Source organism: Hemitrygon akajei, unplaced genomic scaffold (assembly GCF_048418815.1).
Source record: "Hemitrygon akajei unplaced genomic scaffold, sHemAka1.3 Scf000110, whole genome shotgun sequence".
NCBI lineage: Eukaryota > Metazoa > Chordata > Chondrichthyes > Myliobatiformes > Dasyatidae > Hemitrygon > Hemitrygon akajei.
The window spans coordinates 42,109-114,197 of record NW_027331996.1 but is presented as its reverse complement, the minus strand read 5'-3'; the positions used below and the strand labels follow the sequence as shown (position 1 = coordinate 114,197).

Here is a 72,089-nt window from a genome sequence, read left to right as displayed (position 1 = left end):
TGCGCACTGATCTGGGTATGTAGGTGAATTCGGGAGTGTCAGTAGGTTTGGGGTGCGCATGGATTTGGGGATGCACTGGTTGGGGGATTAACTCTGAGTTGGGAGTTTGCGTGCGGGGTTGCGGAAGTGCACAGATTTGGGAGTGCACACAGATTTGCAGATATGGGAATCCTGGTGGGTTTTGAAGTGTTTTGAATCTCGAGGTTGTTTCATAATAAATGCAACCTGAACTTCGACCTCTGTTCCTGCTATATTTTGAAGTTGGAGGCAGATATTTTGAGAACTGGTTGAAATGATTCTTGCTTTGGGATAATCTAATGTAGATGTGGAGGAGCCAGTGGGTTTGGAGTGCGCACAAATCGGGCTATGGTGGTAGATTTGTGCCTGTTGGCAGGTTCGGGCTGAGCACGGATTTTGGGGTGCACACAGATTTGTGGATTGTGCTGACATAAAAATGTTTTATCGAATATGCGCAGGGATTTGCACAGACATAGGGGTTTGTCAGTGAATATGGGGGTGTTGGTGGATCTGTGGGCACCCACTGACACCGGGGTGAGGATGGTTTGGGGAGGAGCGTAGATTTAAGGGGATGTCAACTAGAATATGGGGACTATGCATGTGGACGTGTGTTTGAAATTTAAACTTTGTTCTTGCTACTTTTCAGGAGGAGGCAGCTGTTTTGTGAACACAGTTCTTAAATATTCTCTCTCTCTTCGGCTGTCACTCAGAAACCAGCTCCAGCCTCTGAAAGTGACACTCAGAGTTAAGGAAACAGGAGCTGGTAACAGATGTGTCGGTTGCTTTGGGGTGCACACTGACTGGAGGGTTGAATGTGGGGTTTTCGGTGAGCACAGATTTGTGGGTGCACACCGATTTGCAGATATGTGAAGAGTGGGTGTGTTAGCGGATTCGGGGGTGAACACTGACTTGGGGTAACCGGTGGATTTCGAGGTGTTACAAATCTCATGGCTTTTCCCTTTATACAGACTTCAATAATAAATGCAATATGAACTTTGACCTCTGTTTTCGATTTTTTTAAATGGAGACAGCCATTCCGTGAAATGATTCTTGCACTTAATGTGTATGTGGGGCTGTGTGCAGATTTGGAGCTGTGACGAGTCTCAAGGCAAATTTACAGTGGCAGCATATTCCATTGATCCCAACCTTTGTTGGGACAGACTAACTCCCACATATGGTGTAAATATGAACTCATTAATGTAATCACAATCTGTCACCGTGGACATTGCGCCGGTCAGACGTTATCAGGTGATGAGCGCCGTGAAATATCCGGTCACCTCGGCGCTTCAGTTCATTAATAAAGCCGCGTCCTGAGCACACGGCAGAGGCGGCCGCAGTGTCTCTGGTCCGGGCTCCAGCTCCTCACATTCACCGCCTCATCTCCCAGGTGTTTCTAAGGTGAGGACATGTTCGGCACAGCAACCTCCTGTTTCGTGCCGGAGGTTTCTATGTTTATTCCCGGGCGGATTGTCCCATCGACCGGCAGCTCCGGGAGGTTACCAGAGTGTGTGTGGGGGACGGGGCAAAACACCGGTCTGGAAACTCGGTACCTCATTGGATCCGTCAGATGGCAGTCAAAGAATTACTCCTGAATGCCGCTCGCCCATTGGTCTGCAAATATCAGTTCCCATTCCCGCCCACTGAACTCTCAGCCCGACGTTGCCAGAAAGTGGCGGAGATCTAGTCGACACGTACAAACAAGCTGGAGGAACTCAGCAAGTCGAGAAGCAACATTTCGGTCCGAGACCCTTCGTCAGGACCACATTGATGGCGACGGTCTAGCCGGATGCTGGTTGGCTAATCCATTGTCAATCACACCAGTCTCCCGCCTTCTTGAATAATTGGCTGACGTGAGAACGAGGGCGGGGTTTGTATAAACAGCAGCGGACACTCCAATTTAAAGCCGCATTCCGGCCACTAACTGGACTGGAGTGTGGTGTAGAGAATTGGGACATAAATCTCTCACTGCTTCCTTTTTCAAATGAAACCTAAATAACCCCTCAAAAGACCTATAGATTGTACGTAACGAAACACAATACCGTGAATTAAATTAAAATTACTGCCATTACTTCTGAAAACTTTTAAATGAAAACTAAACGACACAGAGTAATGTTTTCCAACTCGAACGAAGGAATAATGATGCATAGTGTGCCAAATTCTAAGTCGAGTCAATGTAATTCCTTATCTTCCTGTTTCACCCCCGATCTCCCGTAAACCCAACAGGTATGTATTCTGTAAAGGTGTCTCCTTTGATGTCCTTTATCCACCAGTCTCGATATAATTCTTAACCTACCAACCCCATAGCTTCTGATATGCTAGTTGGAATTTTAACAGCTTTTGTAACTGAACCGCTGTGTGCAGGGACCCATAGGAATTGGACAAATAAACCAATACACTGTGTATGAAATAATGTTTGATGAGTAAATCTGTCCTTCTGCAAAATTACCTTTTTTTAAGTTTCAACAAACCCGAACAGGCATCTGAACAAATTATAACTTTACATGAACAAATTTCCACCGCCCACTGTAAGCCTAAATTGAGGGAAACAAATTCTACTATATATACTGATAAATGGTTGGTAAATTGTTTCTTTATCGTTACCTGTAATTCATGCACAGAAACAATCCCAGTTAAGTTACTTGATTCCTCTGCAGCAATGTTTAACATATCATTATAATTTTCCACATTATACTGACGAATCAACATTCTCAAGCAGAACAGGATCCTTAGACTTCATTAAATCGTGTATCCTAAAAAGAAATGAGAAAATCAATGTGGGTTTACCAAGAACGCGACAGTGGGACATATTACATAATCCAACAAACTCATATTCCCAGCGTGATTAGAACCCATTTCCTGGACAACAAGCTGTGTGAACTGACAGCCAGAATCTCTCACCAGCGGGAAACAAAATAATGTAACGTTTTGTGCTTCGTGGATTCCTGGTTGACGGAGGAGACACCGGACCACGCCATTGAACCCTCTGGGTTCTCCCTGTTCCCTGTGGACAGGTGGAAAACCCTCACTGGGAAGAGTAAAGGAGGTGGGGTATGCTTCATGGTCAACAATGCTTGGTGCAACCCCCAGAATATGCATGAGCTCCTATCCTTTGTTGCCCAGATGTGGTGCAGCTGTTTAGACCCTACTGGCTGCCCAGGGAGTTCACGGTGTTATCATCACAGCAGTGTACATTCCGCCCCAGGCTGATACTGACCTGGCTCTCAATGAACTGTACGAAACCCTCAACACGCTGAAGACTGCACACCCAGAGGCTGCCTTCATTGTCGCCGTAACTTTAATCCGGCATCGCTGACTGAAGTCCCTCCGAAGTGTTGTCAGCACATCCAGGTGAGCTCTCGGGGAGCTGGCACACTCGACCTTTCCATAACGCTTACAAAGTGCTCCTCCGACCACACTTCAACAATCAGATCACTCTCTGATCCGGCTTCTGCCGATGTACAGGCAAAAGCTGAAACAAGAGGCGGCCACAGGTGATCCGTCCACTGTTGGTCCGACCAATCGGTCTTCATGCTACAGGACTGCTTGGATGACATCAATTGGATTGTCTCCCATGATGAGGATGTGACCAAGTTCACGATGGGGTCACGTGCTTCATCTGAAAGTGCATCGAGAATGTTGTTCTCCAGAAATCTGTCAATGTCGTTTCTTTATCGTTACCTATAAGTTGGGCACAAAAACAGCCACACCAATTATCCCAGTTGAATTATATGTTGATCCTTCTGTAAAATGGTTAACATATCACAATAAATTTCCTTAATATACCAATGAACTAACAGATTCCCAGGCATAACAAAATCCTGAAACTTTATTAAATCGGGTACCCCAAAATCAATAAAGGCATTTACAAAAACAAGTAGGGGTTACTGAGAATGCCACAGTGGAACATATTGCATAATTCAACGAACCCGCATTCCCAGCGTAATAAGAAACCAAGCACCCAAAACTATAACACTCTTCTTGTGATGTTCCCAACAGTCCTCCGACACACCTCTAACAGGATGATCATTTCTTTGCTCCTTCAAATTAATCCAGTACGTTGACATTAAATTCAATCTCGGCAAAATCAATCAGTAAACCTGAAACAGGAGACGACCTTACTGCACCACAACAGAATCTTAAAGCCTGTGCTTGTATCACAGCCAAACATTTGAAAGTTGGAGATGAAGCTGATCCATGAGCCACAGAATCAAGACAAGATCTAATGAAACAAATGTAAATGGTCAGCAGAGATTTTCATGTCGCTCCCGAAGAATATCCACAGAGACACCGAGAATATTTATTGCTCCTTTATATTTATCATTTATTTTACTGACACGGTGCTTCCACGTCAGCTCATTGTGCATCCACCTGTCTGGGAATCTCACCACAGACACGTCTTCAAGAGTTTGATCAGATGATTTCAAATCAAGCGCAGGTCTATTAATCCTGTTTATAAAACACTTGACTTGTGTTTTTTTGCCGCTGAAAGCTCAAGTCCCATCGATTTGCCAACTGATTAATTGCTAATGGCACCCTATATACATTTAAATTGACATTTCTACCTCTAATCCATAAATCTCCATCATCTGCAAATAGTGATTTCCCCACCCCTGTACCTATCTCAGAGAAAATATTATTAATTATCATAAGAATTAATAAATACTGCCTTGTGGGATCCCAATCTCTATCTCAGAAACCCATGTATAACTTGCTCATCGGCACCTGCACAAGGCGTCTAAATTAAAAAAAACTCATAAAACTTTACAGTCTGTTACGTACCCCGTAACTGGGTGTCTTACCAGCAAAAATAGAAGTATCCGTTGGAGTCTGGTACTATTTTCAAACAGTGTTTATTAGTAAAACATACAAATCAATATCAACAGTGCAAATATACAGATAATACACGTTAGCAATACTAAACCTAAAAGTGTGGGTATAATACTAATCAATAATAAACAAGCTCTATCGTTGTCTAGGGGATAATAAATTGTCATATGTGAGTATAAAGTTCAGTTCAGTTCATACAGGCTAAAGTAGTTGTTGGTCGATGTGTTGTAATTGTTGGAGAGAGAGAGAGAGAGAGAGAGAGAGAGAGAGAGAGAGAGAGAGAGAGAGCAAACAGTGACAGCTATTGTCTTGCAAACCTTCCTTTACGATCTTGATCCATCGATGTGTTGTTGTGGCCATTCAGGTATGATCCCTCTGTCCTTTAGCTGGACCGTTCTTCTATGGTGGACTCATCACCCAGGCAAGGGTGGACACACACACAAGCCCCCACCGGCCTCGCTACAAACACTGTGAGTTAAAATTGACCGATCCTTCGTTCGGTCTCCGATGCCCCCCCCACTTTTCTCGTGGGTTCCAACACTTAAACAGTACTCACTAGTGTGTCTCTTGGTGCGTCTGAGGGGTATCTCCCCAGACTTCACTTTTATCCCTACTCACGGGGTCTCAGGTGTCAATCAGTTTTGAATGGCTTAGCCCATCAAACCAGCCCACTCCGGCTGTCCACTGAGGAATTTTAATGAACAGAATAGTACCAAGTAAATAGCCCTCTCCGGAGCCGTAAGTCTTACAGGAATCATAATATGGTCTCTCTCCCCCGGTGTTATCTCTCCCTTGTCTGAAGCAAATGTTCCAGACCCAATATGTTTTGTTCCATCTCTTTCTCTCTCATTAACAGCCTGGCAACAGTAACGGTTTGTAATTCTCCCAGGGGAGGGGGACATGGGCAACCTTGCACCCTTCTGCCCATCAGAGCTGTTCATCCTTCGTAACACCCCCATCCTTCTAGGAATTTTCACCATTGGGAAAATTAACTAGTACAGCGTTTTACAGGATTACAGAGTTTAGCAAAAAAAAATACAGAAGTGTTCTTAACTATAAAGCAATACAGATAAACCTTCACTTAGCTTCCAGATAAACAGTCAGCGGTTACATTGTCACTTCCGTTAATACGTTGTATCTGAATATCAAACTCTTGTAGCATCAGACTCCAATTTAATAATCACCTATTTCATTCCTTTTCGTCAGTAAAAAAAAACTAAAGGGTTGTGATCTTAGCTTAAGTGTATATTACAAAATGTGAACCAATACATGGGTGATTATAATGTAGTACATTACAAAAGTTTCTGCAAATACTAATCTCTATTTTACTTTTAAACTTAACAGTCAATCTTCCATGATGTTTTTATCTTTCACATGCTTTGTCAAAATCCCTCAAAACCAGATCCTGTGGCATTTGTGAACCTTTGCCCCTTTTCCACTTAACTCTCACATGGTTAGCTTGCTCACCAGTGTGGAATAGGCTTTCGTATACTCCGTTCATAGGAGTTATCTTATCACCAATGTTTTCCAAACTTAGCCCATTTTCTGAACTTCCACACAATTCTTTATTTTTGAGCAAGTCATTAATTTTATCCTCAGGACCCTTCATTCCATTTGTTTTCAGTTTAACATCTGCAAGTCATCCCTCTTTGTCAAAACAACATTTCAAATTCTGCCTCTTCAAATCACATCCTTGAATAACATCAGCAAGTTGTTTAACTTTACATTCCAAAACAAACTGTAATTGATTCACAGGCAACTTGTTAACAAGCCATTGTTCCTTCAACCTGGTTACTGCTTCTAAAACCAATTCAGACTTTAAATTGTTATGCCGTCGGCCCCCTCCTTTGTGAGAATCTCAAGAACCCTAGTCAAAGGGGGGTCAACTGACCCAAAAAGAGAGAGACCATGTTCTCCCAAGAAGCAGAATGAAGGTGACCTTGACTATTGTCTCATGGAGACCACGTGAAAAGCCCTCGGGCAAAGTGGGCTGGTTGAGAGAGAGATCGCATTACCTGCAACTTGATTGACACCTGCGATCCCGTGAAGAAGTATAAAGGCGGGTCTGAGGGGGGAGAACCCTCAGACGCACCCAGGAGACACCAAGGAAACACGATATCGATTCCCGTGGGAGCGGGACGCCATATTGAAGGAAGCCACGTGCGTTAGATTCCGAATTTGAATCTGTGGCTAGAACCAACGAAAGACTGCTTTTAAATAACAACGGGGAAGTCTGCTCCCCTGATTCCAAGGATTTGCTCTGCCAAGACGACGGGCAAGTGTTTATCTTTTGTAAATCATCTCTTTCTCTCTACAACGTGAAAACCCCAGCGGTTCCCAAGAAGGAAAAGCCTGCAAACTTCTGAGTGACCCTTTATATTTCCATTGGACTCAGTATTAACCCCTAGACAACTGTAGAGCTTATTTCTGATTGATTATGGTTACACCGGTGTTTTAGATTGAGTTTTGACGATTTGAATGTTTTGTATTAACCATACGTTTGTGCCCTTGTTGAATAAAATGTTTGAAAATAGTAGCATCCGACTCAGCTGATCCATCTATCTTTGCTGGTTACCTGGTTACGGGGTTACGTAACAAGTGGGGTTCTCGTCCCGGATTTGAAACCAAACGGGAGGGTCAGTGAATCGGGCTGTAAGTCCAAACTTAAGTCTGGTTACGCAGGTAGCCAGACGGGAAACCAGCAAAGATGGATGTGGATGGATTTATGAGAAACCCGACGGTAGAGGCGCTACGGAAGGCTACAAAATCAGACTTGGTAAATTTGGCGCAGGCGTTAGACCTCACAGCGGTGAAGCCAGCAATGAAAAAGCAGGAAGTGCGAAGGGTCATACACCAGCATTACGTTGGGAAGAAGGTGTTTGCAGCTGAGGATTTGGAAGGTATTCCCGAAAGGAGATTAGCGAGTGGGACAGATCAGGCAGAGTTGGAGAAAGCAAGGCTGGACCATGAGCTTAAAGTAAAGCAGCTAGACGTAGAAGCAGCTGAGAAGGCTGCGGAAAGAGCTGAGAGGGAAAAAGATGCGGAAAGAGCTGAGAAGGCTGCGGAAAGAGCTGAGAGGGAAAAAGATGCAGAGAGAGCTGAGAGGGAAAAAGATGCAGAGAGAGCTGAGAGGGAAAAAGATGCAGAGAGAGCTGAGAAGGCTGCGGAGAGAGCTGAGAAGGAAAAAATATGCGGAAAGAGAGCATGTGTTCAAACTAAAGCAGCTAGAAGCAGAAGCAGAAGAGAAAGAGAAACAAAGGAGCCATGAATTGGAGCTGAACAGGCGAAGGCAGGAGCGAAGAGCTCAAGAGGAGGGGTTTGATGTTAGTCGGGCGTTGAGGTTGGTCCCCCCGTTCGAGGAGACGGATGTTGATAGTTATTTCTTGCTTTTTGAAAAGTTGGCAGGGAATCAGCAGAGGCCCAGAGAGCAGTGGGTGGCGTTGTTACAAAGTGTGTTACGAGGAAAAGCACAGCGGGTATATACCGCGCTGCCCCCAGAAAGGGACGGAAATTATGCTCAAGTAAAGGAGGCCATTCTCCGAGGTTACGAGTTAGTACCTGAGGCGTATAGACAAAGGTTCCAGGATTTAAGAAGAGGGTGGAATCAAACATATACCGAGCTAGCCCATGAGAAGGGTGTGCTCTTGGACCGTTGGTGCACAGCTGAAAAGGTGGCCGAGAACTATGGGCGTCTCAGGGAGTTAGTTTTGATTGAGGAATTTAAAGGTTGCGTTCCGGAAGAGATCCGAGTGTATTTAAATGAGAGGACGAATCAGTCCATCTCAGAGATGGCTAGGGTCGCAGATGAATATGCCCTAACCCACAAGACAAAGTGTTCCTCGCCAAAAAGTTACCCGAAAGACAGTCGAAATGGTAGGGAAAGTCCGCCGGCTAAGGGAGAAACTCCGCCGGGAGCTAGCACAAAGAGTAAGGATAACAGACAGGAAACCTGGAGATCTCCTGGTTTAACCTGTTTTAATTGTGGGAAGGTGGGTCATATCGCATCAAACTGCTTTGCTCCGAGAAAGGAGCCAGAGAGGGAGAGAGCAGCGACCCCTATCGGGTGTGCAGTGGTAATCAGGAAATGGACAAGAGGGCCCCAGGTAGATGGAGTACCGGAGGGGCGGGAGACATTTAGTTCCGAAGGAACCGTGTCGTTGAGGGAAGGGGACCCCTCCATCCCCGTACGAATTTGGAGAGACACGGGGGCGGAACTATCGTTAATTAGCCGTAATGTGTTAAAATTCGGCCCTCGCACGGGCGAGGTAGCCCTGAGAGGTATCGGGAACCAGACCGAGGTCGTGCCTTTGCATAGGGTCCTTCTCGATTGCGAGTTGGTGTCGGGACCTGTGGAACTAGGAGTCCTGCCGGAGTTACCGGGGGAGGGCGTGGACCTCCTTTTGGGTAATGACCTCGCGGGTGGGAAGATGGGAACCGCCCTGATAGTTGAGGCCCCGCCCATGGAGTCCCCGAGCTATCGCGCATGCGCGGTCACTCGCAGCCTGTCAAGAAAAGCAGCGGAGAACCAGGGCAGTTTAAATCGGGCCAGTAGTGCATTGGCCAAGACGTTTTTACCGACCCTATACCACGAGGGTTCAGAGGGTGGTAAAACAGAAGGTAGTAAAGTAAAAGGGGGTAAGGGCGAGGAGATAGCCCCCCCCCCCTTAGTGAAGAGAAAGGTCCTAGAGGTAGGAAATAAAGATGAGAAACGGATAAAGCTGTTAAAACGTCCAGAGTTGGACGTGGTTGATCTGTCTGGTTTGGCAGAATTGTTTGGAGAAGTTGAGAGTTCTAAAGATGTTCTCGATGGTCCCGAGAGTGAAATGAGGGCAGTCTTAGAGGAGAAGGGTATCCTTGCTGTGGAGAAGTCAGCTGACATGGCCGAGGAGATTGTTTCAGCTCGCAGGGTTGCGCCTTCCCCAACAGGGGGCTGCCTGGAGAGTAACTGGAAGGAGGGGGGGACGTTAGAATTTGAAAAATGTACGGGTGTTGAAAGCCTGGAAGAGGCCAATGTCCCGTTTGAGTGTGTCCAAGATGGGGATGCACGTGGTGCTGAACCTAGTCACGGAACTCAAGGAAAAGGGGAATGTGTAGTTCCCAAATTGAATGAAGAAAATTTAAAGGCTGGACTGATATCAGAAGCAGCAACCAGGCTACAGAGACAATGGCTTGGTACCACAAAGCCTGTGAATCAATTACAGGTTGAGTTGGAAGGTAAAGGGGCCCCACACGCTATTGTTATTCCAGAGTGTGGTGTGAAAAGGCAGAATTTGAAATGCTGTCTGAACAAAGCGGGATCGCTTGCGGATCTTAAAGTGGAAACTAATAGTATGACGGGTCCTGAAGAGAAAAATGACAAATTGCCTAAAATTAAGGAATTGGGTGGTCTAAGTTTGGAACACGCTGATAAAATAACTCCTATGAAAGGAGCGGGCGAAAGCCTATTTCGCCAGGGTGCCCAAGATCGCCACGAGGGAATTAACCGGAAAAGAGGCGAGGGTTAATGGGGACGCGATTTTTAAAATAGCAGAAGCCGGTTTTAAGGGATTTTGACAAAGTATGTGAATAATAAAGACAATACCCATGGAATCTTGACTGTTAAGTTTGAAAGTAACATAAAAATTTGTATTTTACATGAACCTTTGTAGATGTATGTAAGCTAAGATCACACCTCCTTAGTTATGTTGCTGAAGAAAGCAAATAAATAAGGTGGTTATTGAGCTGAAGTTTGATGCTACCAGGCGTTAGTATGGCACGTGAGTTTAAGGTATTAAAGAAAAGGGGCACTGTACTTGTTACCTGTTTAGACCCTGACTTGAATGTATAACAGTAGTACTCTGTGAAGAGAAAGCTTGTGTAGTATGTAGATTAAAAAAAAAGTTCCCGTACCAACCTGTTTTAACCGCTGGTTAAAACCCGTTATGGGGGGAGGTGTTATGCCGTCGGCCCCCTCTGTGAGAATCTCAAGAACCCTAGTCAAAGGGGGGTCAACTGACCCAAAAAGAGAGAGAGACCATGTTCTCCCAAGAAGCAGAATAAAGGTGACCTTGCCTATTGTCTCATGGAGACCACGTGAAAAGCCCTCGGGCAAAGTGGGCTGGTTGAGAGAGAGATCGCATTACCTGCAACCTGATTGACACCTGCGATACCGTGAAGAAGTATAAAGGCGGGTCTGAGGGGGGAAAACCTCAGACGCACCCAGGAGACACCAAGGAAACACGATATCGATTCCCGTGGGAGCGGGAAGCCATTTTGAAGGAAGCCACGTGCGTTAGATTCCGAATTTGAATCTGTGGCTAAAACCAACGAAAGACTGCTTTTAAAATAACAACGGGGAAGTCTGCTCCCCTGATTCCAAGGATTTGCTCTGCCAAGACACGGGCAAGTGTGCATCTTTTCTAAATCACCTCTTTCTCTCTACAACGTGAAAACCCCAGCGGTTCCCAAAAAGGAAAAGCCTGCAAACTTCTGAGTGACTCTTTATATTTCCGTTGGACTCAGTATTAACCCCTAGACAACTGTAGAGCTTATTTCTGATTGATTATGGTTACACCGGTGTTTTAGATTGAGTTTTGACGATGTATATGATCTGAATGTTTTGTATTAACCATACGTTTGTGCCCTTTTTGAATAAAACGCTTGAAAATAGTAGCATCCGACTCAGCTGATCCATCTATCTTTGCTGGTAAGTTACCTGGTTACGGGGTTTCGTAACAGTAGATAGCCACCATTTTTTAACTGTCCGTGTGAAAATGTCTAAGCCCAGACAGCATGCTTTTGGAGAGATGAGGGAGCTGTGGAATTCATTGCCACGGACGGCTCAGAGGCCAAATTATCAGGTTTAGTTAAAACAGAATTTGATCAGTACTTGATTAGTAAGGGTGTCAAAGGTCATGGGGAAGGCAGGAGAATGGGGTTGAGAAGGAAAATAACAGACACTGGGACAGGTACAGAAAGAGTAAACTTTAGAGTGAGACGTGTCAAGGACATACAGATGGGACAGACTCATTTAGGGGTTCTTGTCCGGCACGGAGCAGTGGGGCTGAACACCGGTTCGTTTTCCACTCTCGGACCTTCACTGAGACCATTTCTCATCAGTACAGGTTTTACAAACAATACGTATCATTGTTCAAGTTCAACATAAATTTATTATCAAAGTGTGTGAACAAAATGCTATCAAACAATTAATTCCTTTTCTTCTTGATAAGGCAACTCAATGCTCACCCCCAGCCTGGGGTAGGGAATGGGACCAATTCCAGAGGGGGAGGGGTGGGTGAGTCTGGGACTTAGTAAAGGAGCCCTAACTCCATCCTCCTTATTCCCCTTTTCCCTTCTCACTCCCCTCCCTCCCACTCCACTGCATGTGTTTGTGTGTGAGACCTGCCTGCCCAGTCACACACCATCAGCGATGTGCGCTTCCCCCAACACACTCACACTCCTCTGTACACAGCAATTCTCACCAGCTCAGAAGATCCAAAAATCTTATACCCTCCCTCCTGCACCAACTCCTTAGCCACGTGTTAAACAGTTTATTAGATAGATAGATAGATACTTTATTCATCCCCATGGGGAAATTCAACCTTTTTTCCAATGTCCCATACACTTGTTGTAGCAAAAACTAATTACATACAATTCTTAACTCAGTAAGAACTAACTCAAAAAGCGTTAATAATAGCTTAAAAAAAGTTCTTAAGTCCTGGCAGTTGAATTGTAAAGCCTAATGGCATTGGGGAGTATTGACCTCTTCATCCTGTCTGAGGAGCATTGCATCGATAGTAACCTGTCGCTGAAACTGCTTCTCTGTCTCTGGATGGTGCTATGTAGAGGATGTTCAGGGTTTTCCATAATTGACCGTAGCCTACTCAGCGCCCTTCGCTCAGCCACCGATGTTAAACTCTCCAGTACTTTGCCCACGACAGAGCCCGCCTTCCTTACCAGCTTATTAAGACGTGAGGCGTCCCTCTTCTTAATGCTTCCTCCCCAACACGCCACCACAAAGAAGAGGGCGCTCTCCACAACTGACCTACAGAACATCTTCAGCATCTCACTGCAGACATTGAATGACGCCAACCTTCTAAGGAAGTACAGTCGACCCTGTGCCTTCCTGCACAAGGCATCTGTGTTGACAGTCCAGTCTAGCTTCTCGTCTAACTGTACTCCCAGATACTTGTAGGTCTTAACCTGCTCCACACATTCTCCATTAATGATCACTGGCTCCATATGAGGCCTAGATCTCCTAAAGGCCACCACCATCTCCTTGGTCTTGGTGATATTGAGACGCAGGTAGTTTGAGTTGCACCATATCATATTCTCCCTCTTCCTGCCCCGTGGCACAGATGGCAGTCCTGGACGAGCAGCCATTTAGCTTAGCAGCTCACTCCCTGAACTGCCTTTGAGAAGCTCGTTACTCGACCACCCTATATCATTGTTACCCACATGGACCATGACCTTCACTGTTCACCCTCCCGGGAAATGCTGACCACTCGACCCAAAATTTCACAGACCCGAGCACACAGGAGGCAACATGTCATCCTGGAATCTCATTCTCACCAACAGAACATCCAGTCAGTTCCCTGAGCTGCTGAATCACCTCTGACCACAGCTCACCTCTTCTCCAACCTTCCCTTCTCAGCCTCAGAGCCAGAGACCCTATTGCTGTGACTTTCCTTTGCCAGGTCATCCCACCATCCCCGACTGTACCTAAAGTGATATCTGTGTTGTTCAGAGGGATGGACACAGGGGTAAACTGCACTCGCTGTTTTCCCCTTCCCCTTCCTGTCACCCAGTTTCCTGTGCCGTGCACCTTGGGTTCAACTACCTCTCTATATGTCCTATCACCCCTTCAGCCTCCCGAATGATCTGGAGTTAATCCAGTTCCAGCTCCAACTCCGTAATGTGGATTGTTTGGAGTTGAAACTGGATGGACTTCTCACAGGTGTAGTGATCAGACACAGGAGTGTCCCCTGCCTTCCCGCAAAGGAGCTTTCCACTATCCAGCCTGTCATCTCCACTGTTCTAACTGAGCAAATGTTAAGATAAAAATTCTAGTTCCATCATGATTTTGCCTTCTCTGATTGAATGCTTTCCTCACTGAAACCTCAAAGAGGTAAAGCCTCAAAGTCTCCGCTCTGACTCTGCCCACTCTGACACTGGCCGCTCCATTTGCTCCTGCCTGACCTGACTGTTGAGTGGCCACTGCTGAAAGCTCAAAAATAACCTGCCCTGAACCACTGCCTTTAATACTCCATTGGTGAACCTGAGTGAATTACGTCCTCTCAAGCTTCTGACCTCTCCGATTCACAATGGATCAAAGCTCGGTAGGGGGACACAAGGATGAAGGACTGATTGAATCTCATCCCACAGTCTGAGCAGGTGACCACCCTCACCACAGTGTGAACCCACCACTGTCTCTGCAGTGTGGATCAGTGTGTGAATGCCTTCCCACAGTCTGAGCAGGTGACCACCCTCCCCACAGTGTGAACCCACCACTGTCTCTGCAGTGTGGATCAGTGTGTGAATGCCTTCCCACAGTCTGAGCCGGTGACCACCCTCCCCACAGTGTGAACCCACCACTGTCTCTGCAGTGTGGATCAGTGTGTGAATGCCGTCCCACAGTCTGAGCAGGTGACCACCCTCCCCACAGTGTGAACCCACCACTGTCTCTGCAGTGTGGATCAGTGTGTGAATGCCTTCCCACATTCAGAGCAGGTGACCACCCTCCCCACAGTGTGAACCCACCACTGTCTCTGCAGTGTGGATCAGTGTGTGAATGCCTTCCCACAGTCTGAGCAGGTGACCACCCTCCCCACAGTGTGAACCCACCACTGTCTCTGCAGTGTGGATCAGTGTGTGAATGCCTTCCCACAGTCTGACCAGGTGACCACCCTCACCACAGTGTGAACCCACCACCGTCTCTGCAGTGTGGATCGGTGTGTGAATGCCTTCCCACAGTCTGAGCAGGTGACCACCCTCCCCACAGTGTGAACCCACCACTGTCTCTGCAGTGTGGATCAGTGTGTGAAACCTTTCCCACAGTCTGAGCAGGTCAACATCCTCTCACTGCTGAAAACAGTCTGGTGTGTCGGTTGGTGAGATGTCTGAGTGAATTCCTTCCCACAGTCTGAGCAGTTGAACAGTTTCTCCCTTGTGTGTACTCGCTGATGTTCATTCAATTGAGATGTATTTGTGAATCCATTCCCACATTCAGAACAGGTGAGTGGCCAGTGTGAATTTGTTGATGTACTTTAAAGTCTGATGACCGAGTGAATTCCTTCCCGCAATCTGGGCAGGTGAACAGTTTCTCCCTGGTGTGAATTTGGCTGTGCTTCACAAGGCTGGTTGACCGAGTGAATCCCTTCCCACATTCAGAACATCTGAATGGCTTCTCCCCAGTGTGAATTGGGTAGTGCCTCACAAGTTTGGATGAGTCAGTGAATCCCTTCCCACAATCTGAGCAGATGAACGGTTTCTCCCCGGTGTGAATTCGGCAGTGCTTCACAAGACTGGATGAGTGAGTGAATCCCTTCCCACATTCAGAGCAGATGAATGGTTTCTCCCCAGTGTGAATTCGTTGATGTATTTTAACATCTGATGAGTGAGTGAATCCCTTCCCACATTCAGAGCACGTGAATGGCTTCTCCCCAGTGTGAATTCGGTAGTGTTTCACAAGTGCGTCTGACTCTTTGAATCTCCTCCCACATTCAGAGCAGCTGAATGGTTTCTCCCCAGTGTGAACTCGCTGATGTTCAATCAGTTGATATGACCGAGCAAATCCCTTCCCACATTCTGAGCAAGTGAATGGCCTCTCCCCAGTGTGAACTCGGTAGTGCCTCACAAGGTTGGATGACCAAGTGAATCTCTTCCCACATGCAGAGCACACGAATGGCCACTCCCCAGTGTGAATTCGCCGATGCACCTCCAGTTGAGATGACTGAGTGAATCCTTTCCCACATTCAGAGCAAGTGAATGGCTTCTCCCCAGTGTGGACTCGCTGGTGTCTCTGTAGTGTTGATGAGCGAGTGAATTGCTTCCCACAGTCTGAGCAGGTGAATGGCATCTTCTCAGTGTGAACTCACTGGTGTTCGCTCAGTTGAGAAGATTGAGTGACCCCTTTCACACACAGCAGGTGAATGGCTTCTCCCCGGTGTGAACAAGCTGGTGTCAATGTGGTTGAGTGTGTGAATGCCTTCTCACCAGCTAAGCCGGTTACCGTCCTCTCATTGGTGAACTTTCAGATTACCTTTAGAATCGACGGCAGAATGAATTGCTTCTCACAGTCAGAACAGGTGGAGCACAGGTGAATGGCCTCTCCCTACTGTGAACTCACTGGTGTGTCTGCGGGTAGGGTGTGAGTGAATCCCTTCCCACACTGAGAGAAGGAGAATGATATCTCAGTGCAATTGAAGAACTGATCTTCAGTGAACAAATGCTGGTGTTTTCTCAGCACCCCGGCTCCAGTAGATAACACTGAGTTAGAAAAGAAAACTTCACTTCAGACAGAAAACACATTTCCAGCTGGGATGAGATACTTCTTCATTTCCAAGGATCGACAACAGATGTGTTGGTCTTGCAAAGAAAATATTTGGTCACTCCTTATATATCCGGTCAGAGAGAGCAAAACTGACATGTTGAGATTCCCTTGCACAACTGTTCTGCCATTTCAGACCTGTAAGAATAATTGAAAGGACATCAATGCGTGAAGAACAATTATTCAGGTGAGATTTTAGTCTGTGGTGAGAACATAAGAAATTGGAGCACGAGAACGTCATCTGGCCCATTTCCACCAACCTGCCTTTACTCCATCGCCCTTAATTTCCCTACTATAGAAAAATCTATCCAACTTTGTCTCAAATACATTTACTGAGGAAGCCTCCAGTGCTTCATTGGGCAGAGAAATCCACAGATTCACCACCCTCGGGTAAAGCAGTTCCTCCTCATCTCCATCCCAAATGCCCCAAACCGTCCTCTAGTTCTAGTCTCACCTACCAGAGGAAACAACTTTCCTGCCTCTATCTTATCTATCTCTCTCATAATTTTGCATATTTCTATAAGATCTTCTCTCAATGTGAGCTCTGGCATCATAATATTACCCAGTTCAACTCAAGTTGAGATATACTGCAGGTGACTGTGGGAAGCGAGGGAGGAGATTGCTGAGCATCTGGCGATGATCTTTGTCTCATCAATAGGGATGGGAGAAGCACCCGAGGATTGTTCAAGAAAGGGAGTAGAGGTAACCCAGGAAATTATAGACCAGTGAGTCTTGCATCAGTCGTGGGCAATTTGTTGGACAAGATCCTAAGAGGGAGGAGTAATGTGCATCAGGTTAGGGGTAGTCAGCATGGCTTTCTCAAGGGCAGGTCATGCCTTACCAACCTGATTGAACTCTTTGGGGATGTAACATTGATGAAGGTAGAACATTGGATGTAGTGTACATGGTTTTCAGTAAGACTTTTGATAAGGTTCCCCATACGAGGCTCATTGAGAAAGTAACGAGGAAGGACCCAAGGAGAGCTGCTTTGTGGATCCAGAACTGCCTTGTCCACAGAAGGCAAAGGGTGGTTGTCGATGGTTTGTATTCTGCATGGAGGATGTGACCAGTGATATTCTGCAGCGATCTGTTCTGGGACCCCTCCTCTTTCCTCTTTGTGATTTTTAAAAATGAGCTTGATGAGGAAGCAGAAGGGTGGGTGTGTAAGTTTGTCGATGACACAAATGTAGGGGGTGCTGTGGATAGTCTGAATGGTTGTTACAGTGGAGCGTGACATCGATAGGATGCCGAACTGGGCTGAGAACTGGCAGATGGAGTTCAACCCAGTGGTTCATTTTGGTAGGTCCAACTTGAAGACAGAATACAATATTAATGATCGGACTCTTGGCAGTTTGGAGGATCAGCGAGATCTTGGGGTCTGTGTAAATAGTTCATGCAAAGCTGCTGTGCAGGTTGACAAAGTTTTTAAGAAGGCCTTCATCAACCATGGGACTGAGTTCAAAAGCGGTGAGGTACTGTTACAGATATATAAGGCCTTCATTGGACCCCACTTTTAGTACTGTGTTCAATTCTGATCATCTCACTACAGGAAGAATGTGGATACTCTAAATAGGGTGCAGAGGAGATTAACAAGAATGTTGCTTGGATTGGAGAGCATGCTTTACAATAATAGGCTGAGTAGGAGCGATGGAAGATGAGAGGTGACCTGAGAGAGTTGTATAAGATGATGAGAGGCATTGATTGTGTGGATAGCCAGAGATTTCTTCCCAGGGCTGAACTAGCTAACATGAGGGGGCATAGTTTTAAGGTGCTTGGAAGTAGGTACAAGGGGGATACCAGAGTTAAGTTTTTCACACAGAGTGTGGCAGGTACATGGCATGCACTGCCAGCGATGGTGGTAGAGGCAGATACAATCAGGGTCTTTTCAGACACTGTTAGGTAGGTACGTGGAGCTGGGAATAATAGAGGGCTATTTGGTAGTGAAACTCTAGGCAGATTCTAGAGAAGGTTATATGGTCAGCATGATGTTCTTGTCCGAAGGGCCTGTAATGAATTGCAGACTCCTGTTTCTATGTTTATATATGAAATACTCCTCTTCTAACAAGGCACAGATCAGGCATCTTGACTGACCAACAAAATCTCTGACTGTATTCCTGTCTGTATGAGAATGGGCTCTTTCACCCTTCAATCAACCTGTGACTTGGCTCAATCTGTCTCTGTCCTTTGGTATTATTTCAAGTTCACGTCATGTTCCACAACGCGACAAAGTGAAATTGTTACTACATGTCTGATCCTGGAGATTTTCTAATTACTCGGATCCCCTCCCCCCAGCTGAGTGAGTGATGAACCCATCGATGGCAATGCCAATGACTATGAAGGGGTAAGCAGTAGTTATTCTCATTGGAGTGTGGCACTTTTGTGATGTGAAAGCTACAAGTCACCTGTCATCGAGGACAAAGGTGTTTCATATCGTTATTTACCCAGAAAGAACTAAAGCCGACCGGCGGATTTTTTTTATGCTATACAGTACTAATTGACATTTTCACTGACTGGAAGGTAGACTCTTCATCCGAGAGTAACTGGACACTATATTTTTGTTCCGAGGTACTGATCCTTGGATTTACATGGCTGGAGGTCGCTGCGTTAGGGACATTCTCTATGGGGACAACGCTGGTGTGTCACCCATGACTGCCTCCTTACCCAGAAGACACTACGGAGAAGAAACCTATTTATCCGCCATTCAAGGACCCAGCAATGCGCATGCGCCGCAGAAATGGCGGCTCAGCCAGCTCTCAACCGCCGTAAACTCCCAGTGGCTCGGGTAAATCGTGGGGCTGAGAGAGACGGAAAGGACTGGGCCTGTCCTGAGGTGCGGGACCAGTGTGGACGGAGCTCATGGTAATTTTCCTTCAATCACGGTTCAGACGCCGGTGATTAAGTTCCCGCCCGCGGCCCCGCTCCTACCTGCGTCCGATCCCCGAGAGCCTCTCGTCTGCTGAGCGCATGCGCATTGTTCACGATTGGCTGCGCCGCCCACGCATGCGCATTGGTTTAAACAGGATTAAAAAATCTGCAGACGCGGAAATCCAAAGCAACACCCACAAAATGCTGGAGGAACTCAGGGGGGCAGAAAGCAACTATGGGGAGGAGAGAACAGTCGGCGTTTCAGACTCGCACCCTTCTTCAGGATTGGAAAGGAAGGGAGGGAGTAAGAATGTGGGGGGAGATGAAGTGATAGGGTAAACCGGGAGACGGGGAGAGTTAAGAGCTGAGAAGTTAATATATGAGAGAGATGAAGGGCTGGAGAATAATAATATTTTATTGATCCTGAGTGGGAAATTCATTCCGTTACAGCAGCAACATTTAAAAACACACTTAGCAGTGTGCAGACTTTACTAAAAAGAAAGTAGACAATAATAATATATACAGTAATACTGTACCAATGTGGAATAATATTGCATGAAATAATAATGCAGGGGTTATTGAACTAAGATGTGTGTTCACCTATCGCAGAAAGATGAACTCTTGCATTTGGTAAGAAACAATCTGTGTAACAATGCTTGAGACGGCGGGGATGTTGGAAAGAGGGATGGGGACTCTGCTGCCTGTCGGGTAGGTCATGGAGAGGATATGACAGATTGTCCATAATCGCTAACAGTTTGTTCAGTGACCCCCTCCCCACCACTAACTCGAAAGAGTCCGGTTCTGTCCAAGGATGGATCCATGTTTTCTGGTGAGTTTATTTTGTCGTTTTGCACCGATGCTGCTCCCCCAACAGAAAGCAGCAAAGAAGACCGCACTCGCTACAACAGACTGGTAAACGATCTGCACCAACCCGCCTCACACATTCAAGCATCTCGGTCTACTCATCCCCTTCTTGAAAACAACCTTTCTGTTGGTTTTCCAGTCATATCTATTGCCGAGGTAAACACCCAGCTAATTGTACTCCTCCACCACAGTAACCTCTTCTCCCAGAATGTATACAGGACTCATCAATGTCCTCTTCCTCCTAAAATCAATCACCATTTCCCTGGTTTCGGCCACATTCAGGAGCAGGTGATTCCTCCCTCACTATTCCACAACCCTGCCCACCAGTCCTCTGTACCCCGACTCCTGCCCATCTCTGATGCAACCAACTACCGCAGAGTCATCAGAGAACTTCTGCAAGTGGCCAGACTCAGAGTTGTACTGAAAGTCTGAGGTGTACAGTGTGAACAGAAACGGAGACAGGACAGTCCCTTGTGGGGCTCCAGTGACACTCACCTCCACCTCAGGCAGAGAACCACCCAGCGGTACAAACTGGGCTCTATCAGTCAGGAAGGCAGTGATTCAGGAGATCGTGGATTTGTCTACACCCATTCTTTGCAATTTCTTGCTCAGAAGACGCGGATGGATTGCACTGAAGGCACTAGAGCGATCTAAAATTATGATTCTCACAATGCCACCAGCATCATTCCGGTGGGAGTGAGCTCACTGCAACAGGTGGATGATAGAACCCGGAAACAAAGAAAATCTGCAGCACAACACAGGCCCTCCGGCCCACAAAGCTGAGCCCAACATGTCCTTATCGTAGAACTGCCTAGGCTTGCCCACAGCTCCATGTACCTGTCCAGGAGTCTCTGAAAAGACCCTACCGTTTCCACTTCCACCACGGTCGCCGGCAGCCCGTTCCACGCACTCACCACTCTCTGCGTAAAAAACACAGGCCCCTGACATCTCCTCTGTATCTACTTCCAAGCACCTGCAAAATATCTCCACTCGTGCTCGCCAGTTCAGCCCTGGGGAAAAGCCTCTGACTACCCACATGATCAATGCCTCTCATTATCTTGTACACCTCCATCAGGTCACCTCTCATCCTCCATCGTGAAAAGCCGGGTTCACTCAACCGATTCTCAGAAGGCATGCTCCCCCCAATCCAGGCAGCATCCTTGTAAATCTCCTCTGCACCCTTTCTATGGTTTCCACGTCCTTCCTGTAGTGAGGCGACCAGAAATGAGCAGAGTAATCAGAGTGAGGTCTGACCAGGGTCATATATAGCTGCAACATTACCTCTCAGCTCATAAACTCATGCACCGCGTGCCTTCTTAACCACAAATTCAACCTGCGTAGCAGCTTTGAGTGACCTATGGACCCAGACCCTAAGATCCCTCTGATCCTCCACACTGCCTAGAGTCTTGCCATTAATACTACGTTCCGCTATCATATATGACCTACCAGATGAACTACCTCACACTTATCTGGGTTGAACTCCATCTGCCGCTTCTCAGCCCAGTTTTGCATCCGATCAATGTCCCGCTGTAACCTCTGATATTCCGGGGCTCTCTCTACTCTCTCTCTTGAAAAAGGGAACAGCATCTGCATCCATCCAATCCTCTGGAACCTCTCCCGTCCTCATTGATGATGCAAAGATCATCGCCAGAGGCTCAGCAATCTCCTCCCTCACTTCCCACAGTGTCCTGGGGTACATCCCATTGGGTGCCGGTGACTTATCCAACAGATGCTTTCCAAAAGCTCTAGCACATGGGATTGTCCACTCCTGACACAGAGTGATACAGAATGACACACAGAACACTGAAAAAAACGGCAAAACGTAGGAGCTGCAGCAACAAGCTGTCACAAGCACAGCACCATCTTAGAGTGTGAGTAGCTGGGAGTGTCCCGTCTGACAGTGACCGCAGGTCAGGGTAGGAGACAGCCGGAGAGACTACATCTGCTGACCCGTCTGACAGTGACTGGTCAGGGTCGGAGACAGCCGGAGAGACTACATCTGCTGACCCGTCTGACAGTGACTGGTCAGGGTAGGAGACAGCCGGAGAGACTACATCTGCTGTCCCGTCTGACAGTGACTGGTCAGGGTAGGAGACAGCCGGAGAGACTACATCTGCTGACCCGTCTGACAGTGACTGCAGGTCAGGGTAGGAGACAGCCGGAGAGACTACATCTGCTGTCCCGTCTGACAGTGACCTCAGGTCAGGGTCGGAGACAGCTGGAGAGACTACATCTGCTGACCCGTCTGACAGTGACTGGTCAGGGTAGGAGACAGCCGGAGAGACTACATCTGCTGACCCGTCTGACAGTGACTGGTCAGGGTCGGAGACAGCCGGAGAGACTACATCTGCTGACCCGTCTGACAGTGACTGGTCAGGGTAGGAGACAGCCGGAGAGACTACATCTGCTGTCCCGTCTGACAGTGACTGGTCAGGGTAGGAGACAGCCGGAGAGACTACATCTGCTGACCCGTCTGACAGTGACTGCAGGTCAGGGTAGGAGACAGCCGGAGAGACTACATCTGCTGTCCCGTCTGACAGTGACTGGTCAGGGTAGGAGACAGCCGGAGAGACTACATCTGCTGACCCGTCTGACAGTGACTGGTCAGGGTAGGAGACAGCCGGAGAGACTACATCTGCTGACCCGTCTGACAGTGACTGGTCAGGGTAGGAGACAGCCGGAGAGACTACATCTGCTGACCCGTCTGACAGTGACTGGTCAGGGTAGGAGACAGCCGGAGAGACTACATCTGCTGACCCGTCTGACAGTGACTGGTCAGGGTAGGAGACAGCCGGAGAGACTACATCTACTGTCCCGTCTGACAGTGACTGGTCAGGGTAGGAGACAGCCGGAGAGACTACATCTGCTGACCCGTCTGACAGTGACCGCAGGTCAGGGTAGGAGACAGCCAGAGAGACTACATCTGCTGACCCGTCTGACAGTGACTGGTCAGGGTAGGAGACAGCCGGAGAGACTACATCTACTGTCCCGTCTGACAGTGACTGGTCAGGGTAGGAGACAGCCGGAGAGACTACATCTGCTGTCCCGTCTGACAGTGACTGGTCAGGGTAGGAGACAGCCGGAGAGACTACATCTACTGTCCCGTCTGACAGTGACTGGTCAGGGTAGGAGACAGCCGGAGAGACTACATCTGCTGTCCCGTCTGACAGTGACTGGTCAGGGTAGGAGACAGCCGGAGAGACTACATCTGCTGACCCGTCTGACAGTGACTGGTCAGGGTAGGGGACAGCCGGAGAGACTACATCTGCTGACCCGTCTGACAGTGACCGCAGGTCAGGGTAAGAGACAGCCGGAGAGACTACATCTGCTGTCCCGTCTGACAGAGACTTCAGGTCAGAGTAGGAGACAGCCGGAGAGACTACATCTGCTGTCCCGTCTGACAGAGACTGCAGGTCAGGGTAGGAGACAGCCGGAGAGACTACATCTGCTGACCCATCTGACAGTGACTGCAGGTCAGGGTAGGAGACAGCCGGAGAGACTACATCTGCTGACCCATCTGACAGTGACTGCAGGTCAGGGTAGGAGACAGCCGGAGAGACTACATCTGCGTCCCGTCTGACAGTGACTTGTCAGGGTCGGAGACAGCCGGAGAGACTACATCTGCTGACCCATCTGACAGTGACTGCAGGTCAGGGTAGGAGACAGCCGGAGAGACTACATCTGCGTCCCGTCTGACAGTGACTTGTCAGGGTAGGAGACAGCCGGAGGGACTACATCTGTTGACCCGTCTGACAGTGACTGGTCAGGGTAGGAGACAGCCGGAGAGACTACATCTGCTGTCCCGTCTGACAGTGACCGCAGGTCAGGGTAGGAGACAGCCGGAGAGACTACATCTGCTGTCCCGTCTGACAGTGACCGCAGGTCAGGGTAGGAGACAGCCGGAGAGACTACATCTGCTGTCCCGTCTGACAGAGACTGCAGGTCAGGGTAGGAGACAGCCGGAGAGACTACATCTGCTGACCCGTGTGACAGTGACTGCAGGTCAGGTAGGAGACAGCCGGAGAGACTACATCTGCTGTCCCGTCTGACAGAGACTGCAGGTCAGGGTAGGAGACAGCCGGAGAGACTACATCTGCTGACCCGTCTGACAGTGACTGGTCAGGGTAGGAGACAGCCGGAGAGACTACATCTGCTGACCCGTCTGACAGTGACTGGTCAGGGTAGGAGACAGCCGGAGAGACTACATCTGCTGACCCGTCTGACAGTGACTGGTCAGGGTCGGAGACAGCCGGAGAGACTACATCTGCTGACCCGTCAGACAGTGACCGCAGGTCAGGGTAGGAGACAGCCGGAGAGACTACATCTGCTGACCCGTCTGACAGTGACTGGTCAGGGTAGGAGACAGCCGGAGAGACTACATCTGCTGTCCCGTCTGACAGTGACTGGTCAGGGTAGGAGACAGCCGGAGAGACTACATCTGCTGACCCGTCTGACAGTGACTGCAGGTCAGGGTAGGAGACAGCCGGAGAGACTACATCTGCTGACCCGTCTGACAGTGACTGGTCAGGGTAGGAGACAGCCGGAGAGACTACATCTGCTGACCCGTCTGACAGTGACTGGTCAGGGTAGGAGACAGCCGGAGAGACTACATCTGCTGACCCGTCTGACAGTGACTGCAGGTCAGGGTAGGAGACAGCCGGAGAGACTACATCTGCTGACCCGTCTGACAGTGACTGGTCAGGGTAGGAGACAGCCGGAGAGACTACATCTGCTGACCCGTCTGACAGTGACCGCAGGTCAGGGTAGGAGACAGCCGGAGAGACTACATCTGCTGACCCGTCTGACAGTGACTGGTCAGGGTAGGGGACAGCCGGAGAGACTACATCTGCTGTCCCGTCTGACAGTGGCTGCAGGTCAGGGTAGGAGACAGCCGGAGAGACTACATCTGCTGACCCGTCTGACAGTGACTGGTCAGGTTAGGGGACAGCCGGAGAGACTACATCTGCTGACCCGTCAGACAGTGACCGCAGGTCAGGGTAGGAGACAGCCGGAGAGACTACATCTGCTGACCCGTCTGACAGTGACTGCAGGTCAGGGTAGGAGACAGCCGGAGAGACTACATCTGCTGACCCGTCTGACAGTGACTGGTCAGGGTAGGAGACAGCCGGAGAGACTACATCTGCTGACCCCTCTGACAGTGACCGCAGGTTAGGGTAGGAGACAGCCGGAGAGACTACATCTGCTGACCCGTCTGACAGTGACTGCAGGTCAGGGTAGGAGACAGCCGGAGAGACTACATCTGCTGACCCGTCTGACAGTGACTGCAGGTCAGGGTAGGAGACAGCCGGAGAGACTACATCTGCTGACCCGTCTGACAGTGACTGCAGGTCAGGGTAGGAGACAGCCGGAGAGACTACATCTGCTGACCCGTCTGACAGTGACCGCAGGTCAGCGTAGGAGACAGCCGGAGAGACTACATCTGCTGACCCGTCTGACAGTGACCGCAGGTCAGGGTAAGAGACAGCCGGAGAGACTACATCTGCTGTCCCGTCTGACAGAGACTTCAGGTCAGAGTAGGAGACAGCCGGAGAGACTACATCTGCTGACCCGTCTGACAGTGACTGCAGGTCAGGGTAGGAGACAGCCGGAGAGACTACATCTGCTGACCCGTCTGACAGTGACTGGTCAGGGTAGGAGACAGCCGGAGAGACTACATCTGCTGACCCGTCTGACAGTGACTGGTCAGGGTAGGAGACAGCCGGAGAGACTACATCTGCTGACCCGTCTGACAGTGACTGCAGGTCAGGGTAGGAGACAGCCGGAGAGACTACATCTGCTGACCCGTCTGACAGTGACTGGTCAGGGTAGGAGACAGCCGGAGAGACTACATCTGCTGACCCGTCTGACAGTGACCGCAGGTCAGGGTAGGAGACAGCCGGAGAGACTACATCTGCTGACCCGTCTGACAGTGACTGGTCAGGGTAGGACACAGCCGGAGAGACTACATCTGCTGTCCCGTCTGACAGTGGCTGCAGGTCAGGGTAGGAGACAGCCGGAGAGACTACATCTGCTGACCCGTCTGACAGTGACTGGTCAGGGTAGGGGACAGCCGGAGAGACTACATCTGCTGACCCGTCAGACAGTGACCGCAGGTCAGGGTAGGAGACAGCCGGAGAGACTACATCTGCTGACCCGTCTGACAGTGACTGCAGGTCAGGGTAGGAGACAGCCGGAGAGACTACATCTGCTGACCCGTCTGACAGTGACTGGTCAGGGTAGGAGACAGCCGGAGAGACTACATCTGCTGACCCGTCTGACAGTGACTGGTCAGGGTAGGAGACAGCCGGAGAGACTACATCTGCTGACCCGTCTGACAGTGACTGCAGGTCAGGGTAGGAGACAGCCGGAGAGACTACATCTGCTGACCCGTCTGACAGTGACTGGTCAGGGTAGGAGACAGCCGGAGAGACTACATCTGCTGACCCGTCTGACAGTGACCGCAGGTCAGGGTAAGAGACAGCCGGAGAGACTACATCTGCTGTCCCGTCTGACAGAGACTTCAGGTCAGAGTAGGAGACAGCCGGAGAGACTACATCTGCTGTCCCGTCTGACAGAGACTGGTCAGTGTAGGAGACAGCCGGAGAGACTACATCTGCTGACCCATCTGACAGTGACTGCAGGTCAGGGTAGGAGACAGCCGGAGAGACTACATCTGCGTCCCGTCTGACAGTGACTTGTCAGGGTAGGAGACAGCCGGAGGGACTACATCTGTTGACCCGTCTGACAGTGACTGGTCAGGGTAGGAGACAGCCGGAGAGACTACATCTGCTGTCCCGTCTGACAGTGACCGCAGGTCAGGGTAGGAGACAGCCGGAGAGACTACATCTGCTGTCCCGTCTGACAGTGACCGCAGGTCAGGGTAGGAGACAGCCGGAGAGACTACATCTGCTGTCCCGTCTGACAGAGACTGCAGGTCAGGGTAGGAGACAGCCGGAGAGACTACATCTGCTGTCCCGTCTGACAGAGACTGCAGGTCAGGGTAGGAGACAGCCGGAGAGACTACATCTGCTGACCCGTGTGACAGTGACTGCAGGTCAGGTAGGAGACAGCCGGAGAGACTACATCTGCTGTCCCGTCTGACAGAGACTGCAGGTCAGGGTAGGAGACAGCCGGAGAGACTACATCTGCTGACCCGTGTGACAGTGACTGGTCAGGGTAGGAGACAGCCGGAGAGACTATATCTGCTGACCCTGTCGGTATCAGCCCCAGGACACTGAAGGCCTGTGTGAACCTTCTCTCTGGTATTCTGTCTCACCTTTACAATCTGAGACTGAGTCGGGAAAAGATACCGGTGCTGTGGGAGACTTCCTGCTTGGTTCCTTTGCTCAATAAGGCGACTCCATCTGAACTTAATGACGACAGACTAATTGCCCTCACATCTCCTGTGATGAAGGTGACTGACAGGCTGGTCCTGACTTACCCTGGACGCTCTGGAGTTTGCCTACCAGCCTCATGAGGGTGTGGATACATAATCTACCTGTTGCAGCGAGCTCACTCCCATTGGCATTGTGAGAATCACTTTTTTTTAATTTCGCTAGTGCCTTCAATACAATCCAGTCACGTCTTCAGTGCAACAACCTGCAAAGGATGGGCGTAGACAAACTCACTGACTCCTGGATTACTGCCTTCCTGACAGACAGACCCCAGTTTGCACTGCCGGTGGTTCTCTGCCGGAAGTGGTGATGAGTGGTACTGGAGACCCACAAGAACTGTCCTGTCCACGTTTCGGTTCACATTATTATCTCACCTCCCCCCACATTCTTACTACCTCCCTTCCTTTCCAGTCCTGAAGAAGGGTCTCGGTCTGAAACGCCGACTGTTCTCTCCTCTGCATAGTTGCTGCCGGCCCCTCTGATTTTCCTCCAGCATTTCCCGTCTGTTGCTTTGGATTTCCACATCTGCAGATTATCTCCTGTTTACCCTCGTGCGCATGCGCGGAGGTCGGAGGTCGTCCCGAATATCGCGCATGCGCTCAGTAGACGAGAGGCATACAAGGATCGGCCGCAGGTAGGAGGGTCTCCAGGCGGGATTTAATCTCCGGCGTCTGAAACGTGATTGAAGGGCTATTACTGTGAGCTCCTGCCGCACTGGTCCTGCGTCCCAGGACAGCCCCGGTCCGTTCTCTCTTTCTCAGCCCCACGATCCGTACCCGGGCCCCGGGGTGTTTTCAGCTGACGAGCGCTGGAGCCGCCGCCATCTCTGCGGCGCATGCGCGTCGGTTGATCTTTCAGTGGCGGACTGACAGCTTTCTCGTTCGTGCGGCCTTCTGGGTAAAGGAGTAGCCATGCGTGACTCTGCCAACGTTGTCCCGGTGCAGTCGGAGGAAATGTGAGCGAATGTATTTCTCAAACACTGCCGAGGTCCAGCTGTATAAATGCAAGGATAAGTAACTCGGAACAAAAATATATTTCCGAGTTAATCTTGGATGAAAAGTTTACCTTCCAATCAATTAAATTATCAATTAGTGCTGTATGGCAAAAAAAATCCTTCCGTCAGATTTAGTTCTCTCTGGGTAAAGAAGGATACAAAACAGCTTTGTCCTGAATGCCAACTGAGTTATGGCTTTCACATCACAAAAGTGCCACACTCCAATGAGAATAACTACTTTCATGTCATTGCCATTGCCATCAATGGGTTCATCACTGTCCATCAGCTGGGGGGAGGGAATCCAAGGAATCAGAAAATCTCCAGGATCAGACATGTAGTAACAAGTGCTCTTTGCAGTGTTGTGGGACATGAACAGAACTGAAATGATACCAAAGAACAAACTGAACCAAGTCACAGGTTAATTGAAGGTAGAAATAGCCCATTTTCATGCAGACAGGAATACAGTCAGAGAATTTGATGGTCACTCTAGATGCCTGATCCTTGCCTTGTTAGAAGGTGAGGAGTTCATACAGAAAAATAGAAATCTACATTTCATTACACACCCTTCATCCCAGAATGTTGTGCAGATCATGCAATCTAACTGAGAAACTGCCTAGAATTTCCCTACCACATCGCCCTCTACTCATCCTAGCTCCATGTATCTATCTGAGAGTCTCTTGAAATACCCTATTGTATCCACCTCTCCCACCTTCGCAGTATATTCCACACACCCACCACTCTGTGTGAAAAACTTACCTCTGATATCCCCCTCGTACCGACTTCCAAGCACCTTAAAACTATGCTCCCTATTGTGAGCCATTTCAGTCTTGGGAAAAAGCCTCTATCCTTCATCATCTTATTCACCTTTCTGAATTGCCAGAGAATTGATCGCAGTGAGATGCCATTCTCCTTCTCTCAGTGTGGGAAGGGATTCACTCACAGCCGACCCGCAGACTGGCCAGTGAGTTCACAGTGGGGAGAGGCCATTCACCTGCTCTGTGTGAGGGAGGGGAACTACTCAGTCATCCAGCCTGAAGATACATCAGCAAGTTCACACCACAGTGAGACGCTCCACCTGTTCTGCAAGCGGGAAGCCATTCATTCTGTCATTGATGCTGACGATACTGTACATGGGGTCCTGGTGAGAGCGGACATGGAACACTGTGTGCAGGTCTGGTCTCCCTCCCGGAGTCAGCCTCTGGGATGCAGGGAATGAAGAGAAGGTTTCCCACATTGACTGATGGGGTGGGGGTGGCTGTGTCCACGGAGATATTACACAGGCTGGGACGGTCTTAAAAGTAGAGAAATAAGAGGTGGTCTGACTGAGACAGTCTCACAGGAATTTCCCCACCCAGACTGCAGTGAATTTTTGCAATTTTCTCCACAAGGTTTCTAAGTTCAAAAGGCAAATTTAGGGCCACAGTGGTGACGGAAACACTGCGGGAAAGTGGCGCTGAATGAAGGGCAGAGTAGGCACAAGGGGTCGAATGGCCACACCGATCATGTTTATTTCCTAAAGCACAAGTTTACCTGTGCAATCTTTCCCTTTGGCCTTCAGCCTGTCGGATTGCACAGAAATGCGGTGAGAGTTCCGGAGATCCTTCGGCAGCCACTGCGGGGCATCTCCCGTCTCCCAGCAACAGGGGACGGGTCTGGGAGGCAGCTTCGGACAACCGGCTGCGATCCACGGCGGGGAAAGACCAGGCACCCTCCGTGTTGCTGAAACATCTCACGGAATCTCACCCAGTCTCCTCACCTCTGCCACCTGAAGGAATTAAGACCCCGGCCGGTGTTGCAGACTTTCCCCGAAGTGCCGCTCCCGATCTCCGACTTCTCACCGGGTCCAGTCGCTTCCGGTTCCATTCTGAGCGCTCGGCGTCCCGCCCACTGACACGCTCCGCCAATGAGAGCATGCTTGTTCCAGCGCTGTTCTCTGATTGGCTGTGAGTTTGTCTGAGGTCGGGCTGCTGCCGGGAGCCGGAGATGTCAGTCACAGTTTGTTCTCAGAATCAAAGCAAGTTCCCCGAGGCTCAAAGTTCAAAGTAAATTTTATTATCGGAGTACAAATAAATCACCGCATAAATAAATAGCAATAAATAGCGAGACATGAAATAACCGCAGCGGCTGCTGATGGATCTCCGGAGCTCTCACCGCTCCCCTGTGCAATCCGACAGGCTGACGGCCAAGGGAGAACAAGGCGCAAAGGTAAACCCGTGATTTAGAAAATAAGCAGCAGGCGCTGACGTGGCCATTCGGCCCCTCACTGATTCTGTTATTCACTCAGAATCACTATTTTCCTGCCGAGCCCCCAAATATGAACTCGGGTTTTGAGTCTGTGGAGCTTGGCTACACACTCCAGCCGGAGGAATCATCATTCCTGGCCCAGCCCTGCGAGACTGTGTCTGTCTCTTATTTCTCTCATTCGGAGACAGGCCCAGTGTGATCGTTCGTTGTGGGAGCATCTCAGCGGATGGGCAAGTCAGCGTAGTTATCTTCGATTTGTTCAAGAGCCTGATGACTGAGGGGTAGTAACTGTTTCTGACCCTGGTGGTGCGAGTCCTGAGGCTTCTACCCGAGTGAGGCACGAGAAAAGATCCTGGCCTGGGTGGTGAATATCTCTGATGATGGAAGTTCCGACAGCGTTTCATGTCGATGTGCTCGATGTTGGGGAGGGCTCCACCCCGTGATGTACTGGGCCGAATCCAATACCTTGTGACGTAGAATGTCCCGTCCTGTGCTTTTTCCTGCAGCCACAGGTCGGTCATCACCACTGTATCTGTCTCCTCACCGCACAATATCCTCCACATCCCCACTCGCATGGTATGAACTAATTTAATAATCGTTTTAAATATTTACTGAACAATCGTGTCACCCCCCAGCCTGACTCTCTTTATACCTGGAGAAAAGTAAAAACGAGATGCTGGAGTTACACAGCTCGTCAGGCAGCGTCTGTGGAGGGAAATGGAGAATCGACATTTCGGGTTGAGACAGTCCAGATGAAGGATCTCGACCCGAAAAGTCGATTGTACATTTCTCTCCGCAGTTGCTGCCGGGCCCACTCAGTTCTTCTAGCCTCATGTATCTTACTCGAGATTCCAGCAGGTGCAGTCTCTTGTGCCTCTTTTGTCAGAACTTGCCCCTTTCAGTCCGGCCTCAGGCTGAACCAGGCTCTTCTCACCGGCTTCTTTTCTGTTATGCTCCTTCTTTAGCCCATCAGGCCGATCGGGACACAGGCGGCCAACAGCAGCTCTCCGGGGGTTGATCGGCCCATCACGCCGATCGGGACACAGGCGGCCACCGGCAGCTCTCCGAGGGTTGATCGGCCCATCACGCCGATCGGGACACAGGCGGCCACCGGCAGCTCTCCGGGGGTTGATCGGCCCATCACTCCGATCGGGACACAGGCGGCCACCGGCAGCTCTCTGAGGGTTGATCGGCCCATCACGCTGATCGGGACACGGGCGGCCACTAGCAGCTCTCCGGGGGTTGATCGGCCCATCACGCCGATCGGGACACAGGCGGCCACCGGCAGCTCTCCGAGGGTTGATCGGCCCGTCACGCCGATCGGGACACAGGCGGCCACCGGCAGCTCTCCGGGGGTTGATCGGCCCATCACGCCGATCGGGACACAGGCGGCCACCGGCAGCTCTCCGGGGGTTGATCGGCCCATCACGCCGATCGGGACACAGGCGGCCACCGGCAGCTCTCTGAGGGTTGATCGGCCCATCACGCTGATCGGGACACAGGCGGCCACCGGCAGCTCTCCGAGGGTTGATCGGCCCATCACGCCGATCGGGACACAGGCGGCCTCCGGCAGCTCTCCGGGGGTTGATCGGCCCATCACGCCGATCGGGACACAGGCGGCCACCAGCAGCTCTCTGAGGGTTGATCGGCCCATCACGCCGATCGGGACACAGGCGGCCACCGGCAGCTCTCTGAGGGTTGATCGGCCCATCACGCCGATCGGGACACAGGCGGCCACCGGCAGCTCTCTGAGGGTTGATCGGCCCATCACGCCGATCGGGACACAGGCGGCCACCGGCAGCTCTCTGAGGGTTGATCGGCCCATCACGCCGATCGGGACACAGGCGGCCACCGGCAGCTCTCTGGGGGTTGATCGGCCCATCACGCCGATCGGGACACAGGCGGCCACCGGCAGCTCTCCGAGGGTTGATCGGCCCATCACGCCGATCGGGACACAGGCGGCCACCGGCAGCTCTCCGGGGGTTGATCGGCCCATCATGCCGATCGGGACACAGGCGGCCACCGGCAGCTCTCCGAGGGTTGATCGGCCCATCACGCCGATCGGGACACAGGCGGCCACCAGCAGCTCTCTGAGGGTTGATCGGCCCATCACGCCGATCGGGACACAGGCGGCCACCAGCAGCTCTCCGGGGGTTGATCGGCCCATCACGCCGATCGGGACACAGGCGGCCACCAGCAGCTCTCTGGGGGTTGATCGGCCCATCACTCCGATCGGGACACAGGCGGCCACCAGCAGCTCTCTGAGGGTTGATCGGCCCATCACGCCGATCGGGACACAGGCGGCCACCAGCAGCTCTCCGGGGCTTGATCGGCCCATCACGCCGATCGGGACACAGGCGGCCACCAGCAGCTCTCTGGGGGTTGATCGGCCCATCACGCCGATCGGGACACAGGCGGCCACCAGCAGCTCTCTGGGGGTGATCGGCCCATCACGCCGATCGGGACACAGGCGGCCACCAGCAGCTCTCTGAGGGTCAATCGGCCCATCACGCCGATCGGGACACAGGCGGCCACCGGCAGCTCTCTGAGGGTCAATCGGCCCATCACGCCGATCGGGACACAGGTGGCCACCGGCAGCTCTCCGGGGGTCGATCGGCCCATCATGCCGATCGGGACACAGGCGGCCACCAGCAGCTGTCCGAGGGTTGATCAGCCCTGTGGCCTCTGCTTTCACCACACAACTTCAATCGTCTTCCAGGGATGGTCCTTCCGATCCCAGGGATGAGGCCTGTGGAGATTCATTTCACGTTTCTGTCACACTGGGTTTTTGCACGATGGGTTTGCTAGCCCCATGCCCGACTCTCCTCCTTTCATAGCTGGGCTTAGGCAGTCCATGGCGGTTTTCATTCTGTTCTGACCTGCTTAATCTGTTTCTGATCCCTCATTGATATAGATACCACAATTCCTTCCCACAGAGTGCAACATAATGTTCATTCCCTGAGACTGCAGCGCGCGTAGTGGACAATCGCGGTACTGCAGGGAATCAGCAGCTCCCCGAAAGTGAAAGCATTCTGAATCAGGAAGTGCCGGGAGTTGACATGGCTTCGAAAGGACAGGCCGAGAGTTGGACCGAGGAGGTAATTTGTCCCATCTGCCTGGATTTCTTCACCGATCCGGTTATTCTGGAGTGCGGACACAACTTCTGTCGCTCTTGTATCACACGGTGTTGGGAAAGGGAGCAGAGAAACTCCTGCCCGGAATGTAGAGAGGTGTTTGCTGACCGCACCCTCAGAGTGAATCGGGCCTTAGCAAATCTGGCTGAAAAAGCTCGAAATCTAAACCTGAATCCGAAAGGGAAGGCAAGAAAACTTCAATGCGAGGAACATGAGGAAGAACTGAAGCTGTTTTGTGAAATGGACAAGACACTGATCTGTCTGATCTGTAGAGACGCGCAGGAACACAGAGAGCACCGCTTCAAGCCGATTAAAGAAGCTGTTAAAATCTACACGGTAAAACTAACGTTAATTTAATACTTAACACATTTCCTTTCTCCTACGTACCATTACACGAGCCTCCATAACCAACACATCACTCTCTGCAACTTCCCCCATCTCCAACGGGATTCTAGCATCTCTCCGTCCCACAGCCCACCTCCGCACCCTGCAACTCTCCGCTCTCTATACGGATCGCGCTCTACGTACTGTATCGCCTTGATCCACTCGCTCCTCCCCACTGATCTCCCTCCTGGCACTGAGACCTGCAAGCAGGACAAGTGCTACACCTGACTCCTAACCTCCTCCCTCGTCACCATTCAGGACCGCAAACAGCCCAGTTCCTCCCGTTTCTTCCATGGTCGATTGTTCTCTCGTATTACATTCCTTCTTCTCCAGCCCTTTACCTCTTCCACCTGTCCCCTCTCAGCCTCTCACTTCATCACCCTCCCCCACGTTCCCCCTCACGTTGTCTCACCCGTCACCTGTCAGCTGGTTCTCATCCCCAAACTTTTTATTCTGGCTTCTGCCCCATTCCTTCCCAGTCCTAACGACGGGTCTCATCCCGAAACACCGACTGTTTATTTCTCCTGAATAGATGCTGCCTGACTCACTGAGTTCCTCCGGCATTTTGTGTGATAATCGGGTTTAATCACCTGTTTCTTTTGATGCATCTTTGTTTCTATTTCCTTCACTCTCTGACTTCCAGGATCAGCTAAAATCTTCCTTAGACTCGCTCACAAAAAAGAAATCAGACTTCCAGGAAAAGGAGCAGCTACAGAAAGAGAAGCTTTCCGGAGTTCGGGTGAGGCTTCCTGAGCGGAATTTCAGATATTACTGTCGAGTTTTGCTCCATTTAATGCAGAATAGCAGAGTATCGCAGCTCCCGTGACCTGGGTTCGATCCTGTCCTCTGCTGCTGTCTGTGTGGAGTTTGCATGCTCTCCCTGTGCCATGACAGTTTCAGACACATTCCAAGGACATGCTGGATGAATGGTTAATTACAATTAACCCTGTGAAGGTGGAGGAGAGTGATGTGAATCTTCTGGGAGTTAATGGGTCACTGAGGGAGAATAAGTTTCAGGAAAATGTGGGGGAAAGGGGTTGACGGGAATGTCTCAGAAGTAGTATGGACCCCAATGGACCGAATGGTCACTTTTATGTCATAAGGAAATACAACACAGCAATGCAGTAAACTAATCTTCACCTTTCATTCGACAGAAACAGTCACACAGTGTTCAAACCCACATCACATCCCAGTTTGCTGAACTGCGCCAGATTATCACTGAGAAAGAGCAGAGTTTACTCAGGGATCTCAGGGAAGAAGAGAAGAGGATTCTCAACCCAATGGAGAAAAATCTTCTTAAGATTCAAGAGAATATAAGGATTATTCAGGAGGAAATCACTAAGTTAAAGGAACAGATGGATCAAAAAGACAATGTGATGTTTCTCAAGGTGAGGGAATACATTTCAATTTATTTCTGTGAAATTGAACTAAATGAACAGTGGTATATTTGAAATAAACACAGCACAGCGGCCAATTCTACCAAATCAATTGCCGCTGCTGGTGTCCTCACACAGAGTGTTCTCCTTGCATGACGAACCTCCAATCACTCCGCTAATGACATTCTAAATATCGGAGATAGATATTTGATCCTTTATCAGCAACATACAATATTTAAGCGATGAAATTTCAGCATAATTAATCGTAAATTAAACTGCAATTAATCTGTCAACAAAAGATATGGCATCTGCCAGTCCCAGGATCAAAACAGCCCAGAACAAAGTACGAATACGTAACTTATTCCCTTCACTTTTACCACATCCCCACTCATGTGACTGGTTTTCGTAATAAACACATAACACAGAATACAATGCAGACAGAAAACAGACGTGTTGCTCCTACACACAGCATTTACAAATGGCAGTAAACTGTTTCTCACCAGACAATTGATGCAACTATCCAGGATTGCTGTTGTCCCAAAACTGGACTTCCACAGCTTCTGTACATCCCAGGACAGAGTGTAATCTTTTCTGAAATGATTTACTCTGATCATAACACAGAGCTGCTGATTGTGTCCTTAATTACCGCATTAAATATCCTCTAAAACTCCCATTAACACCCAGTTCCAGTCACAGGCTGTGAGTGTGTCTGGTGCGGTGGGTGTGAGGGTCTCTCTGTCCATCAGTGAGAACAAAGAATGTGACCCACACATCAGACTTATCGTCCATATCCGGTTTCGATCAGATTACAGAAACTTTCACTGTCTCTACTTTTTTGGATAAGTTTTACATGGGATTGTGTCCCATTCTCTGTCATGAGCAGGCCATTCGGTCCATCTTCTATCAATTTCCCCTCTGCACAATCCTCCTGCCACCTACTCACCGCACCCAGCAACACTGCCCCGAACTCCCTGGTCCCTCACGTGTTTATCCAGCCTCCCCATTACATTCAATCTCTGCTGTTCCACTTTAACCACTTCTGTGGCATTGAGTTTCACATTCTCTTAACTAAATTTTTTGTGGGATTTATTAAAAACCTCCTGGCATTTTATCTTTGACTGAAGGTCTCCCCATAAATAGAAACAGAGAAACAAAGAAAACCTACAGCACAATACAGTCTCTTTGGCCCACAGTGCTGTGTCGAACATCTACTTACTTTAGAAATTACCTCGAGTTACCCATAGCTCTCTATTTTTCTAAGCTCCATGTACCTGTGTGGGAGTCTCGTGAGAGACCCTATCGCATCCAGCTCCACCTTCGTTGCCGGCAGCTCATTCCACTCATTCCAAAATACTTACCCCTGACATCTCCTCTGTACTACTTCCAAGCACCTGTGTCCTCTCGTGTTCGCCATAATGAGGTACTTTTTCCACCTTCGCGCAATCAAATCCATCACTGATCTTAAATTGTTCCATTTTATCATTCTGATGTCTTATCCAGATGATAATGCACAGCCTGTCCTGTCTTTCCTGTCAGTTCCATCCTCTCAGTAATGGTCTAACTTTCAGAAACTTTCCCTGTAATTTCCCCCGTGGTTCTGTATTGCTGGTGTGTGTTTGTGACTGTGGGAGTGGGAATTTTCAACACCTTGTAATGATTTGGATGAAATTCAGGACGTGGACATTAAGTCCAAGTCTAATCAGATTTGTGTTTTTATTTATTTCAGGAGGAAGCTCATCGAAAGAGGAGGTAGGACATGCTCTTTACTGAAACCCTGTATGGATTTGTAAAATACTTCAAAATTCCAGTTTATCACCAGCAGTTTAACATTTACAGAATCAGTGACGATGTCCAGGAATTGTCAGTGACAGATGAGGCCCTACCGGTTGAAAAATTCGATCGCTTCTATTTGTCGAACACAGTGCTGAGAGAAACACTTGATGCCATTAACCGAGGTAAAACTTACAAAGATTCATTTTTCCTTGTTCATGAAACACAATTAATTTATAAGCTGAAGCAAGGATTGGCTGTGATAATGGACTGAAGGGGAACTGAAGTTTATTTCACATCAACCCCACCCACTGGGAGGCATCACAGTCACATGGTCAGCTGGAGATGTCAGGCCCCTGGACACACCAGCACAGGGTCACAATACAACCAATACACGGGACTGGCAGATGAACCACTGTGTCCTGATTCCAGACACACTGCACTAACACATCAGGACATGAATTTGAATCCTACCACAGGAGCTGGGAATTTAATACTGACTTGATGATATTGTAGGGAATAAAAGCGGGTATCAGTGTGGTGACAGGGATTGTCAGGAAAATACACAAGTCCTTCATGTGCCCTGTGAGTGCAGACTCTGACTGACACAGGTCTTCCCCCTTCCGGATCAGCATCTCTCACTGTTGTTCGAGGCAGAAGAGGGGAGTGGTCGTGACAGGGGACTCAATTGTCAGGAGACAGACAGGAGAATGTATGGACGTGAATTGGACACCCGAATGGTATGTTGCCTCCTAGGTGCCAGGGTCAGATATGTCTCCGATCATGTCTGCAGCATTTAGAGAGGGAGGGTGAAGAGTCAGCCATCTTGTTGCATTTTGGGACCAATTACATAGGAAGTAAAAACAAAGAGGTTCTGAAAAGAATCTGGCCAGCTTGGTAGAAAGCTCAGAAGCAGCACCCCCAGGGTTGTAATTTCTGGATTGCTGCCTGTGCCACGTGCTGGTGAGGGTAGAAACAGGATAATTTGACAGATAAACATGGCTGAGAAGATGGTGCTGGGGACAGGGATTCGGGTTCTTGGATCATTGAGATCTGTTCTGGTGGAGGAATGACCTGCTCAAAAGGGATGGGTCGCACCTGGACCCGAGGGAGAACAATATTCTCACAGAGAGGTTTGATAGAGCTGTTGGGGAGGTTTTAAACTAATTTGGTGGGGTTTAGAACTGGAGTGAAGAGATAGGACTGATGGTAAAAAATGCAAAGATAGCCTGCAGTCAGACTGTCAGATAGGGCGGACAGATGAGAGGACAAAATTACAGCCAGCAGGGTGAGTATCAGTGCATTAGTGATGCAGAATTAAAAAGGGTAACAGATACAGTACACAAAGTGTTATATCTCAATGCATGGAGTATGAGAAATAAGGTGGATGATCTTGTTGCACTATTACCGATTGTCAGGTATGATGTTGTGGCCATCACGGAATCGTGGTTGAAAGATGGTTGTAGTTGGGAGCTGAATGTTCAAGGTTACACAATGTATCAGAGGAAGGAAGGAAGGAAGGCTGATGGGGTGGTGTGGCTCTGCTGGTAAATCAGCAGCAAGATGTGACATAGGATTGGAAGATGTTGAATCCTTGTGGGTTGAGGTAAGGAAAAGTAAAAATGACACTGACAGCAGTCATATACAGGCCTTCCAACAGTCAGTGGGATGAGGCCCACAGATTACAACTGGAAATAGAAAAGGCTGATGAAAAGGATAATGTTATGATAATCATGGGAGATTTCAACATGCAGGGCAATTGGGAAAATCAGTTTGGTAAAGGAACTCAAGAGAGTGAGTTTGTTGAATGCAATGTGATGACTTTCTAGAGCAGTTTGTCATTGAACCTACTCGGGGAACAGCTCTACTGCATTGGGTGTTATGTATTGAACAAGAGGTGAGTAGTTAAAAGAAACCTTAGGAAGCAGTGCAATGGATGTTTCCCATGGTGGTGGAGTTTAGCACAAGAGGGCACAGCCTCAAGATCGAGGGGGGTCTATTTAAAACAGATGCGAAGAAATATGAGCCAACGGCTGGTGAATTTGTGGAACTTGTTGTGTGTATTTAAGGCAGAGCTTGATAGGTTCTAGATTGGACACAGCATAAAAGGTTACGGGGAGAAGACCAGGTAGTGGGGCTGAGGAGGGAAAAAAAGGATCAGCCATGATTGAATGGCGGAGCAGACTCGATGGGCAAATGGCCTAATTCTGCTCCTATGTCTTATGGTTATCAGACCACTACATTGAAGCATTGTGAGAATGAGCTCGGACACACCAACAAGCATTGACATGGGTCAAGATTTCATCTCGGGAGAAGCACACACAGCATAACCGGCCTGGCAAAGCTCCCTCACCAACATACACAGGAAGGATTGGCAGATTGTAGTCAGAGCCTCAGCAATGTACGTTGTTATTTCCCTCAGTAACCTGGAAACCAGTCTCTTCAGAGACAGTCATTTATTCAAATAAACAACTCAAACACGTGTGACACATTGTCAACACACACCAGACATGTGATGACACACTGTACATACAAATTCTTCAATGTGCACACTCTCCTTCAATGCGTATACACACCACACGGAAATTTACCACAATCAACACACACACACACACACACACACACACACACACACACACACACACACACACACACACACACACACACACACACACACACACACACACACACACACACACACACACACACACACACACACACACACACACACACACACACACACACACACACGATATACTATCAGAGTGCGACACACGTCCACAGAAACAGGCACAAATTCCCATTTCTGATTGAAATCTGCCGTCCTTACCCGGTCTGTCTGTTCTGTGGCACTGAGCTGCCCTCTGACGTGACGTCACATCAACACTTCACAGACAGACTCCGGGGTGAGATTCCTCAGGATGATGATCTGGGAGGGTTTGACGGGCGTTGAACGCACGGCCCACTTCATCAATCTGCAAGACTAAGATGTCTTCTTGAGCATGGCCCATTTGTGTGTGTTTGCCCCCCCCCCCATCCCTCTAACCATTTCCCATCTGTGTACCAGCCCAAATTTATTTTAAAATATTTTATTTTTACCTGTTTCTACAGGTCTGAGGGCAAATTCCATTTACCAACCTCCCTCTCTATGAGAATGTAACCCGATAGACCACTCAGAAAAATTTCCCATCTCACTTTCAATCTGAGGCCTCTGGTTCTGTACTCCCATTTCTTGGAAAAAGAAACATTATTTAAGCTCCTTATGAATTATTTACCTTGATAAGGGGTCATACCTGAACATCCTACACTACAGCTGAATAGCCCAAGCTTATCCACTCTCTGCTTTTAACCCAAGCCCACAGTCCTGGTAACATCCTCCTGAAGCCTCCTGACCAGTGTAATGACATCCTCCCCATATTCGGGAACCGGAAATGCAGACAATACTCCAAGTGTGGTCTATCATCGACATCAAAGGCCTTGCTGAATTTCATGTGGACAGTGTGGAATAGGCTGATGAATACAGGACTGAAGGTGTTTTTTAGATTGGGACAAGAAGGGCGGCGTGGGAGCTAAATTCTGAAGGAAGACAGTTTTTAAAAAAAACTTTGCGTACAAGAACGGCGAGACTGCGAAGGACAGCGCGGAGAGTTTATAAAGATGACCACCCTATACAGCGGGCAGCGGAGTGGGTGGCAGCAGAGTGCAGGGCTTTGGCTCAACGGCCTTAGGCGGTAACGGGAAGAGGCGAGAGCGAGGAACCGACTGTTTTTCTCCCCTTGGCAAATCGGCCCGGACGGACGGGGGAACAGCAGGGCACATTAGCTAAGGGTTTAAAAAGTTCGTGTGTTTGGTGAAGTAAGTGGGTGAGTAGACCTATCTTTCTTTGTTTCATTCCTGTAGAATTAGGTAGCATGTCTGCAGGGTTAGTGCTTTGTTCAGGGTGTCAGATGTGGGAATCCTGGGAGACCTCCAGCCTCCCTGATAGCCACATCTGCACCAGGTGAACCGAGATTCAACTCCTCGGAGACCGTGTTAGGGATCTGGAGCTGCAGCTTGATGACCTACTGCTTATTAGAGAAAATGAAGAGGTGATAGACAGGAGCTACAGGGAGGTAGTCATCCCTAGGCTACAGGGGTCAGAAAACTGTGTGACTGTCAGGAGAGGGAAGGGAAATGCCCGGATAGTGGAGAGCACCCCTGTGACTGCCCCCCTCAGCAACAAGTATATCGTTTCGGATGCTGTTGAGGGGGATGACCTGACAGGGGACGGCCACGGTGACCGGGTCTCTGGCACTGAGCCTGGCGCTGTTGTGCAGGAGGGAAGGAGGGAGAAGAGGAATGCGGTAGTCATAGGGGATTCCACAGTCAGGTGAACAAACAGGAGATTCTGTGAGCCTGGTAGAGATACCCGCATGGTGTGTTGCCTCCCAGGTGCCAGGGTACGGGATGTCTCGAATCGGGTCCAGAATATTCTGAAGGGAGAGGGCGAGCAGCCAGCTGTCTTGGTACATGTTGGTACCAATGACATAGAGAGGAAATGGGAAGAGGTCCTGAAGAGAGATTTCCGGGAGTTAGGAATGAAGCTGAGAAGCAGGACATGCAGGGTAGTAATCTCAGGATTGCTACCTGTGTCACGTGCTAGCGAGGGCAAGAATAGTAGGATCAGGCAGATGAATGCGTGGCTGAGAGACTGGTGCAGGGGGCAGGGCTTCAGATTCTTGGATCATTGGTATCTCTTCAGGGGGAAGTATTACCTGTTCAAAAAGGATGGGTTACACCTGAACCATAGCGGGAATGTTTAATAGAGCTGTTAGGGAGGGTTTAAACTAATTTGGAAGGGGTATGGGAAACCGGAATGATAGAGTAGAGGAGGGGCAAAACAGAAATAAATCTAAGATAGTGAGCAGTAAAGATGTCAGGAAGGACAGGCAGGTGATGGGGCAAATTTGCAGCCAATGGGATGAGTTGAAGTGCAATCAAATCAAAAAGTATCAAATACTGGACTTAAGGTGTTATACTTAAATACACACAGCATAAGGAATAAGGTGGATGATCTTGTCGTACAGCTACAGATTGGCAGGTATAATTTTGTGGCCATCACTGAGACGTGGCTAAAGGATGCATGTCTCTGAGAGCTGAACGTCCAAGGATACACGGTGTATCGGAAGGATAGGCAGGTAGGCAGAGGGGGTGGCTTGGCTTTATTGGTAAGAAATGATATTAAATCATTAGAAAGAGGTGACATAGGATCGGAAGGTGCAGAATCTTTCTGGGTTGAGCTAAGAAATCGTAGGGGTAAAAGGACCCTGACGGCTGTTATATACAGGCCTCCTAACAGCTGCAGTGAGGTGGACTACAAATTACAACAGGAAATAGAAAAGGTTTGCCAGAAAGGCAGTTTTATGATAATTGTGGGGGATTTTAACATGCGAGTGGATTGGGAAAATCAGGTCGACACTGGATCTCAACAGAGAGAATCTGTGGAATGTCTACGAGATGGCTTTTCAGAACAGCTTGTTGTTGAGCCCACTAGGGGATCAGAGGTACTGGATTAGATGTTGTGTAATGACCCAGAGGTGATTAGAGAGACTGAGTTGAAGGAACCGTTAGGAGGCAGTGATCGTAACATGATTGAGTTCACTGTGAAATTTGAGAAAGAGAAGCCGAGATCCGATGTGTCGGTATTTCAATGGAGTAAAGGAAATTACAGTGGCACGAGAGAGGAACTGGCCAAATTTGACTGGAAAGGGACACACGGGAGGACGGCAGAGCAGCAGTGGCTGGAGTTTATGTGAGAAGTGAGGAAGGTGCGAGACAGATATATTCCAAAAAAAGAAGAAATCTTCAAATGGAAAAAGGTTGCGACCGTGGCTGACAAGAGAAGTCAAAGCCAAAGTAAAAGCAAAGGAGAGGGCATTCAAGGAAGCAAAAATTAGTGGGAAGACAGAGGATTGGGAAGTTTTTAAATGCTTACAAAAGGAAACTAAGAAGGCCATTAAGAGGGAAAAGATGAACTATGAAAGGAAGCTAGCAAATAATATCAGAGAAGATACTAAAAGCTTTGTCGTATATAAAGAATAAAAAACGGGTGAGAGTGGATATAGGACCGATAGAAAATGATGCTGGAGAAATTGTAATGGGAGATAAGGAGATGGCTGAGGAACTGAACGAGTACTTGCATCAGTCCTCACTGAGGAAGATATCAGCAGTGTACTGGACACTCAAGGGTGTCAGGGAAGAGAAGTGTGTGCAGTCACAATTACGACAGAGAAAGTACTCAGGAAGCTGAATAGTCTAAGGGTAGATAAATCTCCAGGACCAGATGGAATGCGCCCTTGTGTTTTGAAGGAAGTAGCTGTGGAGATCGCGGAGGCATTAGCAATGATCTTTCAAAAGTCAAAGATTCTGACATTTACGGAGGAGTGGAAGATTGTAAATGTCACTCTGGTATTTAAGAAAGGGGCAAGGAAGCAAAAAGAAAATCATAGACTTGTTAGGTTGACATCAGTGTTTGGGAAGTTGTTGGGAGTCGATTATCAAGGATGAGATTACGGAGTACCTGGAGGCATATGACAAGATAGGCCAAACTCAGCATGGTTTCCTTAAAGGAAAATCCTGCCTGACAAACCCATTGAAATTTTTTGAGGAAATTACAAGTAGGCTAGACAAGGCAGATGCAGTGGATGTTGTGTATTTGGATTTTCAGAAGGCCTTTGACAAGGTGGCACACATGAGGCTGCTAAACAAGATAAGAGCCCATGGAATTACTGGAAAGTTACATATGTGGATAGAACGTTGGCTGATTGGCAGGAAACAGAGCGTGGGAATAAAGGAACCTATTCTGGTTGTCTGCCTGTTACCAGTGGTGTTCCACAGTGGTCCGTGTTGGGGCCACATCTTTTTACGTTGTATATCAACAACTTGGATTATGGAATAGATGGCCTTGTGGCTAAGTTTGCTGATGATACAAAGATAGGTGGAGGGGACGGTAGTGCTGAGGAAACAGAGAATCTCTGCAGAGAGACTTGGATAGATTGGGAGACTGGTCAAAGAAGTGGCAAATGAAATACAATGTTGAAAAGTGTATGGTCATGCACTTTGGTAGAAGAAAGAAATGGGCAGACTATTATTTAAATGGAGAGAAAATTCAAAGTCCTGAACTGTGTGCAGTTTTGGGCTGCTTATTTAAGAAAGGATGTTCTGACATTGGAGAGGGTTCAGAGAAGATTCACTAGAATGATTCCTGGAATGAGAGGGTTAAGATATGAGGAACATTTGACCGCTCTTGGACTGTACTCCGTGGAGTTTAGAAGAATGAGGGGGAAGTTCACAGAAACATTTTGAATGTTAAAAGGCATAGACAGAGTGGATGTGGCCAAGTTGTTTCCCATGGTGGGGGAGTCTAGTACGAGAGAGCATGACTTAATGATTGAAGGGTGCCCATTCAGAAAAGTGATGCAAAGAAATTTTTTTAGCCAGAGTGTGGTGAATCTGTGAATTTCTTGCGGCAGTGGAGGCCAGGTCATTGGGTGTATTTAAGACAGAGATTGATAGGTATCTGAGTAGCCAGGGCATCATAGGTCATGGTGAGACGGTGGGAGAGTGGGAATACATGGGAGAATGGATCAGCTCATGATCAAATGGTGGAGCAGATTCGAAGGGCCGAATGGCCGGCTTCTGCTGCTTTGTCTTATGGTCTTATTTGAATGCACCAGTATACGTAATAAGGATCTTGTAGCACAGGTAGAGTTTGACAGGTACAAACTTAGGCAGGTATGACTTTGGTCGAAGGAATAAAGGCATAGACAATTCTGTAAACAGGGCGAAATTCAAAAGTCAGAGGTGCAAAGGGACATGGGTGTCCTTGTGCAGGATTCCCTGAAGGTTAACTTGCAGTTTGTGTCAGTGGTAAGATTGGCAAACTCAATGTTTGCTTTCATTTCGAGAGGATTAGAGTACAAGAGCAAGGATGTAATTCTGAGGTTTTATAAGGCATTGGTCAGACCACACTTGGAGTATTGTGAGCAGTTTTGGGTCCCTTCTATTGGAAAACATGTGCTGGCATTGGAGGGGGTGCAGAAGATTCACAAGAATGATTCTGGGAATGAAAGAGTTAACATATGAGGAGTGTTTGATGGTTCTGGGCCTGTACTCACGGGAGTTTAGAAGAATGGCTGATTTATTATCCCTCTCAACCCTATTCTCCCGCCTCCACCCCATAACTTTTGAGACTCTGACTGATCAAGAAGTTTACTTATTAACTTCTGCTTTAAAAATCAAGCAGGAGAAAATCTGCAGATGCTGGTATTCCAAGCTGCACAGGTCCTGATGAAGGGTCTCGCCAGATCTCTCTGACACCTGTCTGGAGAGAGTTGATGTTGGGAGGATGTGGGTGGGTCGAGAACGGTAAGCACAGCCTCCGACTATAGGGATGTCCATTTAGGACAGAGATGAGAAGGAATTCCTTTATCCACAGGATAGTGAATCTGCCACAGGCAGCTGTGGAGGCCAAATAATTGAGTATATTTAAAGCAGAGTAACACACACAAATTGCTGGGGGAACTTCAGTCCAGGAAGTTTCTATGGAAAAGAATAAACAGTCCACGGTTTAGACTGAAACACTTCATCAGGACCTGTGTTGCTTAAGGGTTCCTGCAAATTCATCCCCTGTCTAAATGAGGGGCTGCGAGGGATGGGGTTCTGGGAAAGGGGACAAAGTCATCCTCATCTGCCATCTTTGCCCCCTCCAGCTTCTCATTACGTCTACACACACAGTTCACCCACATTCTTTCCACCCCTCCCCCTCCTGGTTCTATCTGCCATTCATCTCTCCCCAACTGGTTCCCATTATCACCTCCTTTACTGTCTCAAATCATCACACTCCCCCACTTCACACTCACAAATGAATGTGAACATTGTATGACCGGCCTGTTCCTGTGCTGTACTGCTCTATGTTCTCTGTTCCCAGTTTCGTAGAATGAGAAGAGATCTCATGGAAACACAAAATTCTTTCAGGAGTCAACAGGCAGGAGTGAGGGAGGATGTTTCCCCTGTCTGAGGAGTCAAGGGCCAGGGCTCTCTCTGCTCTCCGTCCAGCGGAAATCCCCCCCGATCCCCGGGGCCGCGCCGCCCGAGTCTCCCCCCGATCCCCGGGGCCGCGCCGCCCGAGTCTCCCCCCGATCCCCGGGGCCGCGCCGCCCGAGTCTCCCCCCGATCCCCGGGGCCGCGCCGCCCGAGTCTCCCCCGATCCTCGGGGCCGCGCCGCCCGAGTCTCCCCTCCGATCCTCGGGGCCGCGCCGCCCGAGTCTCCCCTCCGATCCTCGGGGCCGCGCTGCCCGAGTCTCCCCCCCGATCCCCGGGGCCGCGCCGCCCGAGTCTCCCCCGATCCTCGGGGCCGCGCTGTCCGAGTCTCCCCCCGATCCCCGGGGCCGCGCTGCCCGAGTCTCCCCCCGATCCCCGGGGCCGCGCTGCCCGAGTCTCCCCCCGATCCCCGGGACCGCGCCGCCCGAGTCTCCCCCCGATCCCCGGGGCCGCGCCGCCCGAGTCTCCCCCCGATCCCCGGGGCCCCCGCTGTCCGAGTCTCCCCCCGATCCCCGGGGCCGCGCCGCCCGAGTCTCCCCCCCCCGATCCCCGGGGCCGCGCTGCCCGAGACTCCCCCCGATCCCCGGAACCGCGCTGCCCGAGTCTCCCCCCGATCCCCGATCCCCGCTGTCCGAGTCTCCCCCCGATCCCCGGGGCCGCGCTGTCCGAGTCTCCCCCCGATCCCCGGAGCCGCGCTGCCCGAATCTCCCCCCGATCCCCGGGGCCGCGCTGTCCGAGACTCCCCCCCCCCGATCCCCGGGGCCGCGCTGTCCGAGTCTCCCCCCCGATCCCCGGGGCCGCGCTGTCCGAGTCTCCCCCCGATCCCCGGGGCCCCGCTGTCCGAGTCTCCCCCCGATCCCCGGGGCCGCGCCGCCCGAGTCTCCCCCCGATCCCCGGGTCCGCGCCGCCCGAGTCTCCCCCCCGATCCCCGGGGCCGCGCTGCCCGAGACTCCCCCCGATCCCCGGAACCGCGCTGCCCGAGTCTCCCCCCGATCCCCGGGGCCGCGCTGTCCGAGTCTCCCCCCGATCCCCGGGGCCGCGCTGTCCGAGTCTCCCCCCGATCCCTGGGGCCGCGCTGTCCGAGTCTTCCCCCGATCCCCGGGGCCGCGCTGCCCGAATCTCCCCCCGATCCCCGGGGCCGCGCTGTCCGAGACTCCCTCCCGATCCCCGGGGCCGCGCTGTCCGAGTCTCCCCCCGATCCCCAGGGCCGCGCTGCCCGAGTCTCCCCCCGATCCCCGGGGACTCTCTAATTCTCTGCTTCTCCCCCCAGTCTCTGTCACCCTGGATGTGGAAACGGCGCATCCGTGTCTCGAGGTTTCTGAAGATCGGAAGAGTGTGAGACGGACCGGGACCCGGAGGAATCTCCCTGACACCGGGAAGAGATTCACACACTGGCCTTGTGTGCTGGGTTCGGAGGGATTCACATCGGGGAGACATTACTGGGAGGTGGAGGTGACGGGGAATCGTATTTGGGGTCTGGGAGTCGCCTCAGAGTCTGTGGAGAGGAAGGGACGGGTCAGTCTGAGTCCGGAGACCGGATTCTGGATCATCGGGCGGGATGGTGACGTGTTACATCGGGATTGTGACGTGTCCGGTGTCCCCTCCCCCGGGGCCCGTCTCCCTGCCAGTCCCATCCCCGGGAGGGTGGGAGTTTATCTCAGTTACGAGTCCGGGACAGTTTCATTTTACAACGCGGAGACCAAGTCCCATCTCCACACCTTCACTGGGAATAAATTCACGGGGAAACTTTATCCTTTCTTCGCGACCTGGGATGAAAACCAGTGGCTGAGAATCTGCTCCGGTTCCGCTCCGGGTCTGTAAACGGGTCGGGTCCCGGGACCGGCGTCAGGAGTAAAGTCCCTGTAAATATAAATGTGCGGAGAGTGCAGATAAATACGTGGCTAAGGAGATGGTGCAGGAGGGAGGGCTTCATGTTTCTGGACAATTGGGCTTTGTTCCCGGGAAGGTGGGGCCTGTTCCGACGGGACGGTTTGCCCCTGAACTGGAGGGGGACTAACATCCTTGCTGGTAGATTTGCCAGTGCTCCGGGGGGGGGGGGGGGGTTAAACTAGATTTGCAGAGGGAGGGGAAGCAGAGTGTTAGAGCAGATAGTGAGGTGGAGGAGGATAAAGGTCATACGAGGACTGCATGTATAGACAGAAATAAAAGGTTTGCACATTAGGTTGTAAATTAATTTTCAGAGCTTTAGAAATTGTAGAAAATAAAGATTTCCAAAAAGATTTTGATGAAGAACATGACCAGAACATATGTGAAAAAGTAGCTACTTCAGTTTTACACCTATCGCAATAATTGTCTATGTCAGGAAATATTTTGGATAGTCTCTCTTTTGTTAAACAGTAACAGTGAACAATTTTAAATTGAATTAAACACTGATTGGCACATATTAAAGAAGAATTGACCATCTTCATTAACAAAGGTCATATTAAGTTCTCTCTCCCAAACTTGTTTAATCTTTAGTGATTAAGGGGATCTGTTTTTTTTTTGCAGATTTATTTATCTTTATTATCATTTATTTTGTGATGGTCGATTGATGACTTTTGAAGAGTTAATTAGCAAATATTCTCTCTCTCATACACACTTACTGCAATATCATCAGGTTAGACATTTTTTACAAAAGTAATTATCTAACTTTCCATATATGCAAGAATCTGATTTGTTGGCTACTATTTTGAATATGAATCCTTTAGAAAGAGGTTCCATTGGTAGAATTTATCATTTATTTTTAATACATTAATACAAAAAGATAACCTCCCACCTGTGGTTTATACATGATAGAAATATTCGTTGTTTCAGACGTGATAGACGGGGAGGGATGAAAGGGGGAGGAGTGGCATTACTAGTCAGGGAAAATATCACAGCTGTGCGTAGACAGGACAGCCCGGAGTGCTTGTCTACAGAGGTCATATGGGTGGAGCTGAGGAACGGGAAAGGCGTGACCACACTAATAGGGGTGTATTATAGACCGCCCAATAGTCAGTGAGAATTGGAGGAGCAAATCTGTATAAAGATAGTAGACCGATGTAAGAAACAGGAAGTTCTAATATTAGGGGATTTTAACTTTCCACATATTGACTGGGACTCCCAAACTGTAATAGGGCTAGATGGCTTGGAGTTTGTGAAATGTTTTCAGGAAAGTTTTCTAAATCAATATATAGAGGTACCTACGAGAGAGGATGCAATACTTGATCTCCTATTAGGAAACCAGACAGGTCAGGTGACAGAAGTATGTGTAGGCGGACATTTTGGGTCCAGTGACCTTGAGTTGAGGTTCTAACTTGGCGAAGGGCCAATTTTGTGGAAATGAAAATGGATCTAGGAAGAGTGGATTAGGATAATTTCTTTCTGGCAAGGATGTGTTCAGTAAGTGGACGGCCTTCAAAGGTGAAATTTTGAGAGTGCAGAGTTTGCATGTTCATACCAGGATTAAAGGCAAAGTTAACAGGCACAGGGAACCTTGGTTTTCAAGGGATATTGGCAATCCGGTTAAGAAAAAGAGAGAAGTGTATAGCAGGTAGAGGCAACAAAGAGCAAATGAGTTACTTAAAGAGTATAGAAAACGTAAGAAAATACTAAAGAAGGAAATCAGGAAGGAAAAAAAAGAAGACATGAGGTGGCTTTGGCAGATAATGTGAAGGAAAACCTGAAGGGTTTCTACAAGTATATTAAGAGTAAAAGGATAGTAAGGGACAAAATTGGTCCCCTGGAAGATCAGAGTGGTCGTCTATGTGTGGAGTCTCACGAGGTGGGAGAGATCTTAAACAGATTTTGCATCAGTATTTACTCAGGAAACTGGCATAGTGTATATGGAAGGAAGGGAAACAAGCAGTAGTGTCATGGAACATTTGTAGATTAAAGAGGAGGAGGCGCATAAAGGTAGATAAATCCCCCTGGCCTGACTTGATATTTCCTCGGACCTTGAGAGAGACTAGAGTAGAAATTGCAGGGGCCCTGACAGAAATATTTAAAATGTCCTCAGCCACGGGTGCAGTGCCTGAGGATTGGAGGGTAGCTCATGTTATTCCGTTGTTTAAAAAAGGCTCCAATAGTTAACCAGGTAATTACAGGCCAGTGAGCCTGACATCAGTAGTATTTAAATTATTGGAAGATATTCTGAGAGATCGGATTTACAAGTATTTGGACAGCTAAGGGCTGATTAAGGATAGTCAGTATGGCTTTGTGCATGGTAGATCGTGTTTAATGAATCTCAAAGAGTTTTTCGAGGAGGTTACCAACTAAGTTGGTGAAGGAAAGGCTGTGGATGTTGTCTACATGAACTTTAGTAAGGCCTTTGACAAGGTCCCACATGGGAGGTTGGTTCAGAAAGTTCAGACATGAGGTATCCATGGAGAGGTTGGAGAGATTGAAAGAGTGCAGAGATTTACTAGGATGTTGCCAGGTCTTCAGGAGTTGAGTTACAGGGAAAGATTGAACAGGTTAGGACTTTATTCCTTGAAGCGTAGAAGAATGAGGGGAGATTTGATAGAGGTTTACAAAATTATGTGGGGTATAGATAGTAAATGCGAGTAAGTTCTTTCCATTTAGATTAGGAAAGATAAATATGAGAGGACATGGTTTTAGGGTGAAAGGGGAAAGGTTTAGGGGGAACATTAGGAGGATCTTCACTCAGAGAGTGGTGGGAGTGTGGAACGAGCTGCCATCTGACATGGTAAATGCAGGCTCACTCTTAAGTTTTAAGAATAAATTGGATAGATACCTGGATGGGAGAGGTCTGCATGGTTATGGACTGGGTGCAGGTCAATGGGACGAGTGGAATAAAGTTTCCGCACAGACTAGAAGCACCAAATGGCCTGTTTTCTGTGCTGTAGTGTTCTATGGTTCTATGGAGTGAAATAAACACGACATGAGAATTGTCGATTGATTAATTTTAACTCGTTCACCGCATCCGTCAACCGAACAGAAACACCGGGGATTCAGCAGCAGCTGCGGGCGGCGGGTCCTGAGCTCCCCCGGGTCCTAAAGTCCACTCGTAATAAGACAGGTTAAATGGGACAAGTGGGGGCGGTGCTGACCAGAAAAGACAGTGAAGATTGTTCATTAAGTTCATCTGCCATTTCTTTGTCCCCCATTACTACTTCACCAGCATCATTTTCCAGTGGTCCAGTATCAACTCTCATCTCCCTTTCACTCTTCATGTAACTGAAAACTAAACTTTTAGTATCCTGATTTATATTACTGGCCAGTTTGCCCTCATATTTTGTCTTGACCATTCTTATGGCTTTTTTCGTTGCCTTTTGTTGGATTTTAAGAGCATCCCAATAATCCATCATCCCACTCACCTTTGCTACCTTATATGCCATTTCCTTAGGCTTAACACAATTATTACATGCCTTTTCCAGCTCAAACTGTGAATTAATTTAAAGTCAGTCCCATAATTTAATAAAGTTTTTATTTGAAAACTATCTACCCTCCCAAAGATTGTACTGAAGACTGCATTTGATTTTTCTTCAGCCCTATACGCTTCACATTGAAATAGTATGTGTTTCGACAGATTCATAATGACAAAATGTACACGACACAGAATGAAGTTTTCCAATTAGTTACAAGGCATAATTAAGCATAGTGTGGACATTTCTATGTCATGTCAATATCATTCCTTCCCTTGTTTTAAGCCCTTCTTCTATAAACCCAACAGGTTTATGTATTCTGTAAAGGTGTCTGTCCTTATGTCCATTATCCTACGTCTTGCCATAAGCCCCCAATTCTTAACACTACCAACCCTTTAGCTTCTAATTTGCTAAGTGGAAGGTCTATATCCACAGCTTAACATTTAATAGCTTTTGGTGCTAAACAGTCAACATCATAATTTCCCTCAACAGTGTGATGTTCAGGGCCCATAATGTGCAGACATATAAATCAAACTTTATCTATGAAATACCGTTTGACATGTTTCCAACAGTCAATCTGACCTACTGCCAGAATGACCTGTTTAAGACTTATCAAAACTGAAATGTATTCTGAGCAAATTATAAGGACCAATTTCCTCCACCCACTGTAAGCCTAAACTGTTGGCAAATAATTCTGCTTCCTATGCTGATAAATGGCTATAAGTCATTTCTTTATCATTACCTGCAATTCAGGCACACAAAAACAGCCACACCAACATCCCCAGTTAACTTATCTTTGGATTCATCTGTAAAAACGGTTACTGTATGATAATAACTTTCATTAATATACTGATGAACCAACAGACTCTCAGGCAGAACCGAAACCGATCGTGTAACCTAAAATCAACTGAAGTCATTGGAGAAAACAAGGTGGGGTTACGGAGAAAGCTACAGTGGGACTTATTGTATCATCAAATGCACCCATATTCCCAGCGTGGTAAGAACCCAGCCACCCAAAACAAAAAACACTCTTCTTGTGATGTCCCCAACCGTCCTCCAGCACACCTTTAACAGGATGATCATTTCCTTGCCCCCGCAAATTAATCCAGTATGTTGACATCAACTTGAACCTCTGTTACTTTGAGGGCAATTGTCCCATTGCAATCAGTAAAGCCAAAACAGGAGACAACATTACTGCACCAGAACACAATCTTAAAGTCTGTAATTGTATCACATACAAACATTTTTAATTTGAAGATGAAGGTGATCCATAAGCCACACAGACATAATCAAGAACAGATCAAATTAAACAAATATAATTGGTCAACAAAGATTTTCATGTTGCACCCAAGAATACCCACATAGATGTCTGAGGAGATTTAAAGCTCCTTTACATTCATCAATTATTTTACTGATAGGTGCTTCCACGTCAGCTTATTATCCATCCACATACTGAGAAATCTTACCACTGACACTTCCACAAGATATTAATGACATAATTTAAAATCAAGTGCAAGTCTATTAATGCTGTTTGTAAACCACATAATGTGTTTTAACGACTAAAAGCTTAAAATCCTCATCAATCTGCCCACTGTTTGACCTATTAATTGTAAATTGCAATTAATACCTCTAATCCATAAAGCGACGTCATCTGTATACTGCCTTATGGGATACCATTCTCTATCTCATAGAAACACCAACATAACATGCAGACCGGTACATGCACAGTCTGTCGAAATACGAAGAAACCACAACCAAAGGAGTTGAATGACTTCAGACCTGTTGCCTTGACGTCGCACGTGATGAAGACCATGGAGCGGCTGATAATACAGAATCTGAGGCCACAAACCAGGCACGCCCGGGATCCGCTTCAGTTTGCGTATAAGGAGAAGGTGGGAGTGGAGGATGCTATCACGTATTTGCTGCACAAATCACTCTCTCACCTAGATGGGGTCAGTTGTGCTGTGAGGATTACATTCCTTGACTTCTCTAGTGCCTTTAACACCATCCAGCCCAAGATCTTAAAGCACAAACTAACGGAGATGGGAGTAGACTCTCACATGGTGGATTGGATAGTGGACTACTTGACAGATAGATCTCAGTATGTGCGGTTGGGAGACTGTAGGTCTGACACGGTGGTCAGCAGCACAGGAGCGCCGCAGGGAACCGTACTCTCTCCGGTCCTGTTCACCCTGTACACATCAGACTTCCAATATAACTCGGAGTCCTGCCATGTGCAGAAGTTCGCTGATGACACGGCCATAGTGGGGTGTGTCAGGAATGGACAGGAGGAGGAGTATAGGAAACTGATACAGGACTTTGTGATATGGTGCAACTCAAACTACCTGCGTCTCAATGTCACCAAGACCAAGGAGATGGTGGTGGACTTTAGGAGATCTAGGCCTCATATGGAGCCAGTGATCATTAATGGAGAATGTGTGGAGCAGGTTAAGACCTACAAGTATCTGGGAGTACAGTTGGACGAGAAGCTAGACTGGACTGCCAACACAGATGCCTTGTGCAGGAAGGCACAGAGTCGACTGTACTTCCTTAGAAGGTTGGCGTCATTCAATGTCTGCAGTGAGATGCTGAAGATGTTCTATAGGTCAGTTGTTGAGAGCGCCCTCTTCTTTGTGGTGGCGTGTTGGGGAGGAAGCATTAAGAAGAAGGACGCCTCACGTCTTAATAAGCTGATAAGGAAGGCGGGCTCTGTCGTGGGCAAAGTACTGGAGAGTTTAACATCGGTAGCTGAGCGAAGGGCGCTGAGTAGGCTACGGTCAATTATGGAAAACCCTGAACATCCTCTACATAGCACCATCCAGAGACAGAGAAGCAGTTTCAGCGACAGGTTACTATCGATGCAATGCTCCTCAGACAGGATGAAGAGGTCAATACTCCCCAATGCCATTAGGCTTTACAATTCAACTGCCAGGACTTAAGAACTTTTTTTTAAAGCTATTATTAATGCTTTTTGAGTTAGTGATTTAGATGCATATCATATTATTACTGAGTTAAGTATTGTATGTAATGAGTTTTTGCTACAACAAGTGTATGGGACATTGGAAAAAATGTTGAATTTCCCCATGGGGATGAATAAAGTATCTATCTATCTATCTATCTAAAAACTCAGAAAAATTATACAATGTCCCCCTCACTCCTAATTTAATCAAAAGTCCTTTCTTCCATATCATTTCCCTTTTCAGTATCAAGAAATACTGATATTACAACATCTTTATTTAATTGTGTTTTCCGAATATCATCTTCCAAATCTAAAACTGAATCTAATGTCATTTCACCCTTCCAAAATCCACTCTAATAAAACACTTTATCATCACTCTTTCCAAAATATAACTCAAGCGCTTGATTACCATACATTCCATAAGTTTACATACATGAGACATTCACGATATAGGCCCTTAACTAGAAGGATCAGATGGGGATCTGCCAGGTTTTAGAATTGGCACTACTATTTCCATTTTCCATGAGGAAAGTAGATGCACAATTCAAACATTTAATATTTTCACAAAAGCGAATTAGAAACAATTACAATTTCAAATATCACTCTTTCCTGGGAGCACCTGACCTGCATTATTAATAGACGTCTTAAATTCATACAAATAAATCTCTCCATCAGTGATACTATCATTACTACAGCTGACTTCCAGCACATCATTCCAGCACTGAAAAACATATCCCTACATTGTTTAACTTCTTCACTTAAATTATCCTGATTATGAATCTCAACAAATGACCCAGCCAGTAACACAACCTTCCCTGTTTCAGTAACAATCATTTTGCCCTCATTAATCAACACTGGAATATTATGATACCCACAAATCCCCCCATTTTCTAAATCGTATCCCAAACAATTCCAAGTTTGATATCCCTTCCAATATTATCTCCATATAAACTCCAGTAAATCACCTACTTCCTCACAACGGCCTTTGCCCTTTTATTGTTAATAATGTAACTCGGAGACTGATGCACCATCACATAAAAACTCACATTTCTCCCAATTTGCTTCCTGTCCCGTTATAAATCCAAATCCAAACTCATAAAGACAGGAAGGCTGACTGACGTTTACATAAACTAATCACCCTCCGAGTTCCCTTTTGAGCGACAGTCTCTACAGCCAATGACAGCAGGGGTCAGTGTTAAATCTGAGCTACGAATGGCTGGAGGAAATCGGCCCATGATCAGCCCCTCCTCTTCCGCTCCATCGCAATGGCGGTGATCAGCGATGCGCTTCTGTGGGTGTCGCCGGTCTCGGCGCCCACAAGGACGGGTGTGATTCCCCTTCGCGCCTCGGTGGGTCTGTTTCGGTGACGTCTGTGGTGGCTGACGAAACATGCTTTGACAGGGAGCGAGCGAGGTCAATGACTACAACTCCCAGAAGGCCCCACTGATGACGTTGTGGTGTTGTTCAGGGGTAAGGTATAACAGCAAAATGGAGCAAAATGTAATGCATTACGTTTTCTGTACTGTGTGGAGCCTTCAATAAAAAATTAAATTAAAAGAGAGATTCCAGCGAGAAATAGATAGAACATAGAACAATACAGCACAGTACAGGCCCTTCGGCCCACAATGTTGTGCCGACCCTTAAACGCTGCGTCCCTAAATTTAAATTCCGCCATATACCTGTCTAACAGTCTCTTAAACTTCACTAGTGTATCTGCCTCCACCACTGACTCGGGCAGTGCATTCCACACACCAACCACTCTCTTGAGTATAAAATCTTCCTCTAATATCCCCCTTGAACTTCCCTCCCCTTAGCTTAAAGCCATGTCCTCTTGTATTGAGCAGTGGTGCCCTGGGGAAGAGGCGCTGGCTGTCCACTCTATCTATTCCCTTTAATATCAACTATACCGCTATAATTTCTCCTCTCATCCTCCTTCTCTCCAGAGAGTAAAGCCCTAGCTCCCTTAATCTCTGATCATAATCCATACTCTAAACCAGGCAGCATTCTGGTAAATCTCCTCTGTACCCTTTCCAATGCTTCCACATCCTTCCTATAGTGAGGTTGCCAGACTGGACAGAGTACTCCTTGTGTGGCCCAACCAGAGTTTTATAGAGCTGCAACATTACATCGCGACTCTTAAACTCTATCCCTCGACTTATAAAAGCTAACAACCCATAAGCTTTCTTAACTACTCTGTCTACCTGTGAGGCAACTTTCAGGGATCTGTGGACATGTAGCCCCAGATCCCTCTGCTCCTCCACACTTCCAAGTATCCTGCCATTTACTTTGTACTCTGCCTTGGAGTTTGTCCTTCTAAAGTGTACCAGCTCACACTTCTGCAGGTTGAACGCTATCTGCCACTTCTCAGCCCTCTCCTGCATCCTATCAATGTCTCTCTGCATTCTTTGACAATCCTCTTCACTGTCCACAACACCACCAACCTTTGTGTCTTCAACAAACTTGCCAATCCATCCTTCTACCCCGACATCCAGGTCATTAATAAAAATCACGAAAGGCAGTGGTCCCAGAACTGATCCTTGTGGGACACGACTAGTCACAACCCTCCAATCCGAATGTACTCCATCCACCACAACTCTCTGCTTTCTGCAGGCAAGCCAACTCTGAATCCACCTGGTCAAACATCCTTACATCCCATGCCTTCTGACTTTCTGAATAAGCCTACAGTGTGGAACCTTATCAAATGCATTACTAAAATCCATGTAGATCACATCCACTGCAATACCCTCATCTATATGCCTGGTCACATCCTAAAAGAACTCCATCAGGCTTGTTAGACACGATCTGCCCTTCAGAAAGCCTTGCTGACTGTCACTGATCAGACCATGATTCTCTAAATGCCAATAAATCCTATCTTTGTGAATCTTTTCCAACAGCTTTCCCACCACAGATGTAAGGCTCAATGGTCTATAATTATCCGGACTGACCCTACTACCCTTTTGAAACAAGGCGACAACATTCGCCTCCCTCCAATCCTCCGGGACCATTCCCGTGGACCATGAGGACATAACGATCCTAGCCAGAGGCTCAGCAATCTATTTCCTAGCCTCGAATGCAGAACTGGGAAGTGGCAGAGGGAGTTCAACACAGATGAAGAGGTTCATTTCTGCAGGTCAAATTTGAACACAGAATATAATATTAATGGTAAGACTCTTGGCAGTGTGGAGGGTCAGAGAGATCTTGGGGTCCATGTCCATACGACACTCAAAGCTGCTGTGGAAGTTGGCAGTGTTGTTAGGAAGACGTCTGGTGTGATGGCCTTCATCAACCATGGGATTGAGTTCAAGGGCTGTGAGGTGATGTTGAAGCTATATTTCTCCTAACCTGTACATAAGTAATTGTACCCCAACACGGCAGGGCTGTGGGCTTAGTTGGACCCCACTTGGGAGTCCTGTGTTCAGTTCTGGTGACCTCACTACAGGAAGGATGTGGATACTATAGAGAGAGTAGAGCAGATTTACAAGGATGTTGCTCTTGGATTGGAGAGCATGCCTTATGAGAATAGATTGAGTGAACTTGGCCTTTCCTTCTTGGAGCGACGGAGGATGAGAGGTGACCTGATAGAGGTGTATAAGATGATGAGAGGCTTTGACCATGTGGATAACCAGAGGCATTTTCCCAGGCTTGAAGTGACTAACACGAGGGGACGTAGTTTTAAGCTGCTTGTAAGTCGGTACTGAGGGAATGTCAGGGGTAAGTTTCTTACACAGAGAGTGGTGGGGGCATGGAATGCACTGCCTGCAGCGATGGTGGAGGTGGATACAATAGGATATTTTAAGAGACTCTTAGATAGGTTCGTGGTGCTTAGAAACATAGAGGGATATACGATCAGGAAATCCTAGGCAGTCTCTAGAGTAGGTTACATGGTCGGTACAACATTGTGGGCTGAAGAGCCTGTAATGTGCTGTAGATTTCTGTGTTCTGTGTCAAAGACAGGCAGAGGGATTAGTTTAAATGGACAGGAGGACAGCATGGAAAGGTTGGGCCGAAGGGCCTGTGTTAGTGCCGTAAGGGAGGGGTTCTGTCCCTACCATCGACTCTATTCCCCTCAACAGATGCTGCCTGACTTGACAACGTTCTTGAAAAGTTACATTCAGTTCCTCTTAGCATTCTGTACAAAGGATGTTTTGTGCTGGAAGAGTGCAGAGGAGATTCATCATGATTGAGGGGGCTTGTGTTCATAAGTCCATAAGGCATAGGAACAGAATGAGGCCATTCAGCCCATTGAGTCAGCCACCTTTCCATCATGGCTGATCCCAGATCGCACTCAATTCCAGATATCTGACCTCCTGTCATATCCTTTGATGCCCTGACCGATCAGGAAACGATGAACTTCCGCCTTGAATATACCCACACACTCGGCCTCCACCGCAGTCTGTGGCAGAGCATTCCACAGATCCAATACACCTTGGCTAATAAAAAAAATAAGCTGCTTACCTCTGTTTGAAAAGGTGGCCCCTCAACTTTGTGGCTGTGCCCCACCACAGGAAATACCTTCTCCACATCCACCTTATCCAGTCCTTTCAACATTCGGGAGGTTTCAATGAGATGCCCCCGCATTTTTCTGAGTTCCAGTGAGCACAGGGTCAAAGCTGCCAAATGCTCCTCATATTTTAACCCCTTCATTCCCAAAATCATCTTTCTGAACTTCCTCTGGACTCTCTCCAATGACAACACATCCTGTCTGAGATATCGGGCCCAACACAAGTGTGGCCTGACTCGTGTCTTATAAAGCCTCAGCATTATCTCTTTGCTGTTATATTCATGGGGTGAGATTGGACTGTGTTGATCTACAGGGGGATCTTGGAATCCGAGTTCATAACTCCCAGATAGTGGTTCCATTGTCAGACAGTTATGTTGCAGTTGTATAAATCTCTAGTTTAACCAAATCTGGAGAATTGCATTCGAAGACAGGAATAATGCGGAGGTTTTGGATGGTGAGTGGAAGAGGCTAAACAGGATGCTTCCTGGATAAAGTGAGACTGGACAATCTCGGGGAATTTTCTCCGGATTGGCAGAGGCTGAGGGAGGTCTGACAGACGTTTACAGGAATGTGAGAGAGACAGACAGAGTGGACAGCCGGGATTTTTTCTCCAAGGAGGAAATGTCCAATGCCAGAGGGCATGCACTTCAGGAGAAAGGGGGAACACACCCTCATTGGTCCTTTTCGCACTATTTAAGAATTTTGTAATTTAGTGCATTTTTTATCTTTTCTCTGCATAGCTGCTGTTGAAAAACAAAACAATTATTAAAAGACAATGATGTTAAAAACCTGACTGAGGATGTTTAAAGGAGATTTGTGTTTCAAGTTTTGTTTTTCATTCCCATAGTGGTGGGTGTCTGGAGTGAATATCGGGTGGTGGGGGAGGCAGATGTGATAGAGGCTATTAGATACCACGTGAATGTGAGGAGAATGGAGGGATGTGTCGCTTGTGTAGGCAGAAGGGATTGGTTTAGTAAGGCATGAAGTGACCAGTTCAATTGGTTCAGAACAACACAGTGGGCAGAAGGGCCTGTTCAAAGACAAGTACAGCAAGCAGAGCAGGTAAACTGGATAAAGTGATCCCACTCAGAGAACAGACTGTGACGTCAGTGGATATATGTCGTCATCACAGTTCTCTCACCAAAGACACTTCACTGCTGGATAAAATGAAGTCTGTGATGTTTATAACCGATGTGGTGAATTGTACTGATCAGACATCTCACCCTACTGAGGAAATTAAAATTATTGTGAAAGCTGCAGAAAGGTATCTTGGTGTAACTGGTGTTTTGTGGGAAGCTGTAAATGAAGCTCTGATTTGTGGGGGTTTCTGCATCCCAGTCTACTTGTGAAGATATGTAATGGGATTGAAATATTGAAGTGAAATGCAAGAAGCCTGATTTTACATGGTCAACACTTTCAGCAGTTTATTTCTGATTTGTCAGATTCTTCCGATGTTACATCTGTTCAGGAAACCTGCACATTTTAAGTTTTATTCCTGTGCATGATTATATTGTCGTTTGGCTTGACAGGTTAGTTGGTAGAGGGGTGCTGGTGTCAATTTTATAAGGAAAGGGGCAGGGTATAGTGTGTCGTGGTTTTTCATGCCTCACAAATGACCAGGAAACGCAGAAGATTCTTCAAGAAGGGTTAAATTTTAATTTACAAATCAAAGCTGAGACAGTCATTCAGCTAGTCGCTGATTGCCCACCGATCCCGGACACGGCATTTTTTTATAGCAATCTCCTGGTCCAGTTGCTATAGTTGCATATCACACGTACTATCTTGTCCCTATTGTTTCTACCCATTGATTTCATCATGTTCTAATCTACATCTCTTTAGCTGCCTCTTATTAGCATACTATTGTCTTCTACATTCTTAAGATATATGCAAAGCAAATAGCAAGCTCTTTCTGTAGCTACCTCTCATTAACACACCATTGTCATCTTAAGACTGCAGTCTCCTACCAAATTGTGTACATGCATAGCAAATAGCAAACTCAATCTACATTTCTTTTTAGCTCTTTAACTACCTCAACATTCCTAAGATTTCATTCTACTAAATTGAGTACATGCATAGCAAATAGGAAGCTCAGAACTGACTTCTTAGTTTTGGTAAATTTATACTTTTATACTCCAATAAGTGTTGTGAATGGGAATAAAATGTATCATGAACTTGTAGAAAATCTTGATTGAACAGGTATGTGTGTAATTTTCTTTTGTGAAAATATTAAGTTTCTGAATCGTATTTGGAGGTTTGGCCATCTACTCTTCTCATGGAAAATGGTTGTAGTAGTTCCCATTCTAAAACCTGGATCTCCCCGTCTGATCCTCCTTCTTGTAGGCCAATATCATTAAAGTCTCATTTATGTAAACTTGTGGAATGTATGGTAATCGAGTGTTTGAATTATATTTTCGATAAAAGAGGTAATTTCACGTTTTATCAGAGGGGAATTTGGAACGGTAGAATAAGACCATCAGACAAAGGAGCAGAAGTCGGTCATTCGGCCCATCGAGTCTGCTCTGCCATTTTATCATGAGCTGATCCATTCTCCCATTTAGTCCCACTCCCCCGCCTTCTCACCATAACCTTTGATACCCTGGCTACTCAGATACCGAGCAATCTCTGCCTTAAATAACATTGGAATCAGTTTGGGTTTGGAAGATCATATTAGGAAAGTACAGTTAAATAAAGATGTTGTAATAGCAATATTTTTGATATTCAAAAGGCAAATAATATTTATTGAAGGATGGACTTTTGATTAATTTTTGGAAATGCAATTGAGAGGGCTATTGTACAATTTTTTTTGATTGTTTCTATTTGTACATCTTGTAAAGGTATGGATGGGCAAGTCTGACATTGAATTCATTTTTATATTTGGAAGATGGTATTAGTAAAGCCAGTTAAATATAGATGTTGTAACAGCAGTATTTTTACTGTTCAAAAGGCAGATGGTATTTATGGAAGAAAAGAATTTTTATGAAATTGTGGAAATGAGGATGGAGAGGCTATTTTCTAACTTTGAGTTGTTTTAATTGAACGTTTTGTGTCAGGTATGGGTGGGAAAGTTATATTCAGGTTGTTATGAGATTGAGACTGGGATCCCACAGGCAGTATTCATTATTTTATATTATAATTAATAATATTTTTCTCTGAGATAGGTTTTTCATTCTGTAAATCCCTATATGCAAATGATGGAGGTTTATGGATCAGAGGTAGAAATTTCCCTTTTATTGTATATAGGATGTTTTAACAATTAGTAAGGTCGAACAGTTGGCAAATAGATGGGATTCAAGCTTTCAGTAGCAAAAACACAAGTTATGTGCTTTACAAACAGGATTAGCAGACCTGCACTTGATTGGAAATTATATGGTCAAACTCCTTAAAAGGTGTCAGTGGTGAGATTTCCAGGCATGTGGACGGATAATAAGCTGATATGGAAGCACCGGATCAGAAAATAATAGATAAATGTAAAGAAACTTTAAATACTCTTTGTTATCTCTGTGAGTATTCTGGGGTGTTACATGAAAATATTTGTTGACCAATCTCGTTTGTTTAATTGGATCTGTTCTTGATTATGTTTGTGGTTTATAGATCATCTTCCTCTTCAACTTTATGATGTTTGGGTGTGATACATTTCGTGCTTTAAGATTGTGTTGTGGTTAAGTCAGGTCGTCCCCTGTTTCGGCTTTACTGGTTGAAATGGGACAATTGCCCTTACAGGGACAGAGGTGGAAGTTGACGTTAACAAATTGGATTGAACATCCTGTGCTAAAGGGTGGTTGGGGACATCACAAGAAGAATGCTTTTAGTTTTGGGTGGCTGGGTTCTTATCTTGCTGGGAATATGGGTGTATTGGATGTTACAATATGTTCCACTGTAGCTTTCTCGGTAACCCCACTTTGTTGTTTTTTCCAATGACTGTAGTTAATTTTAGGTTACACAACTGGATTCTGTTCTGCCTGAGAGTCTGTTGGTTCACGAGTATATTAATGAAAGTTATTAACATACGGTCAGCATTTTTACAGATGGATTAAAACATAATTTAACTGGTAATGTTGGTGTGTCTGTTTTCATTTTTTGTGTGTGCCTGAGTTGCAGGTAATGATAAAGAAATCACTTACCAGCCATTGGTGGGTCTATGGAGCAGAATTCTTTGCTTTGATTTTAGGGTTACAGTGTGTGGAGGAAATTGGTCCTTGCAAACTTGTAATTTGTTCAGATTCTCTTTCGGTTTTGATGAGCCTTAAAACAGGATATTCTGGCAGTAGGTCAGATTGACTGTTGGAAACTCATCAAGCATTATTTCACATACAAAGTTCGGTTCATATGTCTGCACCTTATGGGCCCTGCACATCGCACTGTTGAGGGAAATGATGGGGTTGACTGTTTAGCAACAAAACCTGTTAAATGTTAAGCTGTGGATATAGACCTTCCACTTAGCAAATTAGAAGCTAAGGGTAGGGTTAAAAGTTAAGGACTTATGGCAAGATCTGTAGGAAAATTGACATAAGGACTGATGCCTTTACAGAATACATAAACAAGTTGGCTTTATGGATGAAGAGCTTAAAACAGAAAGGGAAGGAATGATATTGACACGACTTAGAATTGCCAACACTATGCTTAATTATGCCTTGTATCTAATTAGAAAACTTCATTCTCTGTCACAGGACCATAGAACCATAGAACACGACAGCACAGAACAGGCCCTTCAGCCCTCCATGTTGTGCCGACCCATATAATCCTTTACAAAAAGTTCTAAACCCACACTACCCCATAACCCTCTAATTTTCTTTCATCCATGTGCCTCTCCAAGAGGTTCTGAAATACCCCTAATGTTTCAGCCTCCACCACCATCCCTTGCAAGTCATTCCAGGCACTCACAACCCTCTGTGTAAAAAACTTACCCCTGATGTCTCCCCTAAACTTTCATCCCTTAATCTTGTACCTAGGCCCTCTGGTGTTTGCTATTGGTGCCCTGGGAAACAGGTACTGACTATCCACCCTATCTATGCCTCTTATGATCTTGTAGACCTCTATCAAGTCCCCTCTCATTCTTCTATGCTCCAAAGACAAAAGTCCCAGCTCTGCTAACCTTGCTTCATATGACTGTCGTGTACATTTTGTCATTATGAAACTTTTAAACACATACTATTTCAGTGTGAAGCAGATATGGCTGAAAAAAATCAAATGCAGCCTTCAGTACAATCTTTGAGGGTTGATAGTTTTCAGATAAATACTTTATTAAGTTATAGGACAGACTTTAAATTAATTCACAGTATTGAACAGGCAAAGGCATATAATAATGGTAACGTCCCAATTGTATCGGGACGTTACTCTGGGGATGACGGCTTAACAGAGGTGGCTGACGGATGTGGGAATAACGGGAGAGACATGTCCCACTGAAGAAGTTCTCAAATGGCAGGGGTAGGAATCCGTCTCTGACAAGGGAAGTTAAGGACTGTGTTAAGCCTAAGGAAATGGCATATAAGGTAGCAAAGGTGAGTGGGATGTTGGATTATTGGGATGGTCTTAAAATCCAACAAAAGGCAATGAAAAAAGCCATAAGAATGGTCAAGACGAAATATGAGGGCAAACTGGCCAGTAATATAAATCAGGATACTAAAAGTTTAGTTTTCAGTTACATGAAGAGTGAAAGGGAGATGAGAGTTGACACTGGACCACTGGAAAATGATGCTGGTGAAGTAGTAATGGGGGACAAAGAAATGGCAGATGAACTTAATGAACAATCTTCACTGTCTTTCCCAGTCAACACCACCCCCACTTGTCCCATTTAACCTGTCTCAGTTCGGGTGGACTGTAGGACCCGGGGGAGCTCAGGACCCTATTCTATTCTGTTGTTGGACGCGGTGAACGAGTTAAAATTAATGGATCGACAATTCTCATCTCATGATTATTTCACTTTCCGCATATTTACATTTACAGTGATCTTACTCCTGACGCCGGTCCCAGGACCCAACCCATTTACAGACCCGGAGCGGAACCGGAGCAGATTCTCAGCCACTGGTTTTCATCCCAGTTCATGAAGAAAGGATAAAGTTTCCCCGTGAATTTATTCCCAGTGAAGGTGTGGAGATGGGACTTGGTCTCCGCGTTGTAAAATGAAACTGTCCCGGACTCATAACTGAGATAAACTCCCACCCTCCCGGGGATGGGACCGGCAGCAGATCGGACACTGCGGAGGTACGAACTTTCATCATGTCATAATTCCGAAGTAACACATCATAATACCGCCCAATGACCCAGAATCCGGTCTCCGGACTCAGTCCGACCCCTCTCTTCCTCTGCACAGACCCTGCGGCGACTCCTAGATACCAGTCCCAATTCCCCGCCACCTCCACCTCCCAGTAATGTCTCCCCGATGTGAATCCCTCCGATCCCAGCATACATGCCCGATTTGTGAATCTCTCCCCGGTGTCAGGGAGCTCTCTCCGGGTCCGGGTACATCTCACACTCTTCCGATCCTCAGACACCTCGATCCATGGATTCGCCGTTTCCACATCCAGGGTGACAGAGACTGGGGGGAGAAGCAGAGAATTAGAGAGTCCCCGGGGATCGGGGGGAGACTCAGGCAGCGCTGCCCCAGAGATTGGGGGAACACTCGGGTAAAGCGTCCCCAGGACCAGTGGAAAGCCCGTGGGCCTTAGGCGGAGTCGGGTTGCCGACAGGCAACCTTTCCCAGGGAAGCGGGTGGGCAACTAATATCTCTCCAATATCTTTCCGCTGGACGGAGAGCAGAGATTTCCCGATCAAACAGACACAAAATGCTGGAGGGACCGAGCGGGTCAGGCAGCATGTGTGGAGAGAGATGGACAGTCTACGTTTCAGGTCGTCATCTTCCCTCAAGAACAAAAATGAATAGGGGAGAGAGACAGCAGAAACGAGTGCAGGAAAGGGGTGGATTAAGATGTGAAGGGGGTGAGTGAATGGATTTAATCATGAGGTCACAAAGGCTCTTTGTCCCAACTTGTTCGTGCCGACCAGCTTGCTTTAATGAGCTAATCCCATTTGCCCATTATTCCTTTCCCCCTTTGTTATCCACGTCCCTGGCACGATGTATTTTAAAACATTGTCACTGTACCCAACTCTACAGTTGATCAAGAGCCCGGTGTACTATACCATGAATTTTAGTGTCACCCACAAACCTACTAACTGTGTCATCTACATTCTCATACAAATCATTAATATGAATGACAAACAACCGTGTCCCCAGCACCGACCTCTGCAGGTCACAGGCCTCCTGTCCTCTGTGTTTAAGAGACGTTTGGGCAGACACTTCAACAGGCAAGACACAGAGGGAGACTGACCTAATGACGGCCAATCGCATGAATGTAGATGAGTAAATAGATCAGCACAGAGGCGATGGGTCAAAGGGAATATTTCTATGCTGTACGCACCCCCGTGCTGATAATTCCAAATGAACAGTGACCCCTGACCTTTGACTACTCAGACAGGGGAAACATCCTCCCTGTATCCTGCCTGTTGATCCCTGAAAGAATTGTGTGTTTCCCTGAGATCTGCTCCCATTCTTCTAAACAGGGAACAGAGAACATAGAACAGTACAGCACAGGAACAGGCCCTTCATTCAATGTTCACATGCATTGAGTGTGAAGTGGGAAGTTGAAGGTGCGAGACAGTAAAGAGGTGATCATGGGAACCAGTAGGGGAGAGATGAACGGGCGATTGAACCAGAACCAGGTGGGGGAGGGGTGGAAAGACTGTGGGTGAACTGTGTGTGTAGACATAACGAGAAGTTGGAGGGGAACAAAGATGGGGGATGATTATTCCTTTGTCCCCTTTCCCACAACCCAATCGCCCACAACCCCTCATTAGGACACGGGATGGAAATGCACAGATCCTTAAGCAATACAGGTCCTGATGAAGGGTTTCAGCCCAAGCCGTCGACTGTCTACTCTTTTCCAGAGATGCTTCCTGGCCTGCTGAGCTCCTCCAGCATTTTGTGTGTGTTAATCTACTTTAAATATACTCAATTATTTGTCCTCCGCAGCTGCCTGCTGCAGATTCACTATTCTCTGGCGAAAGGAATCCCTCCTCATCTCTGTTCTAAATGAGCATCCTCCAGTCGGAGGCTGTGCCATCTGGTCCTCGACCCACCCACATCCTCCAGACATCAACTCTCTCCAGACAGGAGACCAGGCAAGACCTTCATCAGGACCTGTGTAGCTTGGATTACCAGCATCGGCAGATTTTCATCCTCCAGTCGGAGGCTGTGCCATCTGGTCCTCGACCCACCCTCATCCTCCAGACATCAACTCTCTCCAGACAGGAGACCAGGCAAGACCCTTCATCAGGACCCGAGTAGCTTGGATTACAAGCATCCACAGATTTTCTCATGTGTGATCTTTAAAGCACAAGTTGATAAGTAAACTTCTTGATTAGTCAGAGTCTCAAAAGTTATGGGGAGGAGGTGGGAGAATAGGGTTGAGCGGGATAATAAATCAGCCATTCTTCTAAACTCCAGTGAGTACAGGCCCAGAACCAACAAATATGTCTCATATGTTAACTCTTTCATTCCCAGAATCATTCTTGTGAACCTCCTGGACCCTCTCCAATGCCAGCACATCTTTTCCGATAGAAGGGACCCAAAACTGTTCACAATACTGCAAATATGGTCTGACTAATCTTTATAAAACCTCAGCATTACATCCTTGCTCTTGTATTCTAATCCTCCCAAAATGAAAGCAAACGTTGAGTTTGCCGATCTTACCACTGACACAAACTGCAAGTTAACCATTAGGGAATCCCGCACAAGGACACCCAAGTCCCTTTGTACTTCTGATTTTTGAATTTTCTCCCTGTTTACAAAATTGTCTATGCCTTTATTCCTTCTACCAAAGTGCATGCACGACTTCCCTACTCGATAATCCATCTATCACTTATTTGCCCATTTCCTGATCTGTCTCTGTCCTTCCCCAGATTCCGAGCTTCTGCAGCACTACTTGCCCCTTCACCTATCTTCATATCGTCTGCAAGCTTGGCCACAAAGGCAACAATTCTGTCATCCAAATCATTCTTTGTCTATCTTGGCTTTGTGTTCCTCAAAGAATTCCAACAGATTTGTCAGGTAAGATTTCCCCCTAAGGGAAGGCTCTATTTTATCATGTGCCTCCATGTACCCGAAAGCTCGTCCTTAACACTGGACTCCAACATCTTCCCAAGCACACCACATCCAGACTAACTCACCTATAATTTTCTTTCCCCAGCTGCTCTGCCTTCTTGAAAGATCATCACTAATGTCCCCATATTCTCTTCAGCTAACTCTTTCCAAACACTGGGGTGTGGTCCACCTGGTCCAGGTACCTTCAGACCTTCGATCTTCCCACGCACTCTCTCCTTAGTATTAGCAACAGCACTCATTTCTCTCCCCTGACACTCTCACATTTCTGACGTACAGCTGTTATCATTCACAGTGAGGATTGACACACAATATTGAATAAGTACCTCTGCCATGTCCTTTGTCACATCTCTCCTCTCCAGTGTCATTTTCTAGGGTAGTGGTCACCAACCTTTATAAGCCCAACATCTACTACCTCGGCCTCAGTAAAAGGCGAGATCAACTCCAAATTGATGAGTCACACGCATGCGCACTGGGGCAAAAGAGACCGGAAGTAAAATCCCGCAACCCGGAAGTAGAAATAATGCATAAGCACCAGGGGTACCCACTCTGTTTTGTACCGTGGACCGGTTTAATATTGAGAATATTGTTGCGGACCGGCCGACGGCGGGGGGGGGGGGGGGGGGGGGTGTGTGTTAAACACGACCTTCGCGACTCTTGGCACCAAAAGTAATATTGGACACGGCCTGCCCTCCCACACTGAAGTCTACTGGTTGAGCAGAGGTGTTGTGCTCAAACATTTTCTTTCAATTACGTGCGGAAATTTGACTATTCATCAATGAGAAAGGGAAGCCAGTGGCAGAGTTCGATGACCCAGACTGGCTTCACGATCTTGCATTTTTAGTGGATATAACAGAGCACTTAAATGTGCTTAATGTTAACATGCAAAGGCCCAAACAAACTAGTTACGGAATATTACGACAGCATTTGTGCCTTTCAAATTGAATTAGGCCTGTGGGAGATGCAACTATCCCGGAGCAACCCAGCTCATTTCCCCTCTTTGCAGTCTGTGTGTGTCGCTCATGGTAATAATGACAACATGGACAGCTATAAGGACAAAATATCCCGGCTGGAAAGTAAGTTTCAGAATCATTTTCAAGTCTTCAGTCAGCTCGAGAAGGAATTCTCACTATTTTGCTCGGCGTTTGCCGTCACCGCAGCATCAGATGTGCCGGAGGAACTCCAAATGGAACTGATTGACATTCAGTGTAACTCGGCTTTGAAATATAAATTTGAGACTGTGAGTCTGGACTCATTCTGTCAATACCTCGGACCGATGTACCCCAAGATGACAGACTTTGCCTCAAAGATCCTTTGCATGGTCAGGACATGATATCTCTGTGAGCAGGCGTTCTCCATAATGAACATTAACAAATCCAAACTGCGCTCGCAGCTGACACACAAACATCTAACTGACATTATGAAAATCGGAACTGCCCAGAAACTGGTCCCTGATGTTGACAGGCTGGTTATGACCAACAGATGTCAGGTGTCTGGAAGCAGCAAGTGAAAAATGAGTGACACTGTTTGATGCTCTGCGACATGTAAGCAAAATGCATTATGGAATATTGAGTGTCATAATATTGTGATTCATTCATTTTCTGACCATTCTATTATTGTAAATGTGATCACTTCAATAAAAAAAATAGAGGCTAACTGTGTTCATTTGCTGGGTTTGATTGCTGGAAGCAGGCTAATAAGAATTAGGTGCAGTTGTGCAGCCTACATTTACAATTTTTTTCGTTAGGTCTACATTTGTGTCTGCTAATGCTCAATTACAAATGGGTTATTAACGTAAAGGGTGTGGCTCCCAAAACAATCTCAGCCAACGTACCATCGCTTTTCTCTCTCCCTCAGCACAACTTTCTTGAAGCCTATGACTATATGTTAATACCAATCATAAAAATAATGCTTGCTCGGCAGTCTTCTTCATGATAAACGGAATTTGTAAAGTGAAACACTTTGTAGTTATAGCAGAGACTGAGACATGAGAGCAGGCTGAAAAAACGGAGGCAACGAAAGCTGCGTTCGCACGCGCCCGACTGATCCGGCCCGCATGAAGCTGCATTTTGCCCAATCCGGCCCGTGACCTAAAATGACACCCCTGATCTACTACATCCCCTTTATACTACTTGTAACTCCTCAAGGAATTCCAACAGGTTTGTCAGGCAAGATTTTCCCTTGAGGAAACCATACTGACTGTGTCCTATTTTGTCCTGTGTCACGAAGTATTCCATATGGGCATACTTAACAATTGTCTCCAACATCTTCGAAACCACAGAGGTGAATCTAAGTGGTCTATAATTTCCTTTCTGCTGCCTTCCTCCTTACTAAAAGAGAGCAGCGACAGTTGAAATTTTCAGGTCCTCTGACACGATGCCAGAGACAAATGATGTTTCAGAGATCATTTCAAATGCCTCCAGAATGCCTATTGCTACCTCTTTCAGAACACTAGGGTGCAGTTCATCTGGTCCAGGTGACTCATGTACATTTAGGTCTTTCAGCTTTTTGAGCACCTTCTCCCTTGTAACAGCAACTGCACTCACTTCTCTTCCCTCGAACCCTTCAACACCGGGCACAGTGCTAGTGTTTTGCATGGTGAAGACTGGTGCAAAGTACTCATTTAGCTCATCTGCCATCTCTTTGTCCCCCGTTAATGTATATCCAGCCTCATTTTCTAGTGATCCTATTACCACTCTCATCTCTTTTATTTTATTTACCTACTTGGGAAAAAAAACTTCTACTATCCACTTTGATATTGTTTGCTAGCTTGGTTTCAAATTTCATTCTTCTCCTCCCAATGATTATTTTAGTTCCACTCTGTAGGTATTTAAAGCTTCTGAATCCTCTGTCTTCCTACTAATGTTTGACTTGTTGTAGACCCTCTCGTTTGCCTTTACAATAGCTTGTCTTCCCTTGTCTGCCACAGTTATACTCTTTTGCCATTTGAGTATTTATTTATTTTTGGAATACATCGATCCTGCACCTTCCTCATTTTCCCAGAAGCTGACACCATTTCTGCTCTGTTGTCATCATTGCCAGCATCTTCTTCCAGTTTGCTTTGGCCAACTCTTCTTTCATACCGCTGTAATTTCCTTTACTCCAGTGAAATACTACAACATCAGACTTTACTTTCTCCTTATCAAATTTCAAGTTGAGCTCAGTTATGTTGTGAGCACTGTCTCCTAAGGGTTATTTTACCTAATCACCTCTGGTTCAATACATCACAGCAGCAGGAGACAGGTAGGAGACAGGTGGAGCACTTGTCCCGCTTGCAGGTGTCAGTGCCAGGAGGGAGAGGAGCGAGTGGATAAAGGAGTGACGTAGACAGCGATTCTGAGTGGGCTGGGTGTAGGGAGAGATGTGTTTGGTGGTAGAATCCGGCTGGAGATGGTGAAAGATGTCAGGATAAGTTGGATATAGAGGCTCGTGTTGCGGCAGGTTGGACTTTGGAGATACACTTGACGATGGGGTCAGTATTGAATTCAGGTTGATTTTACCTTGTACATTTTAACTGCTTCTTTAATCGGCATGAAGCGGTGCTCTCTGTGTTCCTGCGCATCTCTACAGATCACAAAGATCTTGTCCGTTTTACAGAACAGCTTCAATTCTTCCTCATATTCCTCGCAGT

General features: G+C 47.5%; 2 protein-coding genes across 2 annotated transcripts; one reads left to right on the top strand and one right to left on the bottom strand.

Moving 5' to 3' along the window:
• Positions 1–14,770: 14,770 nt before the first annotated feature.
• Positions 14,771–19,329, bottom strand: LOC140723347 (uncharacterized). The gene is made up of 2 exons (XM_073037934.1): positions 19,298–19,329; positions 14,771–16,510 (listed from the first exon to the last, which is right to left on the bottom strand). The coding sequence occupies exon 2, from the start codon at positions 15,899–15,901 to the stop codon at positions 15,014–15,016; it is 888 nt and encodes a 295-aa protein (XP_072894035.1). The 5' UTR covers positions 15,902–16,510; positions 19,298–19,329; the 3' UTR covers positions 14,771–15,013.
• A 16,277-nt stretch (positions 19,330–35,606) lies between these two features.
• LOC140723352 (E3 ubiquitin-protein ligase TRIM39-like) lies at positions 35,607–48,434 on the top strand. Its single transcript, XM_073037936.1, has 4 exons — positions 35,607–35,639; positions 37,354–37,376; positions 37,464–37,582; positions 47,749–48,434. The coding sequence occupies exons 1-4, from the start codon at positions 35,607–35,609 to the stop codon at positions 48,297–48,299; spliced, it is 726 nt and encodes a 241-aa protein (XP_072894037.1). The 3' UTR covers positions 48,300–48,434.
• Positions 48,435–72,089: the final 23,655 nt, after the last annotated feature.

Excerpts from the sequence above, each read along its gene's own strand:
- LOC140723352 (XM_073037936.1), top strand. The coding sequence starts at position 35,607 with ATGGATCAAAAAGACAATGTGATGTTTCTCAAG. Across the intron at positions 37,377-37,463 it reads GAAGCTCATCGAAAGAGGAG|AATCAGTGACGATGTCCAGG; the intron begins GTAGGACATGCT and ends TAACATTTACAG. Across the intron at positions 37,583-47,748 it reads ACTTGATGCCATTAACCGAG|TCTCTGTCACCCTGGATGTG; the intron begins GTAAAACTTACA and ends TTCTCCCCCCAG.
- LOC140723347 (XM_073037934.1), bottom strand. The coding sequence starts at position 15,901 with ATGCCATTCACCTGCTCAGACTGTGGGAAGCAATTCACTCGCTCATCA.